Source organism: Ostrea edulis, chromosome 4, assembly GCF_947568905.1.
Source record: "Ostrea edulis chromosome 4, xbOstEdul1.1, whole genome shotgun sequence".
Classification (NCBI taxonomy): domain Eukaryota; kingdom Metazoa; phylum Mollusca; class Bivalvia; order Ostreida; family Ostreidae; genus Ostrea; species Ostrea edulis.
Genome location: NC_079167.1, coordinates 12224563 through 12296651, shown reverse-complemented (window position 1 = coordinate 12296651; position 72089 = coordinate 12224563). Strand labels below are relative to the sequence as shown.

Here is a 72089-nt window from a genome sequence, read left to right as displayed (position 1 = left end):
GTCGATAACCATAACAAAATATGGATGTTTAAGAGTCAAATGCAGGTTGTTAGATTTTGTTACAAATACACACGTATAACATAAAAAGCACTTACTTAAAATAACTACAGGTATTACATTTATTGGCCGGAATATACCGTACACCACCAGACGCCGGGGGTGGTGAGGCACTGGTACATGACGAGGCCTCATCTGGTTTATCAAAGTTCTGGAAAATAAAGAGCAACGTTTAGTTATCTTAATAGATTTTCAATCTAACAGTTAGCACGCTGAAGCACCGAGGATTCTTAAACGTGTAATCGCCTGTCCCGACACTGGACCTTCCAGGAATTTTTCAGTAGGGGGGAGGAGGTTCTACCATTAATTTTGGTTTTTAAGGGGGATCCACCATCAAAATGCGTTATGTCTGTACCCTTTTTAGCAAAATTTTCTGACAAATTTAAAGGGGGAGGGGGGTCCAACCCCGCACCTTCCTCTGGATCCGCCACTGGACCTCTGCTTTAAAGATTATTACTCTCACTTCTAAATGCCAAGTGTTTGGCGAAGAAGCAATCACGTCTTAGGTTTGACGTAGCCATGGCAGGAGAGGGGCTCGAACTCATGACCTTCCGGTCATGAGACGAACCCTCTACCACTGAGCATTTTTTTTAATAATCCCACTTATTTCCATTCATCCTTAATTTCACTTGCCCGTATTAAAGAGTTGTTTGAACTTTTATCCGTTAATGAGCCCGTAAAATTCACTATTTTCAAATATATAATAAAACATGCAACAATACATGGCCATCGGGCTGATATTGGAGTCCCGGGTTGATATGGAGTGTGGTACAGATTTTGCCATGTATTATTCTCAATTTACTAAAGAGTATAAGTACTACACGAGACAGGATGCATTCGAAAATCAAGTTACTGAAGGCGATCAACTTGGATCAGAACAGTCAATAAAGACGTTTTTAAAAGTTCTGGTGCACGAAGACGAGTCTGGAATTTGAAACATAGAAAGTGAGCGAGTGAGTTATCGCAATTCACCTTTGAATTAGAACGCTTTGGCCGATATAGTATTGCGTTGTATGACGACACAATTGAATCTGTAATACAACTGCGAAATGCAACAGAAACTCTCATTGTTCCATATGTATAAGTCCGCCCAAATTCCCTTATGCGGGAGTAGTCAGCATTTGAAAACATGACGGTCAGTTGCTAGATGGAAAAAAAACTTCAAAGGAAGAAAAAAGAAAAAGTTGTGTTGTTGTCTCATAACTTTAATATCAAAAAAATTCCTAACATATTTTCCTACTATACTTGTGTCCAAACATACCTTCAAATATTTATTAAAGCCCCAAAACTCGATCACAGCTTTTGATGATTTCGTTCGTAGACGTAGCCATGTTAGGTAGCCAGTCAATTCGAATCCCGGTTCATTTCCATACTTGCACAATAGCGTCTAGATGTGTACTAATACCCCACAAATATTTTAGCTAAATAGTTTTGATAATATACCACCCCGGTCCCATTAAATGATAATTATTCAAATAGCTAAACTCACGGCAATGCGGCTTTCATTAGTCATGAGCGGCCGCGCCGGCCGGTCTCCATCTAATGGGCTTATGTAGCATTTTCGTTAATCAAGAGCTTATTTTACCTTTACAAAAACTGGTACAATTTTTTTTTAATTTCTATTAATTATTCGTGTTGATAATAAATGAAGAGCGAATACATAACTTACAACCGATTTTATGAATAGATACCAATAGCAAGAGTTCGAATTGACCGGCTACCTAACATAGCTACGTCAACAAACGAAATCATTTGAAGGTGCGAGTTTTCGGGTCGTGTGTGGCTTTAATGAAAATTTGAAGGTATGTTTGGACACAAGTATATAGTAGGAAAATATGTTAAGATTTTTTTTATATTGAGTTTATGAGACAGCAACACAAGAATACACCGATTTCAGGCCTCAACCGTCCGCAGCTTTTTGTGACCCGTAAATCGAAGGTTTTTATAAGAGGTGGATCTTTTCAGAGAGCTATGTACATTTCTCCAGATACACTGACTTCGCTCGAGAAAGTGGGCGGGCTGTAATCGGCCAATGAAAACTTACTTTACATATGCCAATGACAATCACCAAAATATCCTTGGTATATACAGAATGTACCATATAAAACAGCCCATTCGATTAACTACTAGCTTTTCATCTTTATAATTAATTTTTTTTAAAGTTTTGTACAAAATTTCTGGGACTCGGATTAGAAAATGTATAAAATTTATAAGTCATAGAGAGTGATATGAAAGGTGAAGATAACGAACAGTGATCAATCTCATAACTCCTACAAGCAATACAAAATAGATAGTTGGACAAACACGGACCCCTGGACACACCAGAGGTGGGATCAGGTGCCTAGGAGAAGTAAGCATCCCCTGTTGACCGGTCACACCCGCCGTGAGCCCTATATCCTGTTTAGGTAAACGGAGTTATCCGCAGTCACAATCAGTGTGCCAAGAACGGCTTAACAATCGGTATGAAACACATCAGACAGCATTTGACCCAATGATAGGTTGTATTGATGAACTACAGCTCTGCCTCAAAAGTATTCGCGGAAAAACAAAATGGCCGACGTTGTAAACAAACTCTGTCTCCAAAGTTTAGAGTTGAAATAAATACTTAAAATGATAAACAGACCTACTTTAATACTTTGTCAAGCAACCTTTGGAGCGAATGACTGCCAGTATTCTCCTTGGAAGTGAATTGTATAAATTTTGGACATACTGGGGTTGATAAGAAGTGGTGTTAAAAAGTTCATCTGGGGTCCTTATGTTTCGGGTGCTATATTGAAGTTCTCTTTTAATGCGAACCATATATTTTCAATTATGTTTAGATCTGGTGACTGGGCAGGCCAGGTCAAACAGTTAATATTACTATTGTGTTTGTATTCCTCAATAATTCGCGCTCGATGTACAGGGGCATTGTCATCCTGAAACCGATAAATTCTATTGGAGAAATGACGGGCTAAAACAGACCAAAGATTATTTTCGAGAATTTCTTGATATTTTACAGCATTTATATTTCCGTTTACTTTACATAAAGTGCCAACACCATGCCAAGATCATTGCAGTCACTCGCTTCTGAAATGTGCGACACATGCATTCTGGACGGTAAGCTTCATTTGCAGACCGCCACGCATACACACGATTATTCTGTCCTATCACAATCTGTGATTCATCACTGAATATAACTTGCTTCCATTCATTCTGAACTGACCATTTCCTCCTCGCAAGACACCATGAAAGTCGTTTTTTTCTGTTTACCTCCCTGACTACCATTTTCTTCCTTACAACTCGCCTAAAAACCTTATTCCTGTGTAAAATCCTTTGGACAGTCTTGTGATGAACATTTACTGCACCTCCATCGTTGAAATCATTCGTTATGTCCCGTAATTGTCTTCCACGGTTTCTTTTTACTAAGCGCAAAAGTCTACTCTCCGCTCGTTTGTTAACTTTTCGAGGTCTCCCGGAACGGGGCAAATTTTCCACATTTCCCTTGATGCAAAACGTTTGTCATATAGATCGAATTGTTGACTCAGATATATTCAACAATCTCTCAATGTCACAATTTCTGTGTCCCTCCCGTTTTAAACCAACAACCACATGTCTAAGCTCAGTGCTAATTTCTTTCGACTTTCGTGCCATGTTGGAAAACACCGGTTGATAAAAATAGCAGACGACAACATTGGTACGTCACCTAGTCAGATGATTAGTCATGTGATACATGTACGGGAGAGAACTCAAAATTAGTAAACAATCAGAGAATTCTAGCTGTGAATCATTTTTTTAATTTGCTATCTAAAAAAAAATCACGCCGCCATTTTGTTTTTCCGCGAATACTTTTGAGGCAGCACTGTAGATCGTTATAACCGTTACGACCATAGAATTTGCGAAATTCTTACTTCAATCGTGACTGTTGAAACCCCTGTATCATCAACTTGTTTGTCAGTAGCTTACCTCGATTTAAAAACTGATTTAAATAGAAATATTGAGAAACAAATAAAATGAGATAAATGAGTAGACGCCTTCATCAAGCTTGCGATAAAGCCTAAAAACATACCAAAAGACTTGTATGTATATCAAAACTAATTTTCCTTTGATGAAAACGTCACAATACGAGGAATTACCCTCTTTATCTTCCTTCTGCACATCTTCAATGCAAGGTGAAGATAACGAACAGTGATCAATCTCATAACTCCTACAAGCAATACAAAATAGATAGTTGGGCAAACACGGACCCCTGGACACACCAGAGGTGGGATCAGGTGCCTAGGAGGAGTAAGCATCCCCTGTTGACCGGTCACGCCCGCCGTGAGCCCCATATCCTGATAAGGTAAACGGAGTTATCCGCAGTCAAAATCAGTGTGCCAAGAACGGCTTAACAATCGGTATGAAACACGTCAGACAGCATTTGACCCAATGCGAGGTTGTATTGACGAACTAGATCGTTATAACGACCATAGAATTTGCGAAATGCTGACTTCAATCGAGACTGTTGAAATCCCTGTACCATCAACAAGCTCTTGCATATCGAATCAGTTGAGATATATAAACACCATATGCAGGTGATAATGGAATATTGCTACATAAATGTGGGAAGTTGACGATGGAGAAGCTGAAATCATCCCGTTTGTCATACAGTTGAGTTGTTAGTTTGCCGTTAATGTCTACTTTCAATAAAATATCTAAGTATGAAGCAGAAGTGGACGACTCTGTCATTTCTTTGCTATATACTCGTAAAGACTGCTATCAAATATATCCGACCTTCTCAACTAAGAATGAGACCAAACTCCCTGTCGAGGCCTCATTACGTCACCTACGAATAGTGAGCAAACGAACTCTGATGGAAGTTTGAGAATGAGACGTTACCACAGCATACGACGTAAGACTAAGTAACGCCAACGTCATAATAAGTAACGAAAGCCAATGGAAACTCACGTTACATTAAGCGCAAACAAAACGTCATTTAATCAGTACATGCGCGGATCGAAAGACGAAGGGGTGGGAAGCGTTTTTCTATAAATTATCTGAATTTCAAACAATTGATTTTTAATTAAGATGTAACTTTGGACATCATTATTGGGTTCTCGATCCCATTCTTTAAAACTAAATTGTAATATTCTTGAATAGTTTGATTGTTTAAATACGTCTCGTCGAGATTTTTCACTCAAATCAAGACGTCACATTGTTTGCCCAACTATCTGTTTTGTATTGCTTGTAGGAGTTATGAGATTGATCACTGTTCGTTATCTTCACCTTGCATTGTGAAGTGCCACAATTTTAGATCTATGCGTAGCGCTCAGGGGCCGTAGCAGTGAGGGTTCTTTATCCTGCCAACGCCTGCCGCTACACGGACCTCCGTTTTTAAGGTCATTTGTACTAGACACATAGAACTAAAGGGGGACTGCTTTTCAAATGGACTGCAAGTTATATAGGTTGACACTACCCTTTTTATGCCCCCGGGATCGAAGATCGGGGGGCATATTGTTTTTGTCCTGTCTGTCATTCTGTAATTCTTCATTCTGTCTGAAACTTTAACCTTGCTAATAACTTTTGAACAGTAAGTGATAGAGCTTTGATATTTCACATGAGTATTCCTTGTGACAAGATCTTTCCGTGGGTACCAACATTTTTGGCCCCTTGACCTTGGAGGTTGACCTACTTTTTGAAAACTTTAACCGTGCTAATAACTTTTGTACAGTAAGTGATAGAGCTTTGATATTTCACATGAGTATTTCTTGTGACAAAACCTTTCCGTGGAAACCAACATTTTTGACCCCTTGACCTTGGAGTTTGACCTACTTTTTGAAAACTTTAACCTTGCTAATAACTTTTGAACAGTAAGAGGTAGAGCTTTGATATTTCACATGAGTATTCCTTGTTACAAGATCTTTCCGTTGGTATTGAACCTTTTGACCTTGACATTTGACCTACTTTATTATTATTTTTACATTGGTCATAACTTCTAAATGGTAAATATTAGAACATTCATATTGTACATGAGCATTTCTTTTGACAAGATCTTTCTACTGGTACCAAGATATTTGCCCTTGTGACCTTGGCCATCTTCGGAATTGGCCATTATCGGGAGCATTTGTGTTTCACAAACACATCTTGTTTATCGTAGCAATGAATGATGAAAATGGAACCTTGAAGTTGAGCAATAAAATTCATAGATAGTGAAAGACAACTCCACCCCCACCCTACTCTTTCCTCTCTTTCATGTACATGTATTAAGATTTTGAATTTTGGACCAGGTCTCTTTTTCAAATTATTTGTTAGACAAAAAAAAATTGAATACCCCCCCCCCCCCATTTCTTAACGATGCTACATGCAAGAATGCGGTGGGTACGATTGTTTTACACATTCTACATTAAACAATCGATCAATAATAGAACATTGTAAAACTATTTCAACCCTGTACAGCTTTCACTAGCCAGGCTAAAATCTTCATGTAACATATATTCTTTAAGCCATGAGCAGAATGGGCTTCAGCCATTGTGTTCTAGATCCAACCGAGTTGGAAGTTTACGTATTGCGGCCATGTTGTAACAAAGAAGTAATTGAGAAAAATATTGATCGTGTGTGTGTTAATTTGTTTGGTTTTTTTTAATGATATTTTTGTTCTATATGCTGCAAGTCCGTGTTTTAAATTACCACAATGTGTGGAATTATCCGGACCCACTCTTATTTAAAGACTTTTTTGTGTATTTCAAGGACTAAGCAATGCAATTTCCCGTATTTTTTCAATCTCTGTCGGAGCGTTTTCAAATTCGATCTTTAAAGGACAGCAAAAAATGCATAGCATGTGTAGCATATGTATATTTTCTGGTATGAAGTTCGTAGTAACATTTCCGATCTAACCACGCCGGATAACCGGATACTAAGAACCAGGTCGGACAATAAAAACCGGGTCGGATATAAATTTACTGAATTAGATTTATTTTTTCAAGCAATTAAACAACCGACCGCTATGGAATCATAAATAATCACAATTAATATATGCATTCATCTCCAGACACGTACATGCAGCAATATTTAGCACCCCCCCTTTTTTTTTTTTTAGTTTACGGTTTTGAGGTTTGAGCTAAGATTTTTTTCTACAAATATAACTTCACCTTTTTTCTCCGTTTGCTCCCCAACCCTCAACTTTCAAAATCGACTCTAAACTGTGCCTTATGAATAACGTGCTTGTCTACTGAAAGTTGCCCAAGTTAACGCATAAAACGTGATCCCTTTGGGCATACTAAATGTAAAAAACCTGACTGAATCAGAGACGAAATAATGGTTCCGATATTCCGTATTGTCATATCTTTACAATAGATAAGGATAGAGTTATTCTGAAATTATTAAACAATACTGTGAATACGTTTGAGATCAGTGCTTTTCATTTCATCAAAATTAATCAAGAAATGAGGTTTTTAAAAAACAAATATATATTTTGTATGAAATATATGACGGAAACTTACTTATGGCCAAGTACTATACATGTATATATACGAGTTTTGGATTTTGTGACAAGCGCTTTGACGTTTGTATTAAAAATATTCTAGAGTTTCTCATAGACAATAGCTATTAATATTGTCTTTAGAGATAATGTCTTTCTTGGAATGTTCATGGGCGCGTGCTCCTTCATACGTTGACCTGCTTAGGTATTCTTTTGAGGCAGGATTTATTCAAAAGCTTTTTCGTGATCTTGCTTAAGCCTTCAACTTGACATTTTTAAAAATACATCGACGACGTTTCATATGTTATTGATATTCACTTTCATTCATCGATACACAAAAAATTGGATGACCTCAGCTTCTTCATCATAAACTTCACATATTTATGTAGGAATATCCTATTATTACCTGCATATGGTGGTTATATCTCTCAACAGATTTTATACGCAAGAGCATGTTCTGCGTATGATCAATTTTTAAACTGAGCCAGTTTATTGACAAAAAGTTGATGTTACGGGGCTTTAAACAGTCTCGTTTAAAGTCAACGTTTCTTAAATTCCATGATCGTTATGATATCATTTGGGCGGATGAGTGAAGAAGATGGGGTGTTGCTAAGTCATACTATATGATTGATTAATTGCACCTTGTTTAACGTCCCTCTCAAGAATTTTTCACTCATATGGAGACGTCACCAAGACCGGTTAAGGGCTTCAAATTTAAACCTATGCTCGGCGGTTACGGTCATTGCGCAGTGAGGGTTCTTTAGCGTGCCACACCTACTGTGACACGGGACATCCGTTTTTAAGGTCATCTCCGAGGACCTGTGACATTCACACATGATGCCGAGCGGTTAGTGATGGAACTGTCACTACCTGTTTTAACGACTTAGGTGTGTCGCGACAGGGATTCGAATACCGACCTTCCGTATGCGGGGCGAACGCTCTACCTCTAGACAAAGGCGGCGGTTCTAAGTCAGAGATGACTAAGTCACTAAAAAGCACTAATTAGTACTGAAGAGCTGGTTTGTAATCACAAGCTCCTCAATTTTAATTTTCATTTTAGAACATATTATATGATCTGTGACGCCCTCGAGGAATTCCAAGATGAACAACCTGGCTGATTTTTCTAAAGTTTGTGTTCAACGTTATTTTCTGGAACTTGGAATAGAAAATGTATAAACACTCACAGAAAGCAATACGTAACTAGCAAAAAGAGATAAATATAATTGCATGTGCATTCTTTAAGGGGGTGCAATATTGAGTAAGGATGTGATATACCTTCATGTTTGCGATAAAGCTTTTAGAAATACATATACCGATATTGAAACAATATCCACTAATTTCCCTTATTTGAGAAACTCACAATAAGAGGTATTGCCCTCTTTATCTTGAACATCCTCAATGCGATTTCTTTGCTTTGTATCGTGAAATTGCAGACGATCAAGACTGCAGCCAAACACTCCCCACATTCTCAACAAATGTCGTTGGAATGGGACGTAAGCCAATAAAATCTTATGTCACACTGAGCGCAAATAAGTGGGCGGAGATCACGTTCCATTTGATTATTTCTATTTTTAACACCTATGTTTTTACTTGATATCGTAGTCCTGACATTTTTGCCTAGTTTTTCTAACTTTGAATAGAAGAAGAATTGAAATATTTTAAAGGACCAATCCTATATTAGGGGAGGGGGGGGGGTGAAAAGAAACAGAAGTTGGAAAGGCAAACAGAAAAGAAAATATGAGGGGGGAAATCCAAACTAAAAGATTAAAGAGGGGAATACAGAATATGAAAAAAAAAGACAAGTAGTGAGGAAAGAGAGATAGAAATATCGGGTGTATATGTGAGAGAGATAGAGAGTGTGTTTGTAGGTTTTGATTAATTTTCAATTCCTTTGTCTTGTAGAAGGGTGCTGTTGTTGCTTACATGTAGCAATGGTACATGTAGTTTCTCTCATAGAGAGTTGCTAAAATGTAGTTTGCCGTTAATATGCATTTTTAATAACATATCTAAGAACGAAACAGATGTGGAGGACTCTGTGGTGTCTTTAATCTCGAGTTCAAAGGAGTATATCGAATCGAGATATGAATGAAAATTATCATTGCTAATAGATGAAACGTCATTAATGAAAGGTGAAGATAACGAACAGTGATCAATCCCATAACTCTTATAAGCAACACAAAATAGATCCTTGGGCAAACACAGACCCCTGGACACACCAGGTGTGGGATCAGGTGCCTAGAAGGAGTAAGCATCCCTTATCAACCGGTCACACCCGCCTCGAGCCCTATATCTTCATCAGGTGAACGGAGTTATCCGTAGTCAAAGTCAGTGTGCCAAGAATGGTGTAACAATCGGTATGAAACACGTCAGACAGCATTTGACCCAATGATAGGTTGTATTGGCAAACTAGATCGTTATAACTATAGAATTTGCGAAATGCTGACTTTAAACGTCAGTAGCTTGCCTCGATTTAAAAATACGAAATACTTAATTTAAACGAGACTGTTAAACCCCTGTAACATCTGCTTATTTGTCAGTAACCTGCCGCGATTTAAAAAAAAAAAAATTACCATACGCAGAACAAGCTCTTGCGTATCGAATCAGTTGAGAGATATAAACACCATATGCAAGTGATAATGGAATATTGCTACATATATGTAAATATGGGAAGTTGAAGACGGAGAAGCTGAAATCGTCCTGTTTGTCATAAAGTTGAGTTGTTAGTTTGTCGTTGATATCTACTTTCAATGAAATATCTAAATATGAAGCAGAAGTGGACGACTCTGTGTTGTCTTTTATTTCGAGTTCACAGGGATATATCGAATCGACATATGAATGAAAAATGAAAGTTATTATTGTTAATAGATAAAACGTCGTCGATATATCTAATTGTCGAGTTGAAGGCCACAGCAAGACATATTTTTCTTATGTAAAAGCTTTCGAATAAATTCCGATTCATAAGAATTTAAAAACAGGTCAGCTAACAAAGGAGCATAATTCGTGCCTATGGAAATTCCAACACACTGTTGGAAGACCTGATCACCAAAGACTATGAAGATATAGTCAATGAGGAACTCCAGCATATTTATTTCAACTTCAGAGTACTTGTGTGGGGAATCAGAGTGGAGTTTATCAAGTAATTTTTTTTGGATGACTGATCACTAGATACGAATATCTCCTTTTTCCATTTTTGTTGAAGAAGCAAGTGTCTTTGGTGTCAAAATGTCTTTCTTTAATTTATCGTGAAGAATGGCCGTGTAAAGTGTTGAAGTCATACGTTTTGATATTGTGTGTATACATGTAAGGATTTCGTAGACGTTCTTCCTTTTCATGTTTACCCATCTTTCAAAGGAACTACTTTTAGAATACAAATGAAATTTGCTTTTGTATCTGAGATCTACTAAGCAGCCAACACAAGCTACCGGCGATGGTGCACGTATAAAGGCCTAATCAGACAACGCTGCTTACTCCCATCCAGACCCGGTTGTAACAACATCCGATTACCCTGTTGGTGTATTACAATGTCTTGGTACCAGCGATATCGGGTGCGAATCATGCAACAAATGGTACCACGCATCATATGAGAGTTTGTCAGATTTTACATTTTTGTGTAAGACACCCCAACCATATGTCTGTATTTCATGCAATCAGGATTGCGATCATTTCGATTACCATGCATTTCTTACAAGACTTACAGCTTCAATGCAAGAAAAAAAGGTAGCTAGATTGGAGATAGTATTTCTCTGCAAGAAGCAATCTTGCCCCATCAATAGTCGAATGACCTCCAATAACTGGTCAATGAACATGGACACGTATTGGTTCTAATTGGATACGTTTTGTCCCTATCAGGTTAACAGGAGACGGAAATTGCTGCTTATTTTAATGCTCTTTCTCTATCAGTGCATGGTAACGAAGCTTCAGCTAATGCACTGAGAGTTAGGCGCGCTCTGGAACTATTTGGACATAGTTTCATACAAAAACGCATACAGACATAAATTTAGTGCTCCGCCGCTTGAAGATGCCATATCCGGTAAAAATAGGGCAAATTCTTTTCTGCTTGCATTCTTCGTGTAGCTGCATATGTTTTGTCTGCTCCAATAAAATCCGTCTATCCTGTAGTTAGTGGTGTATTTAAGCATACTGAACAGGACGTTCATGTCAAGGCAGGAAGCAAGAAAGGGTAAACAAATTCAGATTATATGGTGGGGGTCCAATAGCGGTCCAACATGGACCTCGGATCACGTCTTACCTTTACTAGATTGTAACAACACAACGTACTCATAATTATGATCAAATCAACCAAATATTTTTAAATGATGATGAGGATTTTCCACCTCTTTGTAAGCCTCCTGTTTCTTCGTCATCTAGAAAATGTTAATCTCCTCAAGATGACATGAAATGCTCTACAAATGAATCGGACGTTATCTTTTACAAATGTACCAATATCTTATTTTCAAAAAGCATGCATTGAATTCATGCATCCTTCTCTCAAAAAATTCAAAACTTTGATAAACCATGTCAAGATGAAAATGGCACACTCCAAAACCTGACGTTTTTATCTGACAAGGTTGATCCACAGGTGCTTGTGGACAAACTTCCGCTACTCCCTTCTTGTATTTTTTAAATGTTCAAATTCCTTGGGTATTTCTGGTGTATTTTTATATAATATATAACTTCAGAGTGTATCTATTTCAATGGAATATACAAATATCACATAGAAACCGTTTTTAAAAATGTCATATCACCGGAATCGACCTTCGTATCCCGTTCAGCAAAATTGTTACAGAGTATGTTGGATCAGACCATGTCCAAATGTTATCAATTTCTGATGAAACATAGTCACAATTGAATGAAGAACTTCGAAAAAAGCGCCTTTGTAAATTGCTAATCTGTAGTAGGTACAACAAAACAAACAAGTTCAAGTAAAGCGAGTAAAATCTTACAAAACAAGGAGTGCGCCAAAGAGACCAAAGCGTCATCATTAAGATCGATAAGAATATCAAGATCATGATTTTCATGATCAAAAGTAAAACATTTTACATATGAAAAAACAACCAAAAATAGATCAAAACAAAGAGAGGATAAAGTGAAATAAAATTTTATGGATCCTATGTAGAACCAAGTCCACGTCTCAGGATCTGGAAACATTCAAATGAAGGGCCAAGAGTTCTACAAAATTGTTTACAATACTCAAGGAAACTAACTGAAATCACTTGATTACATAAAATCATACATTATGACTTTTGATAATATTTTGTAATGACTAAGAATTATTACGAATATTACCACTTTAGATTGGATAGGCTGTCCTTGATGCTAAACGCTGCCCCTCGGAAATTCAAGTTGATTAGACAGGGCGCTCACACTCGTAATCAATGACAGCGGACCAGTCTATTGCCACTTGAGTTATATCAAACAAACATGATACCATGTCACTGTCGCATCATATTTTTATTATTCATTATTCCATACAGACATGCATATATCAACATTATGACATTGCAATTACAAAACATAAACCACTAGCCAATGTTGCAAACACATACCTAGACAGTTGTGACACTGTTAACATAAGAACATCGCGCTATATTGATAAGTCAAACACTACTTCATATAGCGCTTTTATTTTTGCAACAAAACCCCATAGGACTTGTATAATTCTGGTTGCAAAAGCCATCAGATTGATGAATATGATAATATAATTTATATGGACACCATATCATACAAAATAAAACTATGGGTTCTGTACAATCCTTTATAGTTCTTCACAGTTCTTTATATTTCTGTACAATTCTTTATCTTATAATAGTTCTTCACAATTCTTTATTATATAATAGTTCTTCACTATTATTTATACTTCTTCACAATTCTTTATTTTACAATAGTTCTTTACAATTCTTTATTTTACAATAGTTCTTTACAATTCTTTATTATACAATAGTTCTTCACAATTCTTTATTATACAATAGTTCTTCACAATTCTTTATACTTCTTTACAGTTCTTTATCATATAATAGTTCTTTACAATTCTTTATTATATAATAGTTCTTTACAATTCTTTATACTTCTTTACAATTCTTTATTTTACAATAGTTCTTTACAATTCTTTATTTTACAATAGTTCTTTACAATTCTTTATTATACAATAGTTCTTTACAATTCTTTATTATACAATAGTTCTTTACAATTCTTTATACTTCTTTACAGTTCTTTATCATACAATAGTTCTTTTACTTCTTTACAATTATTTATTATACAATAGTTATTCACAATTCTTTATTATATAATAGTTCTTTACAATTCTTCATACTTCTTCCCAATTCTTTATTATTAATAGTTCTTTTACTTCAGTACAATTCTTTATTTCATAATAGTTCTTTACAATTCTTTATAGTTCTTTACAATTCTTTATAGTTCTTTACAATTCTTTATACATGTAGTTCTTTACAATTCTTTATACATGTAGTTCTTTACAATTCTTTATAGGTCTGTACAATTCTTTATAGTTCTTTACAGTTCTTTATACATGTAGTTCTTTACAATTCTTTATAGTTCTTTACAATTCTTTATACATGTAGTTCTTTACAATTCTTTATACATGTAGTTCTTTACAATTCTTTATAGGTCTGTACAATTCTTTATAGTTCTTTACAGTTCTTTATACATGTAGTTCTTTACAATTCTTTATAGTTCTTTACAATTCTTTATACATGTAGTTCTTTGCAATTCTTTATACGTGTAGTTCTTTACAATTCTTTATACATGTAGTTCTTTACAATTCTTTATACATGTAGTTCTTTACTACATGTAGTTCTTTACAATTCTTTATACGTGTAGTTCTTTACAATTCTTTATACGTGTAGTTCTTTACAATTCTTTATACATGTAGTTCTTTACAATTCTTTATACGTGTAGTTCTTTACAATTCTTTATACATGTAGTTCTTTACAATTCTTTATAGTTCTTTACAATTCTTTATACATGTAATTCTTTACAATTCTTTATACATGTAGTTCTTTACAATTCTTTATACGTGTAGTTCTTTACAATTCTTTATACGTGTAGTTCTTTACAATTCTTTATACATGTAGTTCTTTACAATTCTTTATACGTGTAGTTCTTTACAATTCTTTATACGTGTAGTTCTTTACAATTCTTTATACGTGTAATTCTTTACAATTCTTTATACATGTAGTTCTTTACAATTCTTTATAGTTCTTTACAATTCTTTATACATGTAGTTCTTTACAATTCTTTATAGTTCTTTACAATTCTTTATACGTGTAGTTCTTTACAATTCTTTATAGTTCTTTGCAATTCTTTAATTTATAGGTCTGTACAGTTCTTTATTATATAAAATAATATTAACGACAAACTATCAACTCATGTTTATGACAAACGGGATGATTTCAGTTTCTCCTTCGTCAACTTAGAAATATCCCATTATCATCTGCATATGGTGTTAATACATGTATCTCTCAATTGATTCGATTCGCAGGACCTTGTTCTACGTATGATCAGTTTCTAAATTGAAGAAGGCTACTAACAAACAAGTTTGTGTTTCAGGGGTTTCAACAGTCTCGTTTAAAGTAAGCCTTTTGCAAATTCTGTGGTCGTTATAATGACCCAGTTTGCCAATATAACCTATCATTGGGTCAAATGCTGTCTGACGTGTTTTCATATCGATTGTTAGGCCGTTCTTGGCACAGTGGTCTTGACTACGGATTATTCCATTTACCTGATCAAGACGTATAGGCTCGCGGCAGGTTTGACCGGTCGAAAGGGGAATCTTACTCCTCAAAAACACCGGACCCCACCTCTGGTATGTCCCGGGGACCGTGTTTGCTCCTCTCTATTTTGTATTATCTTAGGAGTGATGGGATTGATCACTGTTTGTTATCTTTACCTTTCATAATAGGTCTTTATAGTTCTGTACAATTCTATATAGTTCCTTACAATTCTTTATAATTCGGTACAGTTCTTTATCATATAACTATTGTTTATAGTTCTGTACTATTCTTCATAGTCCTGTACAAGTCTGTGCAGTTTTTTCTAATTCTTTACTATTCTGTATAGTCCTGTACAGTTCTTCATAGTTCTTAACATTTCTTCAGAGTTCTGTACAATTTTTCTAGTTCTGTACAGTTTTTCTAGTTCTGTACAGTTTTTCTAGTTCTTTACTATTCTGTATAGTCCTGTACAGTTCTTCATAGTTCTGTACAGTTCTTCAGAATTCTGTACAGTTTTTCTAGTTCTGTACAGTTTTTCTAGTTCTTTACTTAGAAGTACGTGGCTTCAGTGTACAGTGTTGTGTTCCTGCTCTAGATGTAATTATTAGAATGTACAGTGTAATTCTCACCACGTACATGTAAGTATGTTACCAATCAGAGAATCCTACAATATAGCTGTAAAATGTTGTCGCTTCATCATAACCGCACACTCTCTAACAAGATCAACAATTCCAACATACAACATGATTGCACTGCTACTGTTTATCGGCTTCTGCACACTACTCTGTGTTACTAAATTAAAAGAAAATAAATGAATGTTTAAAATTCCTTCATTATATTTTAATTAGGCCCCTATCGATAAAACACTAACAAAGCAACAACAACAAAACAACAACAAAAACCCGTAAAAAAAACCCCCAGCAACAACAAAACTGAAATAAAAACCTTTAATCACTTTATTAAAAAAATACATTTCATTTTCTATTTTTTTTAGATATACAGTCATGTACATATGCATGACGGTCTGAACTACACCGCTTCACTACGGCATTACGCGATAGTAGCACCGGCGCTTCACGAAAAATATGTCGTCATGAAGCGTAGTGCTCAGTTCATCTCCTGTATATTATCTAAATTTTACATTTACATTCTTTAAGACTCATAAGCGTATTATTCACAACTGCAGTGCAAGAATTCATGATGAATGACTATCATTACAATCGTAAAGATATCAAAGACAAAAACATTGGAAAATTAATGTAAATATTAATCAATATATTTAAATGTATTTTGATCTATTTACTTTGTACATCCATTCTCGTTTTTTCTTTGGAGGGTTTTTTTCTTTTTCTTTAATATTGTTACATTATGGAAACCGAAAACTATTTTCTCATACTTTCATTTTTGCACAATTAAAAAAAAAATACTAGCAACTGGGACCTCATAATCAAAACGCGATGTTTTCAACATTATTGATTGTGACGTCACTGTGGAATACATCGATGCTTGTTATTTTTCAAATGCTGAACACTGTATGTAACAAGGTAAATACCCACAGAAATTGTAAATTGTAAATATATGAAATGTTTAAGGAACGATAACTCTGGGTATATTTTAGAGGGTTATCTACTCCTTGCATTTCAATAGCCCGAACGCGTCGCTTTACGCCTACTGAAAAATGTTAAGTATCGAGTGATCAACCGTGTAGAGTTAATCAAAGTCTGTTTACAGATTGTGTGGCACAGAATGACAATGTTTTTATCAACTCAACAATATTTGATCTTATGGATAGTCATGTCATATGGTAAGTATGATTTATGTTAGATTAAGGTAAACAACATAGATAGGCTACTGTTTACATATGAAAAGGACTAAAGTTAGATGTGGTATGAAATTGATATTCATGAAATATTAAAGGCAACTGAAGTAAGTATTATTGTACACATATGATTCTACTATCGTTGATTTTAAAGTAAACAAAAAATTCTGAAGTCTACCTAGGCTCATTTAGTAACAAGAACAGCTGAAGAATAGTCCACTCACTAATTTTACCTTAACTCTTGGAAATAAATATGAAAGTAGGTCTAACTGTATTTATGCTCTTCAGTCTTGTTTTTTGGAAACAGACATCTGATATTTGGAATTAGCAACTTGCATACATTCTTCTTTAGGGGGACAATTCTCTTGGTGATACTGAAAACGAAACAGAATGTTTACTATTCTACAAGCTTTCATCATTGTTTTGATTGACAAGTATATTTGTTGTATTTTTTTTTCTTGAAGCGATCAACATGGGATGGTTTTACATTTACAATGACTGTTTTATCGTGTATACCAAAATAGATTGTAAATATCTATTTGTACAGAGGGTTCCTTTAAATCCACTAAAGTCAGTCAGAATATTTTGAATGACAATAATTGCCAGTTAAAGCTATGTAATATAAAATGTTAATGGCACAATTCAGATGATCATAGAGATTTTCTTGTAGAACTGCACGTACAAGATCATCAATTTTGAAAACAGAAGGCATGCTTAAGATTTACTCAAATTGAATGTGTATAATATATATATAGATAATAGTTACTTTTCGCAATGATCGGTAAAAGTATAGGTAAAAAATAAAAATGAAACACGAAGACGTTTAGTAATTGGAATTAGTAATTGGTAAACGTCTTCGTGTTTCATTTTTATTTTTTACCTATATATATATATATATATATATATATAAATTGTATTATGTCAGATTTTATAGTACTTAGGTTAAAAGATTTCCAAGGCTAGTAAAATCTCTCCTTTCTCTAAGATGTGAGATGCAGTGTACCTGTATACATATGATTGAACATATTTCTTCTGCATTGTAGGGTCCACAGCTTCTCTAGACAGATGTCCAAGGAACTTCAATAACATCAGAGAATACAAAACGGCACACAGAGAGATGTGCTATACTTTTATCAACACAGAGAAGACATGGGTGGATGCCAGGAAGCACTGCTGGAGCTGGGGTGGAGATCTCATTACAATCAAAGACCAGAATAAAATGAACTTTGTCATCCACACCCTAAACGTCGTCCTCCGATGGGGAAATAATGGAGTGTGGATAGGAGCTCATGCCAGAAATGGCAGAGGATGGGAATGGGCTACAGGTAATGTAGATTTGTTTAGAAAATTCTACTGTAAATACGTTTTTATACAGTGTAGGCAAAAAGTGAACTGATTGAATTTTATCCAGGTGTTTGCTAAATGAATTTAAAGTAAAATACCTGGTATGTTAACATTCTTTTATTAAAACTGTGGACTCTCATAATACATTACGTATGAATAATGTTAACTGACACTGTCATGTGAATGTGTATTTAGATTTTACCTTGTCATGAGATTCAAAATGTTTTACAAACACAGATAATTGTTGTCAGTTTTGTTGACAGGTTGAACATACAGTACACATGCCATTTACTATGGTTTAAATACATGTACATTTCAATATAAGCATGGTGCTTTTCAGTTACCAATTCCATTCACAGTAAAATCATGTAGCAGTCTTCATGAAAAACTTTGTGAAGCACAGGCCCTTTGGGCCTCCCAGTATAATAATTTTGCAAGCCCGAACAATATTTTAATGGCCCAAAATATTTTTTCTAATTTGACCTCTTGTCATTTGCAAGGTGTTGCATGCTGATTCTACACTATAGATACATGTATGTTCTACTGTAGGAAAATACACAACTGACATTAAAAGGATTAAATATCTTATTTTATTTTTCAACATATTAATCTCGCAGATGACATCAGCAGCTGATGTTCTACTTTGTTTTGTAAACACCACGTACAAAACATTTTGTTTTCTCCAGAATTAAACCTTAGCAAAGGCCCACCCTCGGTCCAATGGGACATGGATTTTCATTCTCTTTTCTCCTTGTATGACCAGTTTTTTTTATTTGGATCTGATGGTTGTGAAATCTTGCGAAATACGCTTGTGAGGTTTTGCATTTCACAGACGAGCCTCCTCCCTACACTGGAAGTTAATGTAAATATATAGCATGTGCATGTATTTTTTATACATACACATACTATATACTTACATTAACCTCCAGTGCCCGTGCCTCCCTATACATCAGAAAAGGCAGCATTGTTGATTGTTTTTCGATGCAAAAGTCTGAGTCAATTTCACGCTTTATTTGTAATATATACAACACATACAATAAAACATTTACAGGCCCGCCGGACTCCGGGGTTAAATATTTTTAGAAGCCCCATCCCGATTTTACTGGCCTCGGGCATCGGGCCACCGGTTAACGTCAAAGACTGAATATAGTATTGATGCATTAATGTATGGGACAAAAATAGTGATTGTACTACAGTACATTTATATTCCCTGTTAGATTGTAGAAACGTGAAGCTTAATTTTGCTGAATTTATAAAAAGAAAAATATGATGTACACACCCAAAATTATATTGCATATACATGTGTATATCAAAGAAAGCATATTTTTTAGTTTTCCCATTTGCAGTTTCATCAAAATGCTGTGTAAAAATACAAATTTATGTGGCAGTTACAGCATTATACATTTGCTGCTTGTCTGGATTTAATTTTACTATTGTTTGTTCTCATCGTTTACAGTTTTTGAACGCGCTTGCAATTTGTAATACCTATAATTAAAAATTTACATCTTAAGCAACTGTTACATTGCAGTGGTGAACACAGCAATTTCTGTCACGCCATGGTCGACTGTAGAGACGAGAGAACAATAAAAGTTTGATGTTTTGTGCCAGCATCACTGCATCTGTAACACTTATCTCAAGCAGGCAATACCTGCACTTCAGTGTTTCAGGTGTATACCATGTTACTAGCAATGTGTCCTATTTCAACCGATTGTGATTATTTGCAATAGTTTATACTTTTTTGAATGCAACTTGAAATTAAAATAACTTTGAAAGTACTGTACTGTATTCTGAAAACAGCGATGAGTTCCCAGTAAAACACCTATGTACACAATGAAAGAGGAAGAAATACAATCTGCATGATGAAACTCTTTATCAGAATACATGTATATAAAGGTCAACTAAATTCATGCTGAATTATCTTTTGTGAGTCGAGAAATTTTCTTTTAAGAAAGTGGAAGTTGTATATATTATATGCTTGGGATTCTTCATATACAGTATAGGCATCAATTTGCCATGTCTGTCTGGGTGGGTAGAGTGACTTCTAAACAAACAAGAAAACGATCACATCAATGTTCAACTTTCTGAAAATATTCATCACATTGAATTTCTACAGGGTTCACTGGTTCAAGGTCTGATCTCCAAGGTCATGGTAGATAGATATTTAATTTTGAACATTATTACACATTCAGGAGAGAGACTGACATGGGGATACTGGGCCCCTGGACAGCCCAGCAAGACTGGGGGCATCATTTCTATTGAGGACTGTGCCCAGATGAGGCGAAAAGATGGATGGAGGTGGCATGATTATCACTGCGATTCGTCACTATTCTTCAGCTACAAATTCATCTGCGAATTCCGTAAGTAAATGACTGGCATATTTTACTATTTTTGTTGTGTGTGGTTTGTGTTTGGCACACTTTTCAACTCTCAGTTTTAGCTTTGGCACTAACAGTAATATAATAATAATTAATAGGTTGCACATTGCTAATAGCTAGCTTCATCATATTCCACATGTAAAATTGTCATGGTAAAATCATTCTTATTAATAAATAGATTGTTATAAATATGTTTTCAAGTTGCTTTGTAGTATGCTGAATTTAGGGACAAACAGTATCTTAAAACTTTTACCATCAAATTTGGTTTGATGAACCAAATTCCACTTGTAAATGATGTGTATTAGTATTGACAATTCAGTGTTTTAAACACTACAATTTAGTTCCTTTGCTTTGGGATTGACAGTTCCTGTTCATGCATACATATATTAATATTTTGTGACTTGATGCACATGTTTGTAAGTTCACCATCTGTCTTTAGGTTTGGTTGTGCCTAGACTCCATTAAATTAACTGTATTTTATACTCTTGACTTCCTACTGACCTCTCTAATGTTTATTTGTCTCAACAGTCAGTGGTGTTTTGAGTTAGAATTCAGGAATTAACAAATGTATTTATCAAAAACAACATCTGTATAATTTCATAGAGTGGGCAGTGGATTTGCTGAAACCTGTATGTGGCTTTATTAGATGTAAATTAGGATTCTAGGAATCATTTGTTAATAATGAGAGGATGGTTGAGTACAGTTGGTGTCGGCCCCCCTATTGTACCTTCTGAAGAGGTTTCAGTTTACACTTCATGAGTAAACACGAGTGTTGAAGGGTCATTTTTAGGGTTTTTATTGAAGTTACTGATGTCACTGTTGGTTTTAGAAGAATGAGCTGCTATTACTTTTAGTAGTAATGTTACCCAGTGGCTATTTCATGACTTTGCTGTAGACTTCCAGGGTAAAACTTTATGGACGATGAGGTTGTGTCCCTGCAAGCTACTCAGTTTCATTATATAGGACTGTTTCTTAGATGGAAATTCACATTATACAGGAATTTTGTAGGGAAGCAAAATTTTACAGGGAAAACATGTATTGAAAAGGGTTAGTCAGGGTTTAAATTCACCCCTTTTACCATAGTGTACTGTTCATAATCACATACATGATAACCAATGTGAAACATATAAAACAGCGCCTACACAGTGTAAGATAGCGTCACTATGTGCTGGCAGCCTCATGGAAGCCAATTAGCTCATTCTACCAAAGTTTCACAATTGCCTGACCTCATCAATGTTTTTCTCCTGTTCTCAGTGCTGTCGATAACTCATCTATATGGAAGTATTGATTGGAAACATCAAACAGCTATTAGTGATTCACATACAAAACTCACTGTGGAATTCTCCTAGCCTGCTGTCATGATTGTGTAATAATCATTTCATACAGCTATTCAAGACAGTAATAGGGTTCAGTAAAATGTCAAATGTTTTGTTGGGATTCCTTGTTTACTGGCAAGGAATTGAGCAATTAAATTGTGGTAAATAAAGCAGAATAGACTTTGAACGAAATATACTGTTTTCCTGGGAGTATTTTGATGTGACTGATTTAACAGTAATAGTTGAAAAGAATTTTCTATGTAAAATGTAGAAATTGAATTTTTGAAATTTTTAAGTATAGTGATATTATGACACATTCCAAATGAGAACACTAGTACATTCTGACATGAACTAGCCAGCAGTGAGCAGAGTACTCAAGTCAAGTATCTGTGCATAAACGTTTTTAGAGATTATAAGCTGTGCATTCCTTGTTGATACTACATTAAGTGTCCCTTGTGAAAGTTGTTGAGTATGCAAGGTTTTTAGGAAGAAAACAAAGAACCTCAGAACGTTGTCAGTAGGTCAAAATGCTTTGAGATAAAAGTAAACGGACAAACTTGTTCAGAAAAACTCTCATCACTGCTTATAAATATTTTGTGTCATCAGTCTTTAAAAAAAAGTCTATCTGCCTAATGCACCACTTCCATTGACAAAGTAACATGGGCATCAGAAGCAAAAGAAGAAGGGGGGGGGGGGGGGGGGCAAGTGAGGAAAATAAAGCAGTAGGTGTGGGTGCCACCAAATAATGCAAAAGGTATGGGTGCCACCATCAGGGGGTACTACCAGGGTGGACAAAGCCCCCAGAAGTCCTTGGATTTTAGCAAATATTGTATGGAAGGTTTTTGCTGGTTAAAATATATAATGATATTGCAAAAAAATTCAGGGAATACTTTATAACGTTATGGGGGTGCATTGGGCAAAGCCCTTGGGAGCTCCTGGGTTTGGATATATTTCAACTATCATTTACCTGACTGAGGGAAATATCCAAAAATGTGTGCTCTAAAGGGGTCCAAGGTTATTTTGCAAATATTGCATAATGTTTCATTTGTCTGGCTAAAATAATGTTGCTGTCATTTTTTGGTGATTCATTTTGGGATTAATTTTGAAAATTGGGTAACCTAGTGCCTGGATGAAACTATGTGTTTAAATTTGTACTTTAATGTGATAGTTACCTAACTTCCAAGTCAAGAGGAGGGATAGTTATCTAACTTCCAAGTCAAGAGGAGGGATCTATTGTTTAATGATAATATCTGAGTGATTTAGCTTCCTGTATCATTTATTTACATTGCACTGTGGTGCTCAAAGTACAATAGTACTAGTATCTAGCAAGTTCAGAACCTTTGTTGTTGATATGAGTGATATTAATTTAGGTTGTGTGAAATGAGAACAAGATCGTGATCAAGTTATATTAAGACAATCAAAATTTACACATTTTGAGTGATACGATTGGATCTGAAGCACTCTTTGGTGCAATCATGATTTAGTGATCAAACTTTTTATATTTTAATTCAACCATACATGTATATTAACACTCTTGCTTCACTGCATAAATGAAAGGTGAAGATATGAGTAAGCTTACATGCCTATCTGTCTACAATTTATTTTGTTCAGAATTACATGCAGTATTTCTTTTCAATCAACATGATAATATAATTTGTGTGCATGTGTTCTTGGTCTTTGTGAAGCTAGGTGCAGTGTTAAAGAACAATGGGAATTACGTGTAGGTTCTGAAGGCGCTCTCTGAGCTCTGTGTGCGCAATTTGAATTTGGTTACATTCGGAGGTCCAGTGTAAGACGAAAATGTCAACTTTGACCTTTCTTTCCAGAGTATATATGTTGTTCAAGGGCATATCATTGGAGGCTGATGTGTTATTTTATATCGCTTTGTATATACAAGGCCAATGCTGCTTCTGCACATTCAATTATTAACTTGCTAAAAAAAAAACTCTCTCTGACTTTGCACTGTCCCACTTAATGGATGCCTTTCACTGCAATATGTAGAAAATTCTGAAGATAATGTCATGTGATTATCATTAACAACCTGAACATTTCCCAACTCCGTTCACAAATTACATGTGTTACTAACACTTTCACAGTCAAAGTTACCCCTTATTAATGTTAATTGATTCTGAATACATATAGTGTACATTCATTCAATGTTGGAGAAGATCATGTATTTTTAAATACATTGTAATACTGCTTGTCCTTTGTAAATCGAAAAAGGAATAAAATAATAGTAACTTTAACTTTTTGACAAATGTTAGGTAAGCTGCCTCCAACTACCACGACTAGTACTACAAGTACTACTACTACTACTACTACTACTACCACTACAACACTACCTAGTACAACCACAACTAGTACTAGCACATTTAGTCCTACGACTGAACTTATCCTGTCCAAAACAATCCAGACCAAATCTAACTGGACCTCTGAATCAGTGGATCTAGTGATTGAGCCAGAGCATACATTGTTTAAGTTTCAGAAGAATGGCATTGTTGCAGGTAACCATATCATAAGTTTTGTGGGTATAATCACTGTATCAAAATCATTGTCATGGTGGTTTATTCAAAACTGTTTAGTATAGACATGGACAGTATATATTCAATGTAGTGCGGTGTAGCATATGAATGCAAGTTTAGATGATGAGGCTCGATCATAGCATTTTGTTGCATTATAATTTGTGTATATATATTCCTGCTTTTATTTAGCATGTAAGAATGGCAATTTAGAAGGTTTCATATTTTTGCAATATTTAGCTTTAATCTGAACTGATTGGCAAGCTGAGGTTTTGTCATATGTGGCTATCATTTCACTGATGCTGACCTTTCTTATCTAATATCATTTCATTAAGTTATATCACCTCTGCACACATACACACACAGATACTCTCATCAAAAGTCTTTCTTGTGAATTTATTCTTTGCTTTCAAACAGTTTGATATTTTGATATTCATTTTAGGCATTATTACATTTTAAATCTTTCCCCATAGAATATTACTGACAAGCAAACGGAATCACATCCAGAAACTCAGAATTCTGTCTTTGAATGAATGATTATCAATTTACTATTGTGCTATGTAATGTTACACCAGGGATCTATATACTAAGTATATAGGTCCCTGGTTACACAAACCATGGTCCTCATTTCAAAGACCTAGTTGTGCAGTATCAATAAAGTTCAATTGACAAAGATAGTACATTTTAAAATTGCTGTTATACTGTTTAAAGTAGTACATTATCTGCTACTTTTTGATAGCTAAAGTGGATATCTGCTCAAATCTGGATAAGCAGAGTTATTTTCTGTCAGCTTTTATCAACTACAGACAGCTAGTTGTTCATACTTCATAGAAGTCTGGAAACTACTGGAAATGATGTACATGTAGAATCAAATCCAGTGTATGTCCCAGGCATTCAATTTATTGAAATCACTTTACATTGAATATTATATTATCTTTGTTTTTAAATTAAAAACAATTAAGATTAAATTCATTACATGTTTAAGAATTTAAGTAAGTAAATAGGAGGATTTATCTTTCCCAAAGTAACCTTGAAAAGAATTTCTCAAGATTGAATTACATGTTATGCTCATAACAAAACTCCCACACAGTTTAAGGAGGGGCTGCAAGCAATTAGGTGGATGCTGATAACCCCCGTGATAAGACCCTCCCACAGCCTGTTTAATGTGTATCAGGTTCACTGGCATATGGTGTCAAGGGTGTTGTATTGCATGAGGAAACTGTATGCAGAGTATGGGCCTGTGATAAATTAAGACAATATGACTCAGTGGAGACATTTTTTTGCATGCATGCACTTTGAAATCTGGAGACTTTAAATTGGCTTGAAAAATCATGAAGTATTATATGTTACTGCAAGATAACCACATAGAAATTGTATGTTGCCTTGTGTGATATGCATGTTTATTTAATATGCATGGGGCAGTTTAATTTTTTATGGGCCCTATTTTTAATTGTATTTTTTCAATGTTAGAAACCAGACAAAAACTTTTGTCAGTATGATAAAGTATTTAAAATGGTAATTTCTGGCAAATTCAACAAATTACTAATGGGTATTAATGAAATATTGTTCTGTTCAATAATCAATAGTGATTTTCTAATGCTTAATTATCATTAATGAAGGATTAATATTTATGTGTGCACAAGAAAAGTATTATTAGTAACATCACAAATTGTGATGAAGAAAAGGGATTTGTTCACAATATGTAGTCTTATCAAGAATTATTTTATGTTACATGTAATTAAGGTTCTGACATTTTTTCCCCTAAAATTATATTTTCATCTCTTTTTCCGGTATTTGAAAAGTTCTTGTGTGATTTCCAAAATTTTTAAATGTATAATCAGTAGAAAACAACTTCACACTTTAAAAAAAAATAAAAAATCGAATTATGTAATTTCAGGTCTGATTTCAATATTATAACATTGTCATCCTAAACTAAAAAATGTGATGATTTTTTCTCTCAGTTACTTAATGCACAGGTAATTTTAAACAGGAATTCAGTTTGTACAGGTATTTTTTTGTAAACTTTAATCAAGGGCTGGTAACAGTACAAATGTATATTGCAGTGTATATAGCTCATTAAATAAACCATTTGAAATTTTTATCATATGCATATTCAGGATAAATGTATCCAAAATGAATAGATAAATACATGTACATGTAATTTTAATTAATGATAATTAAGAATTTTATAATTTGAAAATAATTGATAATAATCAATTTCAATAAAAAAAATTAATGATTTTGCCTGTTAATCTAGTAGGGGAATGCCCGCATTGTTTCAATATCAGGGTGACTTATCATGTTGATTAATGGTACATGTAATGCTACCCATTAAGTACACATGCAATAAAAGGCTGTGAAGACGCCTGCCAAAATTTAAAGAGGGATATCAAGAAAGGCAATGTCACCAGAGATGTGGACCTAAAGTGTGGACTCCATTCTCCTGTAAACTAGTATATAGTTCACAATCTTGGTGACAGTAAATTTGGCTTATTAGTCGCTTTTCCCCCAGAATAGAGATATTCTCTGTTATATGTCGTGATGAATTGGTAGTTTGTCTGTAAATTTTTATGGATTTGAACCGCAGAACTGCCCACCCTTGTACAACTTAGATATGTCTCAAATCGAACGATATTCTTCTTTTATCTCAACCAAGCACCATGTTGACCTACAATGACAGACTGATGTGTGAATTCCGAATGACCATGCGGGAACGAATGGTTTTAGATAAGAACGCTTTGGGTTGGGAAGGGAACACTGAACCGTTTGAATGGAACGGTTCTTATCAGGAATGAAATGATTCTTATCAGGAACAGAACGGTTCTTATCAGGAACGGAACAGTTCTTATCAGGAACGGAACAGTTATCAGGAACGGAACGGTTCAAATGGTAAAGTAGAACGCTTTAGGGTCTGTATCACCAAAGCACCTGCCCTTGGCATTGGCGCTCAAGAAATCAGTTTGTTATCTGCTGAACTGTAACAGACAGAGAGACAGACAGGACAGAGATAATCACACTATTGACTCAAACTTTCTTTAGAGAATGCAGATGTAACTACAAAAACCAGAAATGGTGACATTCATAATTGAACCGTGATACATAAGTTATAGTCTAATGTGGATTCAACTCAAAAGTTCAAATAAAACAGGAAAAAGCACACAATCATGTGTCTTTCTGTTCATTAGATCGTGTATAAGGCTGTTCACCCTTAATAGTATCGTCAATATTAGATGCACTTGGCCAAAAGTTAAGGACCACCACCTAACTTTCAAATGAACATACTTCAATTTTATGAATTCATGTAGTATGATAAAAAAAAAAATCAGACATGTATACAATTGAATTCTCTTACAGTTTTAATGAATGACTAGTTATCTGAAAATATCATATAAAATTTCAAATGATGAAAAAAATGGAAACAAGTTCAAACCTTAATTTATTCACAAAACCTATATAAACTAAACGTGCCAATTTGGTTTTTGTTATAAGGTGCATCATTTCTATTCATTTGGTGGTCAAAAGTCAATTTATATTGAGTACGTGGAAATGGTTGATTCTTCAAAATTCGGAAAATTAGAATTTAAAAAAATATCAATCTCATAAATCAATATGGACAGTGTGTGTGTGTGTAAGTGCTTGCGTGTGTGACTGATTTGTGTAGGGTGTTTGAAGCATATTACAGCATTAGATAATAACGCACTGCATGTCTGAAATGTTGTAGCTATTTCAGGTACATGACATTTATCAGTATGTAGCCCATATTTCATTTTGTATCGTTTGGCACATGAGATGCATAACTATACATGTACTTGAATCCATTGATTTAAGAATATGTGTGTATTTTGAATACATGACATGTTTAGAAAATTAGATAGTATATACCAGGTATCTATATAGCCAAATGTCTTAAGATTATAGAGCAAACATTAAAATTATATGATTTATACAGATTACACTGATTATGAAAATATCTGGTTAAATGACATTTTATACGAATGGTAGTTGGCCTCATTGAAAAGTCCCTGGAAATGTTTAGATAGGACAAGATTACAGTCATCTAGAGTCAGACTCAAGTGGACAGAGCGTATAGAATGTACTTGAACTATCAGTCAATACCTTTATTGTTGAAACTTATTACAAACATTAAATGCTGAAGAAGTGATCTGATCACACTGAATAAACTCCCAACACATTGTCAAGCCAGGCTGAGAGTCAGAAATAGATCATTTCTTATTCATTGATTTAAAATCATCAAATGCAAGCCCAAAATGATCAAGTGCATGCATTCAAATTGCAGAAATAAATTGCACTCTGAAAGATTTTGATCATAGAAAGCATTGGATGCATTTAATTGATAATTACCTGTACTTGCTTAATTATTGTATGAGGATATTGAATATTTTGATAAATGAAATACACTGCACATGTATAACTTTACATTCACAGTTTAATGTATCTACAATAACTCTTGATATTACAGATAAGTTGAACCAGGGAGAGGGCTCTGTCAGTTCTGTAGTAGGTGGAGGATCAAGCAGCACAAACAATGACACAGGTGAGATATGAGACGGTCATCTATGATACGAGTAAGATATGAGACGGTCAGCTATGATATGAGTAAGACATGAGACGGTCAGCTATGATACGAGTAAGACATGAGACAGACAGCTATGATACGAGTAAGACACGAAACAGACAGCTATGATATGAGTAAGACATGAAACAGACAGCTATGATATGAGTAAGACTCGAAACAGACAGCTATGATACAAGTAAGATATGAGACAGACAGCTATGATATGAGTAAGACACAAAACAGACAGCTATGATATGAGTAAGACACAAAACAGACAGCTATGATATGAGTAAGACATGAGACAGACAGCTATGATACGAGTAAGACACGAAACAGACAGCTATGATATGAGTAAGACTCGAAACAGACAGCTATGATACAAGTAAGATATGAGACAGACAGCTATAACATGGATAAGATACAGGGTGGTCAACTACAACACAGGTAAGATACTCGATGGTCAGCATTGATTAAAGTAAAGAACAAGGTATGATTGTATACATAAAAAGGCCCAAAAATTTTCTCTCTTTAAAATGTGTCTGGAATTAATCTTAATCAGCGTTTTAAGAAAGTAAAATATATGCCAGGTATACTGTGTCAACGAATTCAGAATGATATTCCTAAATGGATAGAATTATGACATGAATAAGACATTTCCCGCCTTTTTCTCGAAATAAGCCTGAAAACTGTCAAATGTCATACAGATTATTGCTCAGGAAAAGATGTGCGCATATGTCGAGCAAGATGAAAATGATATATATTGTGTATTATTTTTAAGATGAAAAACATGATTGAATATGAATTTGCTCGACACATGCGCTGTATGTTTTCTGAAAGGAAAGCACCTGAATTTGTGGATATTTTCATTGAGAATGGCATTTTTGCAATTTTATGCCAACTTCAAGCTCTTACATGTATCAAATGACACAAATCATTTTGCTGATCAAACTGAGTGAATTTTGGGTTTGCTAATCTATTCCTATTTGAATGCCAGGGTTTGAGCTCAAAGTGAAATCATCAATATTTTGGGCCAGATGACTTTAGAAACTGTACCTAGATCTTTAGTAGTTTGTGAATGTGAGCATTTCAGAATGGTTTTGTGCACAGAAAATGTTAGGTTGTGTTAAGAGATTTCTACTTTATTGAAAAGAAAACCCACTTAATTCATGTTTAAACCGAAGCAAAATGTTATACATGTATTTTATGAGTGTTATTGAAATTTTGCAAATTTCAGGTATTTTGGCTGGGATCATTGTTGGAGGAGCTATTCTCATTTTAATTATTGCTGTTGGAACTCTGCTCCTCCGAAGGTAATTAAACTTGACATTAGAAAACAAAATCCAGTTTAAGTTGAAGTCTTACTTGGGTTAAGTGATTTTATGGTTTTAACCATTTAAACCATTGATGTTCATATACAAAGGGGAATAACTCTCAATAATTCTTGTAGGAGGAGGCAGAAGAAATTTGAAGAGCCTTCAGTACAGTTCCAAAACTTGTCTTACTCAAGAGTTTCCCAGAATGGACAAGATGGCAATGTATATATGGATACCAATGAGATGAATCGACTGTATGAAGAGGTGAACAAACAGGTGAACCATGGTGTGAACTGCTTCAGTAGGACAGTGTTAGATATTTCTGTCCCAAGACCTGCTGATACTGAAGATAACGAGCAGGGTGCCCTCTGTGGAGGGGTCACAGATGAAAGTGATCTTAAAAAACTAAATAATGTCACGCATGTGGCTCTTCCATCTGATACGAAAAATCCACCTGAAGTATCGGACAATCATTACGTGGACATGAACTCTGGGAACAAAGCTAAAGAAACCAATCGTCTGATGGAGGCTAGTCGAGTAGTGGATCCAAGCAAACCATCAAACTTGGGTGGGGACAGAGAACCTATGCCACTCCCAGTGTATGCCAACAGTACCGAGAATCTTCACGAGGGAACACCCGAGCTGTCAAGACAATCAGCAGACTCCACTTACGTCAACAGCCAGGAGGGGTTCATTGTGGATGAGGAGGGCTACATGACTCCAAGAACCACCCCTCAAAGGGACAGTTACCATGACACCGAGTTAATGGGAGTAGATAAAGACCAGGACCCCCTGTACGCTGAAATTCATTAAATTCATGGAAAGTGTTATCAAATTTTAGAATGTGTTAAAAAGTGGTCTTAATCTCCAATACATGTATGTCACAAATTAGAGCTTCTTAATACATGTAACAGGGGAAATTATTGCATGTACTTATAGACGTCATATTGTGTTGATGTAAACTTTTACACAATTTTGTCGCTCTATTTCAAGAAATCCTCTGAGTCCATAGTGTTGTACCTTGAATTAAAGATTCTGAGTAAAATTGTAATATGTCTACCCTGAAGGGCATTGGGGTAGTTTGTTATGTAAGAAAGTTCATAGTGTTTAGAAATACTGTTGTTAGTATTATATCACATTGTTGCATATGTGGAAAAAACGAGAGAAAATTTTCACCAGTATACAGTGGATACAAATCTCATTTGTATACATGAACTTGATGATATATGATAGCTACAATTCTGCAGCTCATGATGCAGTAGAACAGTAGGTATTGTAATGCCACAAAAATACTTTGTATAAACTAAAGATCTACATGTCTTGTATGTCAAAGTATTATTCTAATTGCTTTTGTATATAGGCATTATACATGCATTCATATTCATGTATGTTTGTGCAAACATCAGATTTTATTACGCAGAATTCTTTTTCCATTTAATGTTTAGAGAATTTGGACCATAGATGCTTTCTATTTCAAATATTTTACAGAGCTTGACATATAGTGCAATGTTGTAGATATATGTGCTAGATATAAACATTTAAAATGGATATTTTATACCTTGTAGACCAAAAGTAGATACTATTTATTGTGCTCTCTCTTGTGCTATTTGTTTTTCAGTTTAGATATATAGCATATTTTCTCATTTCAATGATTTTTAGGGGGAAAATCTACATAATTGTCTAAAATTCCTTTTAACAGCTGTTTGCAAAGTTTTCTATTTTAAAATGTATGATTATATGATTTAATTACTTTGTTCTTCATGCAATTTACATGTAGAATAAAAAATACATTTGATCTTTGCTGAATAAAAGCCCTTTAGAATTATATTTTGAGATTACTTGAGACCAAACATCAAAACTTGACAATTTGGCATGAGCTCTCAAGTACTTTGTAGTTTACAAATTAAATTGTGACTACTTCCTTAGGTCATTATTGAATTGCTAAATTATTGAAGTGTAAAACACAAGACAGCCAAAGAAAAGTTGAAAAGACAAAAAAATAAAATGCTCTTCTACATGTATTTTGCAAAATTGTGTTCAACACAGTTTAAGCATGCTGTGAGTGGCTTGTTTTGCTTTTTTGTGTGTTGTGTGCGTTTTATTATTTTTTTTTTTTAGTTTGAATGTTGAACATTATGTGTCTTTGTTCAGTTTTGGATAAAACTTACAAGAAAGTTATGTATATTGCGTGTTATTGAAGATTCGTTTTCTTATCAACAGTTTCATGACGTCATTCTGTCAGACCATAATTTAGTGAATAAGTACAAAGCAGGTTGTCCCTATCACATTCCTAAGTTTTTGAGATTTTGTTGCTCACTTTTCAATTGATATCGACCATGTTTTTAAAGCTTCATTATTGAATGTGATATTTTCTTACATCACCAATGTATGTTGTATATGATTTTGAAAAGAACATTCATCTGGTATGCCAAACTGTAAAGGTGGTAAAATGTATTTAAAATTATATATAAGATTGTGTGAAATAACATTTTACCGAATCTAGTCATTAATAATATATACATGTATATATATGTGTGTGTGGTGTTTTTTTTTTTTTTTACCTGTTTTTAAATGATTTTATAATTTGTACAAGATAGAAAATAAAAATTCTTGCATAATTATATGTGATATGGTTTTTTTTTAATTATTGTTTTTTTGTATGGATGGATACAAATTTGTAAATTCTGTATGACTTGACCAACAAATTAAAACCGATTTTTATTCCCTGTTTTTAATGTCTTGGCTTTCTGTCCTCTTGGCTTAAGAAATTTAAAGAGAATAAACTTCATTCACTTACGAAATAAATTTCACTTTTGAAAATTTGAGGTTATGAAATGAAATGCATCACGGTGGCATTCTTCATGAAGCACATTAAGTGTCTCAAAAAAGTATGCCGGTGTGAGCATTGTAGTTCATACTCTCGTGTATTCAGTTCAGAAATGAAATTTATTTTCTATACATTCTACTTTCATTTCTGTCGGAATTCTCGGTAAAGCTACTAAATTTATCAAAATTTATTTGCGCATTCTTCACAACTGCAGCACATTCATAAGTAAATGGATCATTACAATTTGTGAAGATATCAAACGCAAAGACCTTGCAAATGTAAATATAAAATATGTGAATGACCCGGATTCAACATATGAAATGGTGGATCCAAGGGGTGCGAAAGTCGTGTATGGTGGATATCGTAATGGATTCGGATTTTCTCCAATGTAACATATTTGATCATTTCCAAAGTAGGAATACAAACACGCACTGAAGTTCGTCAATAGTAGATTGATTCGTCAGTGTCCCCATGTACATGTAGGATTGGGCCAGTAGGGATCCAATGAAATTCAGTCCTTACATTTTGTTTTTAAAATTAAACACATTGTAACAGTGGTCGTGCTTTGTATTAGAAATCGTTTGAAAGTTAAGACAATACACAAAATGATTCATAGTGGGTAAAGTTTCGCTTGATTAGTTTAATTGTTTGGAGTGGTTTTAGAACTGAAGTGACAATGCCATTCAAGACACTAATTCAGCTTGCCTGTATGAACAAGCATTGTGGATGTGCTTCAGACATTTTCATGGATTGTGTGCATGCCACAGCAGCATAATCAGCATCAAAAGTAATTTAGAGGAATTTTTGATTTATGAAGGCGTGCTAGTATGGCTAGCGGAATAACTAGAAATGTTCCCAAAACTCACGGATATTTGGAGGATTTAGACAGGTAACTAGTCATTAAGAATGTTGGATTGTATGTGAAACGTGAAATAAATGAGCAGTTTCTTTACGTGTTATTTTACAGAAAAGACGAGAGCAAGCTGGAGATAAATGAGGGGTTCCGAGAGGAACTAAAGAAAGCATCAGAGGATGAGTTTGAAGAGGAAACGGTATACCCGTATGTTTTTGTTTCCACGAAATATAGTTATTGCTTGTGTGGTAATCTGAATTTTAAAAAATATATAAAATGCAGATTTACTGTAATTAGCGGATTGTGACAGAGTTGTGTTGGGGATGTATATAGGTACATTTGTACATGAAACTGCTTCGTTTTCAAGGCAAGGTGTTCATTGGTTCGCAATCTAGATAAGAAGGTTGAGAAGGAAAGCTCATTTTTGGTCTAAAAACTAAACCATACTATTTGCAGTTATGAGTATTGTATTTGTCGTTGGCAATAAATGCTGATTTGCTTTTCTTGCTGCAGTACGGCATTGACTTGAAGGGGGAAAATCTTTAGCTAATCTAAAGGGAAACAGAGAGAGACAGAGAGAGAGAGAGAGAAGAGAGTCAATACATTGTATCAAACATGAGTATCGGTATACAGTTTAGATACGAAAGACGTTAAGGAAGTATATATGCTACACCAGAGAAATTTGATGTAGATGAAAAGTGGAGGATACATGTATGTACAACAATATTTTGAAGTTGAATTTTTCAAATTTACTTTATTTTGTCAAAAAATACAGTTTTAATAGAAGATAATCTGAATTTTTTTTTAAAAACCCTGCTGGTCTCGAACCTGCAACCTACAGTTCAATAGTCGGTATGCTAACTAGCTTACTGAGCTACTCGGCTAGGTATTTAAATTGAAAAGGAAAAGTCAAATATTGCTGATATTGATTTTTTCATCCATGTTTTTAAAGGAAGTCAGCCATTATGACGATGTAGAGTAACTCCTTAATTAACCTGAACATCCTTGCTCTTTTCCTGTCTCCCTAACGCAGTGGTTCAGTCATTACGTGATGTTACGTCATGTACAGTTTACTAGGGGGTGTTCTGGAATCGCCCATGTGAAGTTCCCCTCTTTGTTCTTATCGATACTTTTTCATACTGATCAATTTTATTTTCTCTGATATTCAACAATAAAATGTGTTTAATGAAAGTTACATAATGTACTAAAATGCATGTTTGTATCAATTATTTGGAGTAATGAAAAAAAAAACAACAACAGCAAAGCAGCAGTCACACCTCACCGGATATCCGATTATCTAACGCTAACGGACGTCCAACAGATAACAAAATTGTCAATCCGTTCCTTTGCGTTTCTTGTCCGTTTCTCTTCCTGTCAATTCAATGCGTTCCTTGACCGGCGAAGTCCGGTCTATCTGGCAGAAGGTTTTGAGTATGTTCAAAACTTGAAACGGACACCACCGGACTCTAGAGTCCGCTTAATGTACGGTAGTTTTGCGTTGTTATGCGTTTTAATCGGAATTAATGCGTTTCTTTTCCTCTTCTTGTCCTGTTAGCGTCTGTTAATGTCCGTTGGACATGAGTCATGGCCGGACTAGTATTACCGGATATACAGCAGGTTAACCGAAGATGTAATGGACACCAGCCACATGTTTATGGACATGAAACTGGCGTGTAACGGTTGTCAAACGGACTTTCACGGGACCGGTACAAGTTCGTTCGTCTAAATCTGAAAGAACGTTATATCAGTTTCTCATACGTCCTACGTTCGTTTAACCGGTACATGTACTTGTCCATTATTCAGACGGTAATGTCCGTTGATAGAGCCTTCGGGAATCTCTCCAGATTCAGACAGGGTTTCTACCTGTGAATCTTGAGCGGTCTGCTCTTCCCCAGCATTGTCAATGACAGAGGGAGGATATGGGGTCTGTAGCCTTTCCCCATGCCCCGCCTTTACCCTTCCCAACATCTGCGTACCTTCCTTTTGGAAGCATCATGAAAATATGTCAGCGAGGGTGATAAGTCTGAAAAGATATATCCACTTTTGATTTATATCTGTTTTGTCAGTCACGTGACCGGCCGTTCGTCTAATGTTGAAAGAACGTTATATCAGTTTTTTATGCGTCCCTCGTTCGTTTAACCCGGTACTTGTCCGTCGTTCAGACGGTAATGTCTGTTAATCGACAGTTAATTTCCCGGTACATGTTCAGTAATCGTGCGGTTATTCTGTGTTTTATACGCTTCATACACCGACCGCAGGAGCCCCGAGCAGCGGCGGGAACGACTTCCATCAACGGATACCAACGGACAGCATTATGTCACAATTATTTTTATCCGTGCAACGCCTGTTTACGCTATCCGGTAAGGTTTGACTGCTTCCAAATGTGATTTATTAAGGTTACTCCTTCTAATATTGTTATATTGAAAATCGTGGTAAATATCCTTTAATCATCAAAAGTATATTGCAATGCTTAAGAACATGAACTTTAAATGAATATGTCATCAATTTGTAACGAGACTTGCGATATGAACTAAAGAGTAAATTCGGGTTCTGTTGATCATCTGAACTGAACCTTGTAAAACCTTTAAGAAAGCTTTGTAAGCTACATTTGTTTCTTTGTACGTATTATGTTAGCTACGGAAAGAAGAATTGTTCGGTATTCTGAGGGAGGATTTGATAGGCCCTTCAAACGCGCTTGTTCCGTCTTTAATGAGCTTTTACTAAGGGAATTGTACTTTGTACGTCAATTATAAACAATTTACTTCCTATTGATTGCCAACGGTAGATGCAATTTGTCTAAGACGGGAGAATTCCAAATTACCATATGTACAAGAAGAGTTTTTATTTTGAATCCGATTTGACATTGATTTTTCGTATGGGAATTTTCCTCTTTGCGCAGCCTCTTTTTGGAACAGTTTTTATTTGAACTAAAAATGTATGATTCTTAAAAATTTAACTGCTCTTAACTCACTTGTCTTGGTTCTGTAGACGAGTAATTTATGATAAACGCGTATCGTGATTAAACATTGGATTGATGGTAGGTTTTACTAGTAGTTTTAAATAGTAGTTTACAGAATTAAGTTTTGAACCTGATTACCCAATGCATCAATCTCCGTTGTTCAATCTACAGGGAAGGAAACGTAGACGATGCCTACGCCAAGTGTCAAGACTGGGATTCCGTCTTAGAGGATATGGAGATTAACGGCGATCAAGGTCATTTGCCGGAGGACTATTTCACCCCAGAGACGACTGAGAATCCTGATGACGTCATCAGTGTCAAAGGAATTGAAGATCATCCTAAAAAAAGAATCAGTGTTAAGGACGTAGATGGCAATTTGAATTTAGATACTGACAAAGCAGTGGGAAAACCAGAATCTTCTGGATCATCTATTGTAGTGTGAGTAGGAAGCAATTTTTAAAAAGTATCAAAGGATTGCTGTTTATGCTAATAAATGAATATTAAGTATACAAAAAATGCGTAGTAAATAAAAGAAATATTTACCTACGAATGAATACAAAGTTGCATTCTATATGATTTGTCTTTCGATAATTGTTGTAGAGATGTGTTCGTTACAAAAATCCTTTGCGACGATATCAGTTTGACGCTGCCGTCAAGTCTAGCTGCGAAACTTCAGCCATTTCAAGCGATTCCATGGACGACAGCGCGACGATCATCACTGAACAAAATAGGCCTTGATTTTGCCGACAAGTTTGAATCTGATATCTACTCTATCGTACCCACTGACGTCTTGTTGAAACTTCAAGATGTTGGCATGGAAGACGAGGAAACATCCACCTTCAAGGATTATGACGTTTTTAACATTCACGACTCATATGCAGATGACATTACATTCAAATTTACTTTGAAACGCAATATGAAAGATTCGTTGTATAATCTCTGTGCAAAAATAAAGACAACGGAAAAATGGATTTCAATCGATGTACAATACAATGAGGTAAGATAATTCTTCTTTGAGAGGCAATCTCTTTTCATTTGTTTTTTATTAATACTTACAATATATCATTTATTAAAAGGAACTATTTTATGTTTTAGGCTGGTTACGTCACCTTCAGCTGCTGCAATGTTTGCTCTTTGTGTATTGTTGCTGCACCAAGGATTGAGAGATGCACTCTGACTCCAGAAGGCTATAGATTTGTACCAGAGGATGACACCAGTCTCTACATCGACTTTCCAGCAGGAACGGTAGATAAGGATGAAGAAATCAAAGTCCAGGCAAGTTTGAAAATGATTTTAAATCCATTTATTCATCTTGAATACATCACTAAAGACAACTCAACGTTTTACCAGAATAATACCCTATAATATATTTTTACATTAAATGTTAATAGTTGGTACCAGTGGCAAAGGAAGACATGCGGACTCGTTTGGAGACGTACCCTGATATATACGACATTCTAGCAATGTCCAAATGTATTTTTGTTGACCATACTGTTAACAAATTCAAGAAAACGATGGAAGTCCAGTTCACTATGGACAACATCCTCTTGGTCGATCCCGAAGACCCTCTTTACGAACTTGCCTTCTTCTACTGGGAGAATGGTAACGCCAAAAGAGTATCCGGAAAGAACATCACAAGACAAAATGAAAATTATATAGTGGAAGTTGATCACTTTAGCGGGTAATTTTTTTAACAAGCATTTTACATAGATAAAATAACAAATATGGGGAGTTTTTCTTTCTTCTTGTTGTTGTACGTCTCATTTACACTCTTACAGAGACGTTACCAGCTTTAGGTGCAGACAAAAGTGGGAAGTTACAAAAATGTTTCAGCTGAATACATTTATGTTTTATTGTGTAAATACACAAAAGGATAAAAATGTTTTAGAAATTCGCATTGGTTTAAATAAAATGTATTTACTTTTGATTCTTTTCTTTTTAACAAAAGTGTGTCTTGTGCTATTGTCCGGAGAAATGCCAAAATGTCACCTCTAGAACCTTACCTTGTCTACGGAATGCTGCATACCTGCACAATACTGATTTTCATTAAGAGAAGAAAGGAGGATATGATATCGCTTTGGTGCGAATGTACAAAACGTGAAATGGCAAGAGCTGTTGCGAAGAAAAGGATTGAGGACCACGAACTGGAAGAAATTGACTGCAGTCATTCGAAAGACATTTTCGTAAGAGAAGGCCAACGAATTCGCATCGATGTGAGCGGATCTATCCAGTTTGTGCGTGAAATTCCAAAATCGTTTTACTTATTGACATTCATACCCGTGGCGGAAGATAATCATATCTATTTCCCTCTTCAAAAGAACGTCCGGATGGGTTCGGTCCCCTATGGCGTCATCAATTTCTCGGCTGACAATCAAAGGAAGCAACTTCTTCACAGTGTTCACTTCGATCCATGGGTTAGAAGCGCAGCAGCTCTGAAGAAGTATCACACAGACATTGCTATTTATAATAGACCAAACACATCCAAGACCGATCCCGGGCCATACAAGACACCCAGGAGCCCGAAGAAAGGATGTGTTCAGTTTGATAATATAACGAACACAGCCGCTCAGTGCATTAGAGGTACTGAAGTCATAAACATCAATTTTGCTATAATATAGCTTTGCTTCAATGCAACTGCTTTAAATAAAACTTACAATGTTTAACTTGTAATTTTTACCGTTGGAAATACACATATTGACTTTTCTGTTGCAGATTGGTTTGACAACGAGAAGAACTTACTTGCAATCGCTAATCAAATACCAGTGAAGAAATTACTCCAATTTGGAATCTATCTCTGCATTCGATCAGAAGACATTCACCGGCTCAAAAAAGATTACAACGAAAACGACGAGGAGCTGCAATTTTTCTTTATGAAGTTCTGGGCAAGGAGAGTGAAATCCTATTTAAAGCCGGAAGCCAGGCTGGAGCAGCTGACCAAAGCAATGAGCAACATTGGTCTCCGGAGAGAAGCAGAGATCGTCAAGAAAATCTTCAAATCCAAAGAAGACCTGACAGACGAACATTTTATAATATCCATATAAGGGGATGAGAAGGAGGAGCGAGAAAGAGAGAAAGAGGGGGAGCGTGACGAAAACCACGAAAATTAACTGTAACAGTTCGAATGTTTGTTGACTTCCTTATCTTGTTTACGTCCTATTCGAGATTTGTTTTTCTCTCTCAGTCATATAGAGATGTCACAAGCTTAATAGGAAGTGCCACACAGCTTGACCTATTATGACGCTTAAAGGTTGTAGGAATGAAGGTTCATCATCATTCCAATTCATAACGTAGCACAGGGTTTTCAAGATAAAATCTAAACTACCTATGCTTTTCAGTTCTAACGTTGGGTGCTTTGCCATTGAACATTTGCTACCCATAGTTTTGTCGCGACCGCCGTGGATCGAACCCGGGGCACTCCATTTGTGACACCAGTGCTCTAATCATTACTGAGTAATCCTTATGCATTCAAACTGAAATAATTTAGAAAATGAATGCATGTTGAGTGGAGCGCATTTGACGTCATGTTTACAAAAAAACAATATACTTGCGTAAACATTTATGAAAGATAGACTCATGAATAATTTTCAATGGAATGAAAATGATATCGTTAATTTCGCTCATTATTTGTGTGTCGCCACCGGATGACATCATCTGAGATAGGTATCAAAGCATGTGTATCACACTGAACTATTTTAGGTTTCTATTGTACATTAATGATATTCGCCATTGTAAATTGGACCGTTTTCTCAATGATATGACATTGCATGTAAGGAACGAAATTAAAATAAAATATTTCTACAGTTTGATATTTGTCGAAGTAAGACTTGATGTTTACAAATCAAATGATTTTAAACTCTTGAAGAAGAAAATGCATACTCATCAAAGAACATCTTGAGATCTTCAACATTCTGGTCATTTTCTACAAAATGGGGGTATACTGGAATCAGCTTGTCCGGCTGTCCGTCCGTCCGTCTGTAGACGCAATGGTTTCCGGGATTAAAGTGTTATCCTTTCCACTAACAGTCACCATATCATACATATGGACTACCCCTGGGACGAAGCTGTTCCCTATGGATTTTGAGGTCAAAGGTCAAGCGCACTGGACATCGAAGTAGCAATATGGTTTCCGGACTCTAAAGCATTATCCTTTCCACCTACAGTCATCATATCATATATATGGGCTACCCATGGGACGAAGATATTCCCTATTGAATTTGAGGTCAAAGGTCATGCGCACTGTACATCGATGTAGCAATATGGTTTCCGGGCTCTAAAGCGTTACCCTTTCCACCTACAGTCACCATATCATATATATGGACTACCCGTGGGACGAAGATGTTCCCTATTGATTTTGGGGTCAAAAGGTCTTGTGCATTCCTAGAGAAGAGACTACCCAAGGTTTTATCTTGCCCTTTCTTTTCTACTCAGGAAAGAGGTAATTTATACCTATTAACAACACCCTTTGGGAGATTGGGGTAAGCGGGGGGTAATCTTAGTGAGCATTGCTCACAGTACCTCTTGTTATTTCTACTATCATCATGGTCATTACATGCATGATTTTTGAAACTTTTTATTTCACTAAAGGCTCCACATGGAGCATAATAGTACAAAAAAAGGTAAAATCAACAACAATGTTGAACACAATGAATGAAACACAGCAGGAAGGTAATATCATAAAGATATGGACAGAACTAACTTGATAAATTTGTCAAGTCCTATCATAGTATGTTTGTCTTTACAAGTCATTAATTCACTATAGCTAATAATATTTCGACAACCAGTTAAGCGTTTTGGCAAAAATCTACACCTGTCATGAAGAGAATAAGTACAGCTGAACAGATAATGGAATTCATTGCCTAGTTCTAGTTTGTTACAAAGAGTACAGACCTATCAATACTTAAAAATCTGCCAAATTCATTTGGCAATTTATGGCTACTGCATCTAATGCGTCAAAAATTATACAGTAAATTTTGTGGTAGCGCAGTTAGATAATCATCAAAACCAAACGTTGTCTTGTACATCCTATAATTTAAACACTTGGATGAGTTATATATTTCATATTTCCAGGTTTCAACAAAAGAGTTATACAAAGATTGTTTAACCTTTTAGATAAATGTAAGTTAACATAAAAATACTGATCATTCCAAATGAGGATATTACCACTCCTAATTAAAATATCTTTTACACAGTTTATTTTCAGTGATACACTTTCCCTCTATCTAACTTGAATAAAATGCCGTACAAAGTATATTAGGAGATCTTTTCATGTTTACCATTTATAATGCGTTCCCAAAAATCAATCATCCTTACACTAATAGGAATAGACATAGGTATTCTACCAAGTTCCGCATATATCATACAGGTTGGTGTACATTTTCTAACTTTAAGTATATACTTACAAAATTCAAGCTGCAATCTTTCAATGATTTCATTATCTTCATAACCCCATACCTCTGCTCCATGCATCAAGATGTGAGCAATCATTGAATCAAACAATTGTAATAGTATATCTATAGGTACATTTTTTTTGTAAGCATAAATTTCTAGATTTACATAATACATAGAACATGGCTTTTCTTGCTTGCTGTACAAGTCTGTCTTTGTTAAATTTAAAAGAACCCTTTCCAGAGAAGGCTACCTAAATATTGAAATTCATCAACTATTATAGACAATTGTTCAACATTAAAATTAAATCTAACATTGTCTACATTACGATTCTTGAAGAAGAAAAAAAAGACGACTTTAGTTTTTTTTTTCAGCATTAACCCTCAGATTCCAAGTCTGACAATACAAGAACATTGCATTCAAAGAAGATTGTATTATCATTAATTAATCAACATTACTTAGAGTTACTTCCCTTTGACTTGCTTGTGTCACCCCCTTGGATATGATTACGTTTCGGTCAATTTGTACATATATTCTTCAATATTTGTCAGAATAAGATTACTCTGAAACACTGAAATCCTCGTTATGCTTTTAAAGTTTGATTATATATGGGATTGCCCTAAACAGTCCTGCTACATTATCGTTAATATGAATGTCAAATGGATACTTCGGGAACAGATTACGAAAGGCCTCAAATGATGATAATGGCGGTGATTATCCACATTTTAGAATTCGTTAGTTAATACACACAGCACATCCAAAGAACGATTGTCTGTGCCAGATAGGTCCCGGCATCTTCACAGGGGAAAACAGAAACGGATACGGGTGGAATTAATGGTCACAGAGTTGCCCATTGGCGGTCCTTATGTGCGATCTCATGAAATCATAATAGGTGATCATTGACTAAAAAGGTATCAAATCTCGCGAGGAAACGTTTCATTATGCGGAGTCACACTTTTGTACTTTGTTTTTAAAGCCAAATGTACTTTCTTTTTAAAGTCAGATTAAGGCTCCAATGCCTAAATTTTGATTACAGCAAATGTAAGTGTTTAATTGATTAGTTTTCTTGTCTTACATTGTAGAACATCACATAACCAGCAACCAGTACAGGTGCACGAAATCCACTCAATCCCGATGTCGTACCACACTAATATTATTGCATCCTAATTAAGAACGCTGGCATTGCTCCATCTGATTTTTCTGCTGAATCCCTTCATTAAGGAAGCCATATGCGGATAATAAATATGGAATGCAGCCTTTGGAAATACCGTATTTCAGCGTGTGTACGCCTGAAGAGGCATACAGATCAGCATTTTTCACATAAAAATGAAACCTCCCAGGAATTGTGATCTAATGCTATAGTTACAAATGCAGATATAAACGTCACTAATTCATCAATATGCACTAGAAAATCATCATTTTCTCCTTACAATCACTATAGACCAGTACTCCTTTAATATCGGTATATAATTTGTCGAAATTTTCAAATCGTATTATTTTTCATAGCTTATCATACTGTCAAAACTTTGGTCTAGTTTTTAACAGCAAAAAAAATACTGTTTAATACGGCACATATACCTTTAACAAATATGGATGAATTTACTTGGTTGATGATTAATTAAGACAAACTAGTAATTGTCAAATTGAGTAAGTATCTAGTTAAAATATTTACTGCAAAAAATCCTTCTAGTTTATTTTCATACGTTGGTACATGTATAACACTGATATTGCCCATTTACTTTTGTATACACCCGATTTGCAAATCATATGTCCATATACGTGTTTCCCCATATGCTACATCTACACGTAGTTTGTAGTTTATGTTGTAATCTTTTCTGCTATCGAATGAATACCTTCATTGCGTATCTGATTTTCATTTTGGTATTGAATAACAAATAAAACAATGCTGATAAATTTGTTGGTTTTTTTTTTATCTTAGCTAGAAAACATATACAGTGTAATTTTGGAAGTTAGTTTCCCCATGTACTCTATTTTTAGAGCTCATGGATAAACGTAAACAAATCCGATATCGGTAATTTTGACCCCAATTTATATATTAACGGGTAAATCCTGTATCAGAGCTCAGTACATTATTAACAGGGGTAAATCCTGTATCAGATCTCAGTACATTATTAACAGGGGCAAGTCCTACATGTATATCAGATCTCAGTACATTAAAGTTGTCTTTCATTATCCGGTGGGAGATGAGTTGTAAGAGAAATTCAAGAAAATTGGTAAAATAAAAATCGTAATAAATCGGCGAAGAAACGATGTAGACCACGTCACGTCGTAATAATGCTGCTCGTATTTCAAATTGTGAATCTTCTGAGGTCGGCGGAATAAATTGTGCAAGTGATTGCAAAATCTTTTGCGCTTTTGTGGGTATTGTTGTTCATCTGTGGAACACAAGAACCGTGAGCATATTTTTTTTGTACACGGAAAACACCATAATATACATACTTATTCTATTATTGGAGCCCAAAATCGAAGTCGCCAAGTATCGAAGTCATTGTCATTCGTCCTAGACATACAGTATAAACACTTAATAACATGAGTCACACGCACACATCATTGTGTAAATATACATGTATATAGCCAACTTCCTGTTGGAATAAAGGATGCGTATCAATGGAACTGCAGTAGCTGCATACAGGTGCAGATGGCAAGTACAATACTGATGATTTGCGGGGGGTTTCTAAGCGAATTAATTAGATTATAAGATAAATTTATCAAATTTTCATGCAATTGAAATAATCGTAATTTCCTATCCACGTGACACCTGACCCAGTATAAATTCATATCCCACAGGTGAATGTTAAGATCGTTACATTTGGGGGGGGGGGGGGGTTGTGGTTGTAATGTCAGTAATATATTGCATGTATAAAACGATTTTCGTAACAAACAGCACTTGTTATCAATAAATAACCAGGCGAAAAATCAACAGGAAACAAATTATCAATTTCACTATGCATGATATTGTACTTTCATTTCAGATACCTTATTAAACTTGCTGGAACATGCATGCACAGTATGCTAAATGACAGCCACATGTATATACATATACATTCAATACAGAACTATGGGTCGATATGAATAAAAGAAAAGTATCAAAGGCGCTTCCAATAGGTGATATTCATCTTTTCATACTGAAGTACAACGAAGATGAAGGGGTTGAAAGATGGGTTAACGAACTCATCCAAACGCTCAAAAGCAAGAACATCCGCTGTCTGAAAGAGGATGAATACACCGTCATTGGGGACAATGTGTACGACTCATTAGAGAGATCCATAAATTCATCCGAAAATGTGATGGTTGTCATAACAGAAGGATTTCTCACGAAAGGATATTTAACTTTAAGATTACATCTTGCATTTAATCAAACAGTAGAAAAGAATATACAATTTTTGCCTGTGCTTAGCGATGACATACCGATTGAGAATATTCCATTCTGTTTGTGTACAACGACTTGTTTATACGTAGACTTCTCCAAAGACCTGCTCCAGCTTGATGTTGACAAGATTGTGAAGTCACTCCAGCTAAAAGGGAGAAATGTCACAACCGTAGCTGAGCTTGAGAACATTCTTAGGATATTTAGTGAAGCGATAGATTTGGCACCGCCCCGGGTACTCTCCGACATCCAGAATGTAACACTCTTCAAAAAAGTGCGCTCATTTTTCGCTGGTCGCGGTAAGCGATCTTTTCTTAAGAGAGAAGAAAATAACAAATCAACCGCGGTAACTATCAGGAGAGCCGCATCAGATACCTCAGACATGCGCAGTTTAAAAAGGCTACGAGCAGGGGACAACTCAAAATATAAAACAAACAATGCCAAACCTTGCAGAAGTCATTCATTTGGCCACAGATATGATTTTTCAAACAAACGTGTTTTGGTAAATTTGGATCCCCTATGAAAAAAGGTTGGAACTTGTAGATTTGATATCCTACAGAACTTGTAGATTTGATATCCTACAGAACTTGTAGATTTGATATCCTACAAGGGTGTTTTTAATGACAGAAACACATACTTAGTTTTGTTGGCTCGAATTGCAATGTAAAAAGCATATGACAAGCCGCTTTACTATTTATTCGGTAAATATGATATCTCCCAAATTCAAAGAGATATCTAATTTTAAAGAGATATCTATTTAAAATATATATATATATATATATATATGTATCTCTAAGTTAAAAGATATCATTCAACTTAGATAGATAGCTCCCTATCAGAAAGAGATATATCTTCATTTAGAGAGATATGTCTTTCACTTCAAGACATCTTTTTTTACTTTGAGAGATATCTCATTCATTTAGATTTGAGAGATATCTATTTCACTTACAGATATATCTCTTTAACTTATGATTTTAATTCTGGTTGAATGCACACGACACGAAATGCTCTCCAAAGCAAAAGCTCACCAAAATAGTCCGATATGGCTAAGTTGAAAGTGAAGAGAAGCAAGTATTTTCTGCTTTTGAAATGTACAAAGGTATTTAAAAGTATAGTACAGGATGAAATCTTACCTTTCAGTGAACGGAAAGGTGACTGATTAGTAAGTAACTGAATGAGAACTTAATCCTCACTGATGAAGTACTTGTCAGTTACCATTTCATTATGATTCAGTTCACTGAATGGCGGGAATTCAATAAAGTTTCAGAAATCATTTAGTCAAGAATGCTGAAATATGCGATTGAAATTGTGAATTTATCTTTACTTTGCCAAACACATCTTTTGTGCCAACAATACAACATCCTTTGGTGTCAATTGCAGCCCCCCCCCCCCCCCCCCCCAGCCCTACTTGTTTCCTGCCGGTTGTTTGACAAGACCATATATTTGCACAAAATATCAATACAGATGTCTAAATGTTAAATTTCATTGTTTCAAAATCAAATTTTCAATCAATCCAAAATTGTTGTGTTGATCTTGTCTATACGAGCTATCGCTCTTTGTTTACTATAAAAGGGTTGTATTTTAAGTTGTTTATAATAAACATAACTACGAGATCTGTGATCATCACTTACTATTAGTCCGTTACATGTACAAAATTACATGGATTGATTGATGACACCCCGCCCGAGAATTTATCACTCATATGAAGCGTCAAATTAGAACCGGCCGGAAGTTATAATGTACATTGTGATTTTTTTTTTTACATCCGATTGTCATTTTGACACACTGAATGTTTATTATAATCATCTTAAAGTACGTGATTATGTTGCGTGGATCTAGTTTTATTATTACAAATATTTCACCATCCATTTATTAGATATGAAATATGGTCATTATACATTGAATACCTTAAAATAGACGTTAAATGCAACTGAACAACTCAGCTGTATGATAAACTGGATGACCTCAGCCTCTCCATCGTCAGCTTCCCATAGCTATCTAGCTATGTTACATTATAACCTGCATGTAGTGTTTATATCACTCAACAGATTTGTTACGTGGGAGATTGTTTTGCACTTGATGAATTTTTAAACCAAGGCAGGCTACTCACATACGTTAACGTTTCAAAAGTTTAAACAGTCTCGTTTTATGGCAGCACTTTGCAAATTGTATGATCATTATAATAATCTTATTTGCAAATATACCATGCTATAACATTGAATGATGTCTGTCGTGTTTTATACCAATTGTTAGACTGCTTTTACATACTGATTTTGACTACGCATCACTATGAAATGTTCACTGCGTCCGTCAACAGGAGATGCTTACTACTCCTGAGAACCTGGTCCCACTAGCTGGTGTTTACAGGGTCTGTGTTAATCCTTTTTACAATTTTGTATTCTTTATTATCAATTTCTTCATTTTCAGCTTGTAGAATTTTTAAGTCCCAATTTGGCCATGAAAAATACCTTGAAAATTGACCTATTAAACTTAGAAAAATATTTATTATATTCAGAACCTCGAATCATCGGCTCTCAGTATAGACAGACAGGTGAGCAAATATTCCTTTTAATAAAAGATTTTGTACAGTTTGTAATTCAGGTCAAATTGCAGACGAGTTTCATTTCATTTTAGAATGCAAATTAATGTGTGTCATACGAAAACAATTTTTACATTCAAGGTATTGTACAAATCCAAATGTGGTTAAATTTTCTGTCCTCCATAACTCATACATATAATCTATTTTGGTTTTTTCTCGCTTCCTTCTTTTCTGTCATGCCCTTATGTGAACATTATTATGTTTATGTCTCTCTTCCCTGTATCTCTTTTCCCATTGGAATGCATCACATGTACTTGACCTAATGTACCACGTATTGTTGGTTTGAGTGAATAAAGGAACTTGAACTTGGTAGCTCAGCTCCATAACTACATGTAGGCGGTCGTGAGTTCGAGTCCCTCTCGTGTCATGGCTGCGTCAGACCCACATGTAAGACGTAAACATAGATAGTGATTCCTTCTACATGTAAGACGTAAACATAGATAGTGATTCCTTCTACATGTAAGACGTAAACATAGATAGTGATTCCTTCTACATGTAAGACGTAAACATAGATAGTGATTCCTTCTACATGTAAGACGTAAACATAGATAGTGATTCCTTCGCCAAATGCTTGACATTAAGAACTGAGCATAAGTAGTCTTTTGGATATGATCTTTAAAACGGAGGTGTCGCATCGCGGCAGGCGTTGTCACGTTAAGAAACCCTCACTGCTACTGCCACGACCACTAAGCATAGGTTTAAATTAATGTACTTCTCCTACAGCTGGTGACGTCTCAATATAAATGAAAAAAAAAAACATTCCAACGGACGTAAACCAAACCTATATCGCTTATATATAAAATGTCGAAGTATCTAAATTTGGTGTTAAACGCAACTGCAAAATATTTCTTCTCATGTATATTTTTTAAAATAAGAATGCAAAAACAGGTGCAGAAATAAAGAAGCAAGATTTGTGCCCATGGATATTCCAACACACTAATGGAAAACCTGATCTCCATAGGCGACGTAGACATCGGCAATGGACTTCAGCATCTTTTTAATATCAACTTCAGAATACTTGTGTGTATATTTTAACAACTCGTTGGGATGACTGATCACAAGGTATGAATATTTCCAAGATGTGTTTGCATTGAAGAAGCAGCTGTTAATGATGTCAAAATATTTGATTTATCGCGATGAATGATGGAGAAGTTTTGTGATTTCAAATTTACCTAAAGGTTTTTGAAATTTTGCAGAATCCACATTTGATTCACACCACTTCTCGCGTATGTTGTGGCATAGTGCATATGAAGTTTCTCCTTCACAGCAGTGAATATTTTCAAGGGGAGTAAAGAGAGAAAAATTTTGAAGTCAGCATAGGTACTGTAATTCAAATCAATTCGTCCCATTAACTGGGATATCAATGTGTTTAAAGCGTTACTTTGAAGAATTTCGTCTTTTAAGAAGGAACTTTGAGTAGTATGCTGAATTACTAAATGTGGAATGAAAGCAAATTTATTTCAAAATTCCGGTACAGTTGTAATAATTGGCCTTACAAACGAAGACAATGTTGTCGCAAGCTTTGTCAGCTGGAATCCTCCTGTTAGATAGATGTTACACATCTATGTTTTAACAAGACTATTATTATGAGATTCCAATATTCCTTCCATACTCTTTATCCATTCTGAAAAAAAGTATCAAAGTTTTCCATTTCATATTTAGCCCATCATTTGGCATAATCTTTAATATATTTCGCAAATGAGATGAAATTGTGTCTCCAATTGAAAGATTGATGTTCCCTGAAGACCTAATTATTTGTCGACGTACGGTAAAAATGAATCAAATGAGACATCATGTATATCTGGTTTCTTGTATGACCTATGTGGATTCGCAAGATTTTTCCTCATTTTCTACATTATCATTGTACCAATATTGAAAAGCAGCTAGTGTTTATTATCTTGATTCAGTGATCTCGTGTCTACGAAAAGAGGTACTTACACATGTAGTTGAGCTGTTAGAGTTATGGTAAAAAATTTTTTTATCTGATTCTCATGGACAAGATGGAGTGATCCAGGGAATTGAAGTGTTTGTAGAGAAGTTGATCATCTACATTATCAATCTGAAATCTATGCCCCGATATTATATATGGTTTTATAAAAGTCCTGCTGACAACTTGTGATTTCATTTATCAGATGAATTGTGTTTGAGATAAAGGTATTTTCCATGCAGGTTGCAAAAAGTATGTCACTGCAGGATTTGAACTCGTGTAGGCCATAAGGGATTAGTGAACAATAAGCTTTTAGCGAGACACTAAGTGTCACGTGGCGGTTTTCATCTTGGGAACCGCAATGCACGTAGGGAAAATTAGCATCTTACTTAAAGTTTGAAGTGAAATTGGAACCTTACAAATACAATTAAATGTATATTGGCAAAAACAGCAAACATTCGATCGCAATCAAAAAATCATATCTAGGTTATATGTATAAAAACAATGAAACCCTACAATAATAAGTATTATAGATTTCTTCCCACAACACGATCCTATTATATACAACAACACTCACCGTGTATGTGGAAAGGCATCGAATGAAATAACCATATGATTGTCACGCACTGCGCTCGTGAACGATACAATACTAATACATTTATAGAAATCCTGGGATATATCCCCCTCTCAACAACAGCTATACAAAAGAAGACTTACTGTCGATATGACAAAGTGTTTAATCATTTAAACTAAAAGCGAAATGGTCGGAGTTCCACGAAACCTTATTTATTTCCTACTTAATCTTTGATACCATGATAGGGAAGACGGGCAAGAACCATTGCTGAATTGATTTTTCATGTTTTAACTTTTTATGGGCTTCCGTTTTCTGCTGCATGTATTTTGTAATGGATCTACAATGTTTCACATATACATTCCATGAAATACATCACGGAACGTAAAACTGATCTTTATCGACGTCAGGAGGTATTTCCAAACGAGGCGTTTGAAATTACATATTGTTTCAAATAGATGTTCTTCTACGGAATACCTATTTAGAGACACTAACTATTTATTCCTTGGAAATGTTTTTTTTAACTTAGTTTCTACTCCGGACACGGATATCGGAGATAGGTTTTAACAAAACTTAATGGGGTCTACACAAGAACTCTGTGTGATATTATGTAAGTTGACAAATTGTAGTGCCTCGTCATCCTAAACATGAAGGAGCGAAAGGGAGAGAGAGTGGCCTGACGAATAGTTGTTTGTATGGTAATTTGTCTTTAGAATTTCAATTTTCCAAATCTTTACCTTTTTATTGAAATCTCTTCCCTTAGGACCTGCGGACTTAAAATAAATTCCCTTGAAATTCAAAATCTAACTATTGCGGTTTGTGTAAATGATAAATTCTGTGTTCGCATGGAACAAGGACAGAACCTTCCATATGTGTCGCTATTTTGTTTGTTTTAACATTTTCCTTACAATATCAACAAATGCAGTGAATTAATCATACTGATAGTATGGAGTGCATGTAATTATCATATTAATTAGCAGTTTTCAAACAAGTACTCTAACAAAACAAGCATTCGGAGAGTATTGCATAAGTAATACATGTCCTCTACCGGCGCCCCCATTCATTGAAAGATGTAATTCGAGAATATACATTTAAATGTTGTTTGACCTTGAACTGTGATCTAAACCATTGGTACCAAAGTCACAAGAGCTCTATAATTTTTTTATTCAATTCATAAAGATGTATTCCCGTGAGGATCCGGGTTAGAATAGGTCCTCGGTACCCCTTGCTTGTCGTACATGTAAGAGGCGACTAAATGGGGCGGTCCTTCGGATGAGACCGCAAAAACCGAGGCCCCGTGTCACAGCAGGTGTGGCACGAAAGAGATCCCTCCCTGCTCAAAAGCAGTAAGCGCTGAGCATAGGCCTAAATTTTGCAGCCCTTCACCGGCAAAAGTGACATCTCTATATGAGTGAAAAATAATCGAGAGGAACGTTAAACAATATACAATCAATCAATCAATCATAAAGGTGTAATATATCCTAAATGCCACATAGTAAATTCGGTTTGAACTATAATAACAACCAAGAAAATTCGGAACTCCACTATCGTGCGACGTTCTGTTATCTAGAGTCGATATGGTTAAAAAAGCATCAAATCTGGGTCACCGTTTTTGCAAAACATATGTGGTGGAAATAATCATGCATATGCAACACAAAACAACACGATACAACATTCATATCTGCAATTTAAATAAATCATAAAATGCTTTCTTTGTTGTTTCATCGCGTGATGAAGATTGTTAGCATTGCAATGATTGCTACATGTGTACCTTCATCACCTGATGAAACAACAAAGAAAGACATTTTATTGTTTATTATTGATATTTTTATGCATTTTAACGGTGCGTTAGACGGAACAGCCATTGCACTCTTAGACCTTGATGACGCTCCATATTTGGCAATGATTACACAGACAAGTGGTACTAAAAACCGGATTCAACCAGTTTGCAACAAACATGCATTCATTGTCGCAGATGAAAGCAATGTCAATTTCAAAAGAAATATAAGAGAAAAGATTCTGTGAATTTAAATATTTACTTATAAAGAACATCTGAACCCACTATCAACTGTCGAAGGCCGATTTTTGAATACCCGCGATTTCAGTCGGATTACAGGAATGCGGTAAATTGTGTACTGCCGTCTGGTCAGACTTCGCTAACCGACTACAGAAAAAATACTCGCATGATTAATTAACAGCTTTGATATACTTTTCATTGAGATGTTCCTTTTTGTGAGTAATGAACTTGAAATGTTTAGACTAATGAAGTGACTATTTACACAAACAGCAACATAGTTTCGTCGACTGCCTCTATTCAAAATGGCACACTGAAGCCAGACGTTTCGGTCCAAAGACACTTCGGCTCAAAGGTTGGACACTTCGACCCAAACGTTTCGGCCCCAAAAAGTTGGACACTTCAGCCCAACGTTTTGGGACATATTTGTACCCAATATGATAAAGTTGGTTATAAAAACCCTTGGATTGACTGTGTTAAAAAAATTTACACATTTGTGGACTTTCAAATATTTGGAATGACCAAGGTTATTGCGTAAATGTTAAATGGTACTTACTTTGCCTGTAAAATTAAGAAAATTATTTATAAAATTCCGCACTTCAAATCACCGCTTACCCATATAGACAGGAAGATGGAATGGTATTCCCCAGAATGAAAGACTATGTACATTTTGTTATAAAGGAGAAATAGGAGATGAATTCCATTTTATTTTACAGTGTCCAACTTTTTCACAATTAAGAAAAAAACACCACATAGACAATTGTTTTTATGAAAAATCAAATATTCTGAAGTTTTCTAATCTAGTCAACTCAAGATATGAAAATATTAAGAAATCTCTGTATTTTTATTTCTTATATTTTTGAGATTGTTGTTTTTCGTAATTGTTCTTCTGTTACCTCTTAAACGTATTACTATTATGTTTGTTTATACATAAAGTGTAGTGTGTTCCCCTCTGGTATCTAAGAAAGTTGCATTGTTTCATATATGAACCTCTGACGATTTTTCTTGCATGTATTATATTTCTTGTACCTCATGTACCGTTTAACATGGTTTGAGCGAATAAATTGAATTGAAAATTGAGACACTTCGGCCCAAGTCATTGTGGCCCTATTTTTCTTCGTCCGAGACACTTCGACCTAATTTTATGGCTTTATTTTTACCCCTATTTTACGTTTCAACAAAATTATAATTTATTGACCCTTCGGCCCAGATACACCTCGGCTCAAATATAAAATGGCGATACATATCGACCAATTCCTTTGATTTTTTTTTTGGTTGTATTTTGTTTTATTGTTTTTATATCATCATTAATAGATAACCCGATCGTGTTTTAATGGCTTGGAATCCGTATGGAAGTGAACCTGGCTATACGCGCTGATTGTGATTAACAAATATGAGGAGCTAATTATGGGCAATTTCAGAGAGATCATTTGACACCTACGTCATTTAGTTGCATACTTACCACTCCTGCGGGACCAACTTGCCGCCGGGGAACTGTCTGGCAGAAAAACCCAAGATCGCAGGCCGTGTTTAAGTGAATGTTGGCTTGTGAATATTGTTATCTGGTATTGTTATTTCGACTATCTTGTCATAGGAACGTAAATAAAACCATTTATTATATAGCTAATAAATAGTCTATTATAAAGTCTACGTAAAATCTATAGAGGATGCTAGCGTTCAATATCCTGAGAATGTATTGAACGCTAACTTTGTATTGCGTAAATTGTATGAGCCCGAAACATTCCGAGTATGAGCGTTCAATATTGACGTTACCGTAACGACGTAAACAAGCCAAAATGGCAGACGACGGTCCTCCGAATCTGACAGAGCCGGTATTTGATATTTACTTAAGCAAAATGTTTTACTGTACATAAATTATGATGTTCCCATTCACAAAATCAGTTTGCTTCATGCATTAATGACGGGTTAAATATTGAACAGTTAAGAAATGCATGCTGATATTGCACACCTTCACCTTAGATGCCAATATTGATAAATTCTCGTCTATTTTGGATTATTTTGAGCGAAAAGGGATATAATGTAACAACTAAATAATTTAGCTATATAATAAAAAGGTTAATGAACCTTTATATATTCAACTTAAAAAGGTGAATATTGGCACTCGTTGGCTGTCAAAATGCACGAGCTTGCGAGTGCATTTTTACAGCCAACGAGTGCCAATATTCACCAATATAAGTTCAATAACCCTATATTACATGTATGCTGTATTGTGATTTATTGGTTATTCCTTTATCACTGGTATTAAACTGATGATAGTAACGATCGTTACTATCATCCCAAGATGGCGGAAGGAAATTCCGAAAAGACCACGTTTACTTATTATATATATTTGTATTGTTTATTTGCGAATGATATGTAGGCAAGAAATATCATACACTAGCAACAATTACGATCAGGTGTTATTTTATCTTTTATACGGCTCATATGAACTGAAAATTCGTCGTTGAAAAAACAGCGAGGATGATAGTAACGAAAATGAATGATGATAGTAACGTAAAACTTTCGTTACTATCATCCTCGCGGTTTTACAAACCAGTAGGGGACTAATTAGACATGAAGTGACTTAAAATACCGTAGTGGGGTTTTTTTCTCTCACGTATATTCATTTCCATTCTAAGTTTGAAACACTTATAGGCAAATCGCAGACAATGTCCCATGGGATTCTCTCCTAAAGGATTTATTATCTTCTATATGATATTTTTAATCTCTAACAGGAAATTAAAATGATTTCCTAAAGGCAATTGAAAAACCCAACAGCAAAATTAATCGCAGAGTTGTAATCATGTTGAGGGTGATTCGTTGATGAAAAAGATAAATCTATTTGTACTTTTCTATAATTTACACAAATGTGCATGTAAATTTCCCATCCACATGTATGTTCTGGTTTGTTACAAAAGTTCAAATAAGTTGGAAGTACAGAAAAATAATTAAGTGTACCGATTACAAAAGGCTATTGTAAAATTTTGATCGGGTAAATAGTATATAAAACTAATGATATATTTCATCACACAAGATTAAGTTAAATTTTTATCATAAGAACTACTATTATACAATTACTGACTTTTGATGAAGTTGACACTTCGATTTATCCACCTCTGCAGGGAAGTGATACATTTATTACATTCAATATCGACTGTTGGCCCCGATGAATATCACTTAATTCCTTATATCACTTAATTCCTCGGGTGGATAAATCAATGTATCGGCGCCTATCTTAAAAGTTGGCAAATATTTTTTGACTGGTTACTGCTTTATATATATATTTAAAAAACAAAAACAAAAACAAAAACCTTTTACCCCTCTTAACAAGTATAAGCAAAAATTAATGCCGATATAATTGATAAACAGCCCGTTTCTATAACACCCTGTATCTATATTGTATATTATTAGGGTAAATGATGCTGTAAATCCGCGGTAAATATACGTACATGCATGTACGTGTATTTATTGCGATTTTCTCCCAAGAAGCGGTGCAGTCCGTTGTTAAAACAATATGTTATCTTTAGGGATGAATAACTTGATAATTTTCTTTAACTCTTTTCAATTCTTAAAAGGACTGCTATAAAATGACATCATATTATGGATTTATTTTGTTTGATGTTGATAAAATATGGGTAAAGTAATAAAACTTCAATGTAAATCTATTAAGGAAATGTTATCTCTTTAAACAGGGGTACTTCGTTCTGCTTCACGCTGCTAGAATACTGAAAACAAAATCATATTAACTGTTGCAGATGATATCCTCTTACCTCAAGGGAAATCTATACAATTGTTATGGTATGAACACCACATTTAAAGTACAATTAAATGGGGAATACTATAATATTTGGCAAAATCCATAATTCAGAGCAAAATTTACTCGAACGGAATTCAATCGAAATATAATGAAGCGATTCACATTTGGGAAAACAATTAATATTTATCAAAAGCCAGTATTAATCTCTTAAGCAAAGAATATCTTCTCTAGAAGTTTATTATTTCATGAATATAACATCATTTGTTACCACATCACAGTCTAACGATGCATTGGAATACTAAATGCAGTGACAATCGACGGGTTTAACTTAATTAAAAATAAATAAGAAACATACATCCGGAACTAATTGATCATTTTATGATGTAAAATAGGAGTATCGGGTCATATAGGGAAGAGAAAAAGAATATTTTTTTTCACTAAGAAAAGATTTGGGGTAGGGTATCTATAAATATCCAAAAGAGAGATAACAAGTTCCAAGTACATGTACACAAATACATGTACTATACTCTTTTTACTTTTGTAAGTTATGACTTGCATGTACACGTATTAGGGTCCTTCCTACAGGCTGGAACCATATATAGTGATCAGCCTGTGCGTGCCCCCGTGCATTGACAATATTCTGGACATTTTTGTTGTCTATCTGCAGCTAAAGAATTGAAAATTTATACAAACTTAATATGCCAATGGTTTTTATATGTAGATGTTCTTGGAGTTTGGGCTTTCTTGGCCTATTTTTGAAAGAGTTATGACCTTGAACTGAACAAGTTTCAGGGATTTGACAGCTTTCCGGACTTTATGGGTTATCCCTATAGCTATTGACTTGCAAACTTTATACTTGAATTTATATGAATGGGTTACAGATCAAGTTTGATTTTCCTTTAAATACAATGCAACAAATGTACAAAGTGGGGCCCTTTTTGTGTCTCCTTTAAATAATGCTACAATGTGGGGCCCTTTTTGTGTCTCCTTTAAATAATGCTACAAAGTGGGGCCCTTTTGATTCTCCTTTAATTAATGCTACAAAATGTTAAATGTTACAACTGAAGACAAGAAAACGTAATAGCTAAGCAGATAACCCTAACAATCTTTCAGTAGGTGATGCAAGCATGAAATTTGGTATGAAACATCCTTAGACACTATTTTATCAAAAAAGCACGTTAGCCACCAAATATTTAGAAATGGCGGCCATTTTTTGCAAGATGGCGGACATACCGTATTCGTGAATTGGAAAGACTGAAGGTGCAACTGAAAATCGCACATTTGATGTATAAAAATGCGTACAATTGTACACCAAAACGAGTCAAAACTACAAAAAGGCAGTACTAATTACCCTATGTACAATTACATCCTTCTCTCTTTGCAAAACAATTCAATGATCGCAATTACACGAGCATAGTGCGGTGCAGGGCAGGGTCAAGCGGAAGCATTCGCACCTGCCATGACACTCGGTTTTACATCCACACTTTGTCAATTGTTGGCACCCCCGTCACCTTTGATCACAGGATTGGATTGCTCATGCGCATGATCTATTGGCAAAGCAGAGAATGCACGACTTGATTTGTGAACTACAAATTTTCCGCTTCTGAATTCAACTGCCATTTGAGGGTGCATTTCCTCCAAACAAATCATATCTTTCAAGTGGATTGGAAGCCACCTCGCGTAATTAACATTGTTGTTAGCAAAGAAATATGGCATCAACTCTTGCAGAGACTGTCGGTAAAGCAAAAAGTCTGCCTCTCGAAAAGAACGAATCAGCAAAAATATAGCCAACTCCATACAAAGGATCAAATTCTGAAACTGTGGACTTTCCGCTTCACGTTTCTTCACCCAGTCTTCTTTGGAAAGACTGCTCTCATTTCCCTCTGTGACATAATTTTCATATGCCTCATTTAGAAGTTTATATAAACAGGATGATGTTACCTGGTGTATTTGGCGTGTTCGAGTAACACTGGAAGCAGATAAAAATGATTCAGCTGTACCAGGCGTTGTTACCCCAGATTCTACAAGAGCACCAGTCCAACCACTATCCTGCAAGAGTGAATCGTTTGATTTAAAAGCTGCCATCTCAATATGCAACCCTCCAAACATCATGATAAACTTGTCTTCACCATAACGTTCTGGCCAGTGCCATTGAATTTGTTTGGCTGTTGCATAGATAGGCTGATCAGCAGCAATTACGGGGATCTGACCAGGGTTCAAAACAGCAACAATATCACTAATTTTATCCATTACATGCCTGATTGTGGCAACTGAGTGTGCTTGGTCCCAGAGTAATGGTAACAAAGATGTTATACTAACTTCAAAAGGTGGGCTTCTACCTTTAGATGCATGATGTGATGACCATGTTACATTGATTTCATGCTCGTTTACGGATTCAATGAGACTGACCTTTTGTAACCATTCATATTCTGGCTGAAGCTGTAAAGTTGGAACTGAAACAGGACTATCACCTCTCGAAGGCTTAGGCTGTTTATCAGAGAAAAAAGCTGGTTGTATGTTGGTAAATGAGTCCGGTAGTTCTGGAACCTTTTTAGCTTTCGAATTTACTGGTAATTTCTCCCGCACCTCACCTTTGTTATCCGATGTTGGATGCTGAAAGATGGATATACTAGTTCCATGAAATGATGTTGATGCAGACGTTGAAGATGGATTGTGGTCAATATTATCCATAGCAGCAGTAGTGAAAATATTCTTTCTAAGATTTGACGGACAAACACCTTCCGTATAGAATTGGGAGACCGCTGTATCGCCTAGTTGAGCAGATATTTCAAGCATCCTATCATAAGAGACGCTAAGACCGTGATCATGAAGCATTTCAACTAATATCTTTTTCCTGGTTTTTGAATAAGTTGACATACCGATAAATACAGGAAATGGCGTCTCACGGTCTTTAGAATGCCTGAAAGGTTTTGACTCTTCTCTGTATTTTGCGTAACAGTTGTACTGAAGCAGCTGTGCCATTGCTAAGTCCGTTTTCGAAGCACCAAATCTTAGCTGAAATTTTATATCAGCACCATGCTCAATCATGCAAACAAACTGTACAAGAAGAGATGGCATTGAATCTTCAATACAACTGTCATGGAAAGATCCTTGAAAGGGCATTTTATGTTCTAGCATACGTTTACGCAATATCTTTGCTGCGTTCGCTACTATCAGTACCTCCGAATAGTCCATCGCCTGTGATAATGCTTCGCCGACGTCTTCCTTGTAGGCTAATAACATACCCCTACCTTTCTTGTGAGCTTCTAGTCCAGGGATCTCTTCCAACAACTTGTCTTTAAGTCTCGTGGAATTTATACTTGGCGCTTCTATTCCCAATTGTATCAAACGTTGATTATAGAGGCTCACAAGGTCAGCCAAGCGAAAAACCATCGGACCGTCATTACCTATTTTCGACTCAACAATGTAGACAAGAAGCTCTGAAAAGACGATAGGATGGGTCTCCTTCTCTCTTGTTGTCATTTTTTCCGCACTACTTTGACTTGCAAAATGAGCCCTCTCCCTATTGTAAAGGGCTGTGAAACAAGAGCGATGATATTTTAGTTCCTGTGCAACTATATCCCCACCACTTAATCTGGTCATCAATCTAACGTCGATCAAATTTCTGGCACATTCATTTAATCGCTTGTCTAAATCCATCGTCATAGCATGACGAAGTTCAGATTTTGGAGCATCTTTTTCACACAAGAAACATACTTTATCTTCAAAAGAGCTCCGTCTACTTTTTGTAGGTACACTATGGGCATCATCAGACATATTTGTAGCAGATCGTTTGCGTGCCCTTTCAAGCTTACTATTGCTAAATTAAAGTCTGCAGCTTTGATGATATATAGCATTGTTTTGCCTTAGTGTTTCCTCTATGCCGCCACCTTGATCTAACCGATTCGGGTTTAGTTTGATTGCCATCTGATGAATCGCATGGAAGAGAGGAATATTTATTGCAATCATAACGTACCCATCATTATCTCTGTCCGTTTCGTAACGGGTTGGAGGAGATTTAAGATCTTCATCGTTATCAATCTGACAGAGACAACATTTACTCCAGTCTGTCTCCAAGTTTGATGACAATGGTCTCACATTTGCCATTTTTCAAACTAAAGGTCATAGATGTATCAGCGTATATATTGCAATTGACGTGTTATAATCTAGAAACTGACAATGTTTAAGGCCGAGGGTATATCCTTTTACCACCTTGAATTATCCAAAGCACATTGAAATCTGGGATTCAACTAGGTTCATGGTAAATTTACCCCTACATCTAGCCCGATCGTTCATCCAACATTATTTAAGTCCCGTGCGAGGTAACAATTGCCCCATTACCCTTGACTCGGCTCTCCCGCGCTGGCACATCCTGTCTATTCAGGTGCGGCTACCTTACTAATATTATTTACTACCTTTATAAAAGGATACTTAATAGTAGGGGCTCATAAGGTAGCATTTGGGACACTTTACATCACAAAATTAGTCAAGCTAATGTTGGATCCCATGCTGAGTTCCACAGCAGTGACGTCACCAGAGTGCCCTGGTTGTGCTTCGACTGTCACTCTTTTAAATAAATATCTCTTGAAGATTAAAACCGTATTAAATACTCCTTCAATAATGAATAAGCAGTGTTTTACTCAATTAAAAACAAAAGCACAAAACAAATTATTGGTAACTGAACACTTATATAATGCTTTGGCGCCATTTTGAAAAAAAGGCCGGTATTTCATTACGTAACGATTCACAAATGTCTCTCATCATGTTTGGAAGACAAAGAAGCACGAATTCCGAAAATATAAAACACAGATCACTTTTAACAAACAATAGAGGAAGGAATATGCAATATCTTAATGTAGGCCGCCGCCATCTTGAAAAATGGCCGCCATATTGTATTTTTCGGGTGGCTAACGTGCTTTATTTATTCAACTATGGTTGGTTAATATATGTACCAAGTTTGATGCTTGCATCACCAACTGAAAGATTTTTCCATATATAGACATAATCTGCTGGGCTATAAGATGATTTCATGACACACGTGTTTCGTAACTAAATACATGTAGGATACGTATACATATGGTGTACATCTTTGAATTTGTCTGAATAAAAACGGGAATTCATCCTTCATGTAAAGTATGCACGCCTAATTTCAGTCATTACAAATATTTCGCATGGAAAATTCATCTAATAGGGCATATTGCTCCTCTCTTACACACCTATAATACATGTACATTTATCATAATATGTAAAAATCTACATTCTTTGATGTTCTTTTAATTTATCCAAAACAAAAACAAAAAAACCCAACAACAACCAAACAAGAAAACCAAGAAGTGTCTGGTCACTGACTTACAGGTTCTTAGTCACGAAAGTTATTATGCCCTCGCTATAGAGTTGCGGAGGAATATACTTTAACTTACATGATCGTGCGTTCATATAAGATCTTATATAAGCCATAGCGCTGACCTCATTTGTATCGTATATCATATATGTAAAGCACAGAAATATTCAATAGATGCATGTACATGATACTCACCTCTGCCTAAGCCCAACGCTGAACTCATCATTTGTTAAAACCAAATCTCCTAGTAGCGCGCTAGACCATCTAGACAAGTTAAAGACTTGATCTTGATGACGATGGAATTCTCGCCACGCTGTCACCTGCTGCACGCTCAATGAGACAGGAAATGAGATACAGTTATTTGACGAGAATTTAAAAGGATCATACAAGCTACAGACTACATCAGAACTATTCTATAAAGCACAAATGTTGCAATGAACTCTTAACTAAACGTAACTGCCGTAAGTGAAGAAATACTGAATATAACGCGCAGAGAAATTCCCCACACAGTGTATATAGAAGCCCACATCCACCTCAGCCCGGGCTTCAACTCCTGACAAACGGAATCATACCTCTTCTAGCTAGCAGCGCGTGACCAGCCCACTAAAACATCTTGTCAAGTGGAAGTGCAAATATGTACATGTATAATGACAGTATCACACAGTAAATTGTTACATATATAATACATGTAAAAAGTATTCAGACTGCTAATGAAAAGTCAAAGTAACTAGAGGGGAAATAGCTAAATTCTTTGTGTTCATGATCAGGGCCGTAAGTAGGGTTCTAAATCAGGGGAGGCAGGGGATTGGGGGCCGCCGATTGACTTTACGACTGAAAATGACACTTTTTAAATCCCAATTTATCATGTTTGTGTTTCATTTGTACTATGTAAAGAATCGTAATATGGTGTCAAAGACAAAGGTGCTTGTCTTCATTTTAAACATATATCCTATAATATAACATTTATATAATTTTATTTTCTTTTTTGCCAAAAAATCAGACGAGGCAGTTGCCTCGTCTGCCTCATCGGCAGTTACGGCCCTGATGATTACCCACTTTTGTTTGTAAGACTTGGCAAAAATTGTTCCTTGTACAAACACCTTAGCTCTATTGGTGCAGCTTTGTGTACAGGATTTAATCCACATTTCATCAGCAGAAATAACGGTACCTAATGACCAGTGAAAGGTGAGCATTACTTGAAAGGAAACAAATATTTGGTAAAACCCTGGACTTTTCAATGAGCTTGCATAAAGATGTCACTAGTTAAGGTGTAACAGGTCATTGTCATAGAAGGGGAAATCAAAGAAAAAAAATGAATACAAGACTTAAACTTTCTCAATTTTCATCAAACTTTCAGAATGAAACTTACATCGAGGTGTTGTGTAGATTTATATACATGTAAAACTTATACGGTACCAATTTTGATGCACCAGATGCGCATTTCGACAAATAATGTCTCTTCAGTGATGCTCAACCGAAATGTTTGAAATCCGAAATAACAATGACGTTTCTGTAAAACTGAAAAAAGTTACGTTATGTAATCCAGTATTTGTCAAGCCTGAAAGAGAATGCCTTTGGTATTGAATTCTTTTACTGATGAGGGTTCCTGTTATCCTCTTATATAATGTTCCAAAGGAAACATGACGTGGGCGCACACTGCCGCCTTCACTGGTGACAGTAACTGGAGCTACTGAACCAGGAGCAAGAAAAAACAACCATGGAATGTATAGCCAACTGTGATCAGGGATAAGACCGCAAAAAATCGAGGCACCGTGGCATAGCAGATGTGGCACGATAAATATCCCTCCCTGCTCAAAGGCCGTAAGCGCTGAGCATAGGCCTAATTTTTGCAGCCCTTCACCGGCAATGGTGACGTCTCCATATGAATGAAAAATTCTCGAGAGGGACGTTAAACAAGATGCAATCAATCAATCAATCAATCAACGTGTTAAACAAGTGAACTCACTGACATATCATCCCCCAAGATTGAGTACTTAACATGGTACACAGAAGTAGGATAGTTGTTGAGCATTCCACTTTTGTCAATGCTAAAGAAACCTAAGCTAATTCAATTTTTTTTTTCATTTCGTCTAGTTATATAAGGTGATAATTGTGAGTTGTCAGATCTATCTGGGGACAATGGAAATGAAAACGTTAAGCAAAACGAATATTACCTTTCATTCTCCCACGGTAACAATATGCAGATGTACTATTTCTGGCAAGAGCGAAGTTGAGGTCAGAAGAGTCTGCTTGAACGGAATAACATTCTCGCACGCCAGAGTCTTGATCTACGCTTTAACCCCATCTATTTCTAGATCCGCCTAGCTTTACAATTTCCAGAAAGTCATGGAAACTCCCGCAATGAAATTAGATAATGGGTGATCTTCCTAACTCAAATGTGCGACCTTATCAAAATGTTAGGCTACCAGTAAACATTGATTACACATGTCTGTATGTCTGGTGCCATATAGACTATTCTACTGATGTTATGTTGATATATGAGATGAAAACTGCTGCATTTTGAGGATTTACGTAATATAGCTAACAACATTGAAGACATTCCAAGTAAGTGACATTTTTGTCATGGACGGTTTTTCTACTGGCGTGATAAATGATGTTTACAGAGGAAACAGCCCTTGCCCGTGCTTTAGTTTACTTTTTGACGTCTAGTGTACAGGCAATAAGCAATAGTGTGCGCACAAGTTGAACAACAAAACTTCAATCAAATTCGGCCGCAATTTCCTGGTAATCATCAACACTATTTTACAGACATTTCCCTCCACTTTTTTCCAACATTGATCGTTTTCCGTTATCATTAAATGCAAACGTTATTTTTTTTTTTACGTGTAAATTTCTATTTATAGGCTGGCGGTCCCCCTTTTTATTGTAGTAGTAAATGGTGTTGGAAACATAAGGTTGAACTGATACATTGAACGACCAGCTCCTGCCCCTAGGTCTCTCTCCGCACGAATTAGGATTTAGAGCTCTGGGACTCTTTAAGAAATATTTTTTCTTATTTGATTGTCAATTGTGAAGTTAACTACATGTACTTCTCCGACTGCTTCCCCCACACTCTGCAGGAGGGGGGGGGGGGGCGGGGGGGGGGGAGGATACCGTACACCTGGATATAACATAATTATCAAGACTTGAGAGAAATATCATTCAAGTACTACTACATGTAGTGTGCAATAGCTAAAGTAAACAAAAAACCAATCTTTATCAAATGTGCATGACATGCTTTGAAGGTTAACTTTTAAGACATTAAAAAAAACAGTATACAAAAAAACAACTGGTAGGCAAATAACAACTAGAACTGTCCTAACGGGACTAATACCCCCGCAGGGCACAATGGATGGTAAGGAATAGTGAGTTTGTGCTCATTGAAGAATAAACGATTTTTAAGATATGATCTGGATAATGAAAACATAACACACACACACCTCAAAATGGAAACAATATTCATATATAACTTCTTTGAATGTTAAAAACAATCAATAGAAATAGGAGGTGCATTACTTCATTATTAATATGATATAAGTTGTAATAAAATCTGTTCATCAGTGTTGAAGATATAGATTGTGTGTACCCTGTTGAATTTGAAGTTTAAGGTTCAGATTAAATACATCAAGGATTGCTCTTAATTCTTAGGTTCAATGTCAAAGCTGCAAATATTTCATATCCATTAGACCTATTATATCATTAAAACTCTAGTATTAAAACTGATAATGAAATATGTACAGATTTCAAGATTGAAAAAATCTGTTTTAGAATACATTTTTATTTCAACCAAGAATATAAATTTTCTGTCAGAAACGCATGCCTATCGTCCATCCTTTCTCATAGGACAGCAACTTCTTTTCTTTTATATCGCTCTCCAGGCACGAATTGCTGATTAGAGAGGTTGAAGGTTAAGATCTACTCCATAACAGTCTCTGTATATAGTAATACATTTACATATAAATTCCTTGAATTAGAGTATCCGCGTATAGTAAATAAATGAATATGTAAATTCATTGGACCAATAATAAATCAGCGGAATTACTTCCATTATAATAATTATTTTTTGTGATACATTTTTTTTTTACTATAATAGTATATTCAGAGTTTCACTATTGTAAATCAAAGTTTTTAAACTTTCTAGAATTGTAAATCAAAGCTTTACTGTTGTAAATATAAGTTTCAAATATTGTAAATTAAAGTTTTACTGTACATGTTGTAAGTGAAGGTGAAGATCAATCTCGAAACTCCTACATGTATAAGCAATACAAAATAGAAAGTTGGGCAAACACGGACGCCTGCAAATATCAGAGGTGTGATCAGGTGCCTAGCAGGAATAAGCATCCACTGGCGACTGATCACACCCACCGTGAACCCTATTTCTTGTTCAGGTAAACGGAGTTGTCCGTCGTCAAAATCAGTGTGCCAAGAACGGCCTAACAATTGGTTTGAAACACATCACACAGCATTTGACCCAATGATAGGTTGTATTGTCAGAAATGGATCGTTATAACGGCCATAGAATATACGAAAAGCTAACTTTCAACGACGTTGTTGAAATCCCTGCACCATCAACTTGTTTGTCAGTAACCTGCCTCGATTTCAAAAACTGATCATACGCAGATCAAGCTTTTGCGTATCGAATCAGTTAAGATACATACACACCACATGCGGGTGATAATGGAATATTGCTACATTAACATGGGAAATTGACGATGGAGAAGCTGAAATCATCCCCACTTGTCATAAAGCTTAGTTGTTAGTTTGCCGTTAATATCTATTTTCAATAAAATATCTAAATATGAAGTGGATGACTGTGGTATTTTTTATTTCGAGTTCACTGAGATATATCGAATCGACATTATATGAATGAAAATTATTATTGTTAGGCCACTGCAAGAAATTTTTTCTTATCACGCAGACATTTTTGAATAAATTCTGCATCATGAGAATATAAAAACAGGTAAGCTAACAAAGGAGCACAATTCGTGTCCATCGGTATTCCAACAGATTGTTGTTACCAAAGACTACGAAGATATTGTCAATGAGGAACTTCAGCATGGTTTTTATTTCAACTTCAGAGTACTTGTGCGTGGAATCAGAGTGGTGTTTAACAAATATTTTTTTTGGATGACTGATCAATATATACGAATATTTCCGTTTTCCATTTTTGTTGAAGAAGCAACTGCCTATAATGTCAAAAAGCCTAGTATTGAATTTATCGTGTGGAATGGTCGTGTAAAGAGTTGAAAAGTCATACGTTTTTATGTTGTTGATTTGAGTTCAAATTTACTAAAAGTTCTTTAGAATTTTTTAGAATCCACATTTGATTTACTTCACTTCTGGCATATGTCAAAGTTTTCCCTACAGTAAATGAAAAAGTTGTCTGTTGTAAATTTGTTTCATATTGTAAATCAAAGTTTTTACAAATGTAGATCACAGAGTTTGTAAAGTACGTAGATTTTTCATACAGTAAATCTAAGTTTTAATGTTTATTTTGATGAAATATTCCCTGCACTAGAATAAAAACAATTGTATTCAAACTAGTTACAATATTTGTTTTACTAAAATACATCAAAGTATCAATTTCTACTCCAAAAAAATTAAAGCATCAAAAATATTTCTGTATTAAAGAACAAAAAACTATGATTGTAATTTTCTGTAGAGAACTTGCACGAATAAATCTTCGACAGTGCTGACTATTCTGCTAAAGATTTCCATTCGCCCACCAGTTAATATTCAAATTTCACGTAATTTTATCCAATTAACTGATAAATTAAGCTCCATCAATCATTATCTCAATTGACAGTTGACTATCATTTCGAAATCTTAGCTTCAGAGACATCTCAACGTAATTTTGTGTGTTTTTTAATATATCAATAAATAAAAATGTAAATAAGTATACTACGATTGTTTAATTGTCTTAAATCGGCCACGCAATAGATTAAGGGAAGCCGCCTTCAGTGGCACTGTTGACTGTAGTCTACTGAAAAGTTCCTAACAGTTTCCTTCCGTCATCATAGCTGCAAAAGTTTTTAATAGCCCTTTGCATGAATTATATGATATTTAACTTTCCAACGATTTTGCCTTTGATATCTTTACAAATGATAATGATATCCATTTCCTCATGAATGTGTTGCACTTGAATGCGACAATTCGTCACGTGTCATTCTTTCAATTTCTGCAGAAGCCACACAGTTCTTCATCGGGGAAATTTACAATAGAGATTGATCAAGTCAGTAAATGTTGACGATAAATGGCCGGAACAGAAAGCGAGACATTTTAGAAAAATCATTTATTTAGGGATATCAACTGGCGTGAGGAAATAGCGATTGAAGCGATGGGATACATGTAACGGGATGCCTTCCCCCATGTATTGTTCTTAGGGGTATCTTAATTTTTCTACACAAGCCCCTCTACTTTATACAAGTCTTCACTAACTCCGCATGTAAACAAAAATGGCGGCACCGGGCATTGCAAGATTTACTTATTTGAAATAACTTAATAAGACACGCCTACGCTACAATAACGTGACATAACTACCTGATTTCGTGTGAATCGGACCCAGGTGTGATCAGGTAAGTTTAATACATGTAGGTCATACTAGTGATGTTTGAGGGTTACTCGATACGTTCGATTCATCCTCGAGTTAACTTGAGTTTGCAAATCGAAGTAGGCCCCTTAGATCTATGTCACATAACTTTATCTCATTTCCATTCGCATTGAACGTGTAGTATGCGACAGCGTAGCGAGAATTTCATCGCCATCGAAAACTTGTAGAGGGTCGAGAACTAGGAGGTTTGATTCTGTGGGTCATGAGTTCAACCTCGGACTAGGGCGGAAGTGGATACCCATATAAAGTTACTTTCTTTGTGCTATATACAAATGGAATAATTTCGATTGTTTGCATACACACATACACGTGTGCATATGAATTGAAAGTGTGTGTGCGCGAAAAGAAATTATACGTGGACATTATTAGTACTGTAGCAAAGATAGAGAGAAAAATATATGGAACAATCGGGTATTGAACCTGGGACCCTTGCATTACTAGTTAGTTGATCCAACCACTGAGCTACATCGTACCCATGCCGATAGACATGTAAAAAGTATAACATCACTACAGTATAAAAGTTGAACTATTTTCATACAAGAACTCTTTTCATATCGAGGAGATAAAAAAATATTTTAAAGAAAATGTTGGAACGAATGCACATGTCTTTAAATCTTGTTTTCGTTTCGAGGAAGATATTATCACAAAAATATGTACATCAACTATAATTCAAGATTGAGGGGTCAGAATTGCTAGAACTGAATTTAGAAGTCTTTTGGGGACTGAAATTCAGTTAGACGTTGTGAGCAGGCATGGTGATGTCCATTTGTCTAGACGATTAACCCACTGTGTGTGTTGATGCAGATCTTTAGATCGACACAGAAGGCACAAATGATACATTAACCACCATTCTTACAGTTCGGTAGATCAATGAAAAATGTTACTGCCTTTTAGATGTAACTGTAGAATATTGAAATTTTGTCGCGATCCTACATAAATATACGTAAGGAGACAACAGAATATGACTTCTGTTTGTTAGATTGTGTGCTGATTCTTAATAGATCATGGGCAAACTAACGCGGATACAGCATTGGTCGAAATACTACTCACAACTTTCGCTCATGGGGCAAAACACTACACACAATTTCAAATTCCTTCCTGGTTATTTTCACGTTTTTACGAATGAAATCTGCCTTTAATCAGTTATCAATTCACGGTTCTTACTCATTACGTAAATAATACATAATGGTTATCACTGTAGTTTTGCTTTCATAGATTTATACTCAACCTAAAATAAAATTGCAGCTGAATTAAGTCTGTATACTATGTAGTCATGGATTGAACATGCATTTTTTTAAGTTTGGTATTTTTTTGGCTCAGTAGTATAATTATGCTCAAATATAATGTCAATAGGTTTAAATTCACAAATATGAAAACGCAAGATAATACTACATGTTTATGTAAAACATGAATCCCAATGGGGTTGCGGTGTCATAGTTTTATTCATCTCGAGCACAGTTATATCATTCTGTATGTAAAATGTCTGTATATAACTGCTCTCAATCGATATCTTCAAAACTGTCATCAAGGCAAACAACACAAATCACCACAGACGCTTCACGGATTCTTCAAATTACTGCACAACTAGAGATGATACTTTTAAAAGTACATACGAAGAGGTGGAACGTGCATCAATTCTAACTAACAAGTCAGGTTTGAAACGTGAAACCCGAACAGTCTCTGGGATTGCATAATCTTGAAATATTAATTAGAAGTGATAGAGTATGTACATATGAGAGGAGGCGAAATAATGACGCTTTCAACATGTTTCTCAGCTGATTTTTTATACCGTGTATGAAATCACGATATTCTTTTATATTCAAGTAAATCGAGTGATGGAACAGAACAATGTGGATAGTATTAATCAAGTAGAGCCTTTCAGAAGAAACAGCTATTATTGTTATCTATACCCTCAATATAGAATAAGGGAGATAAAATTTCGTGTAGCGACCTATCGCGAGATGTTTGATAATTAACACAGGATCTTCTTCACAAGGATGTCAAATAGATGAGCGTTAACTCGTGTTACGTAAGGCATGCTGATTGAAACATAACAGATTACAACACAAAAGCAATAGTTTACACTTCAATTAAGAATACTGCCTTTGTCTAAGATTATAAGGAGATAATTCACAATGCCTACTTCAACGACTTCTTATGAAAGGTTGGATGCTGTTACGAATAGCATTGGCCCGTGGTCTGTATAAACATTTTAACAATTTAATAATGCGGTATTGTTTCTCACTTCCTGATGCCTTGTGTTGTTTTGATATCCATTTGTCACAGAATTATGGAGATATATAGAATATGTAACAATGGGTTAGTGGTGCAATGCTGCTTAGTGATGTCTATAACAATCACTGCTTCAATGATAAAACGTATCTTATTACGACTCCATATAACTAACTTTAGATTGTAGAGTACTAAGGTTGATAGGGTACATGTATATTATTAATCGTTGTAATTGCAAAACCTTAATTATGTATTAACCTTAACGGCACCCCCCCCCCCCACAACACCATAGTCAGTGGCGGATTAAGAGGGGCAGCAGCTCCCCCTCCCAAACCTTTCCGCCACAGAATTACAAGCCACTATTAGATATAGATAAAAACTCCAGATTTGGCACCCAATCACATGTGCCCCTTTCCCTTTCGGAAATCCGGGATCCGCCTATGATATTATCTCCCTTGTGGTAGTGTTGTAAGATATACATAGTATCTATTATCCCTTATGAAAGTATATTTAGGTATGCAATTTGTGTTTCGTTGTTTTACCATGCTTGAGTAAAAGTAATCTCATCTATCTTATGGATTAAGTCTTCACTTCATTGTCAATTTATAGTAATGGAGGCGTGTTCTCCTGTATATTATTTCCAAATCACACGAATCTACATGTATCATGACTGACCAAAATGCTGACATTCTATCGGTTGTAGCCAAGGAAAGTTCAACTTATTTGGATCGGTGGAGAACAGTCCAAATCGTTTGTTTACCCATTTGGATTGCTACATTTGTGTATAATACCTCTACAAGTAAGATAATCGGTTATCGTCCCTACACTCCTTATATCCCTCGGATTCTTACATCCCAACGCCATTCTTCAACGAGCTCGTTCCGACTGAATTTTGGTTGGTAGGATTTCTAAGCAAACTTTACACAAATATATTAGTGAAGATAATGAGCAGTGATCAATCTCATAATTTCGATAAGGATTACGATATAGTGAGTTGGGGGATATACTAGAGGTGGGATCAGGTGTCTAGGAGGAATAAGTATCCCCTGTCGACTGGTCACACCCGCTGTGAGCCCTATGTCTTGATCAGGTAAATGGGGGTAATCCTTAGTCAGAATCAGTGCTCCAAGAACGGCCTAACAATT

The 72089-nt window shown here is 35.4% G+C and overlaps 2 protein-coding genes across 5 annotated transcripts; both read left to right on the top strand.

Annotated features, from left to right (window-relative positions):
- Positions 1-16838: 16838 nt before the first annotated feature.
- Positions 16839-33102, top strand: LOC125670701 (myosin-G heavy chain-like). 2 transcript variants are annotated; one of them, XM_048906042.2, is made up of 7 exons: positions 16839-17023; positions 18082-18363; positions 20572-20739; positions 24338-24577; positions 29073-29147; positions 30403-30478; positions 30616-33102. In XM_048906042.2, the coding sequence occupies exons 1-7, from the start codon at positions 16966-16968 to the stop codon at positions 31292-31294; spliced, it is 1578 nt and encodes a 525-aa protein (XP_048761999.2). In that variant the 5' UTR covers positions 16839-16965; the 3' UTR covers positions 31295-33102. The 2 variants fall into 2 exon arrangements, with proteins under 2 accessions (XP_048761999.2, XP_048762000.1); XM_048906043.2 differs by lacking the exon at positions 24338-24577.
- A 108-nt stretch (positions 33103-33210) lies between these two features.
- LOC125670681 (uncharacterized) lies at positions 33211-40923 on the top strand. Of its 3 annotated transcripts, none has more exons than XM_048906010.2 (8): positions 33211-34197; positions 34276-34360; positions 37292-37558; positions 37721-38117; positions 38216-38395; positions 38512-38801; positions 39069-39700; positions 39833-40923. In XM_048906010.2, exons 2-8 carry the CDS (start codon positions 34341-34343, stop codon positions 40159-40161), a joined length of 2115 nt encoding a protein of 704 aa, XP_048761967.1. In that variant the 5' UTR covers positions 33211-34197; positions 34276-34340; the 3' UTR covers positions 40162-40923. The 3 variants fall into 3 exon arrangements, with proteins under 3 accessions (XP_048761967.1, XP_048761965.1, XP_048761966.1); XM_048906008.2 differs by having other exon boundaries at positions 34276-34368; XM_048906009.2 differs by lacking the exon at positions 34276-34360.
- Positions 40924-72089: the final 31166 nt, after the last annotated feature.

What these genes read in the sequence shown, in the direction of transcription:
- LOC125670701 (XM_048906042.2), top strand. Translation starts at nt 16,966, where the DNA reads ATGACAATGTTTTTATCAACTCAACAATATTTGATCTTATGGATAGTC. An exon ending in CAAATTCATCTGCGAATTCC is followed by an intron (nt 20,740 to 24,337) that starts GTAAGTAAATGA and finishes GACAAATGTTAG; the next exon opens with GTAAGCTGCCTCCAACTACC. An exon ending in GGAACTCTGCTCCTCCGAAG is followed by an intron (nt 30,479 to 30,615) that starts GTAATTAAACTT and finishes TAATTCTTGTAG; the next exon opens with GAGGAGGCAGAAGAAATTTG.
- LOC125670681 (XM_048906008.2), top strand. Translation starts at nt 34,136, where the DNA reads ATGGCTAGCGGAATAACTAGAAATGTTCCCAAAACTCACGGATATTTG. An exon ending in TCTGGATCATCTATTGTAGT is followed by an intron (nt 37,559 to 37,720) that starts GTGAGTAGGAAG and finishes TAATTGTTGTAG; the next exon opens with AGATGTGTTCGTTACAAAAA. An exon ending in GAAGTTGATCACTTTAGCGG is followed by an intron (nt 38,802 to 39,068) that starts GTAATTTTTTTA and finishes TTTTAACAAAAG; the next exon opens with TGTGTCTTGTGCTATTGTCC.